General features: G+C 36.9%; 4 protein-coding genes across 5 annotated transcripts in view; 1 reads left to right on the top strand and 3 right to left on the bottom strand.

Moving 5' to 3' along the window:
* Nucleotides 1–386: 386 nt before the first annotated feature.
* On the bottom strand, nt 387–17,917 carry LOC129276869 (von Willebrand factor A domain-containing protein 5B1-like). Of its 2 annotated transcripts, none has more exons than XM_064109281.1 (6): nt 17,792–17,917; nt 11,944–12,371; nt 10,884–11,023; nt 10,223–10,358; nt 7,123–7,272; nt 387–5,332 (listed from the first exon to the last, which is right to left on the bottom strand). In XM_064109281.1, the coding sequence occupies exons 1-6, from the start codon at nt 17,866–17,868 to the stop codon at nt 4,287–4,289; spliced, it is 1,977 nt and encodes a 658-aa protein (XP_063965351.1). In that variant the 5' UTR covers nt 17,869–17,917; the 3' UTR covers nt 387–4,286. The 2 variants fall into 2 exon arrangements, with proteins under 2 accessions (XP_063965351.1, XP_063965352.1); XM_064109282.1 differs by having other exon boundaries at nt 7,123–7,218.
* An 11,678-nt stretch (nt 17,918–29,595) lies between these two features.
* LOC135156604 (uncharacterized) lies at nt 29,596–33,252 on the bottom strand. Its single transcript, XM_064109181.1, has 3 exons — nt 32,907–33,252; nt 31,228–31,364; nt 29,596–29,619 (listed from the first exon to the last, which is right to left on the bottom strand). Exons 1-3 carry the CDS (start codon nt 33,250–33,252, stop codon nt 29,596–29,598), a joined length of 507 nt encoding a protein of 168 aa, XP_063965251.1.
* Nucleotides 33,253–35,061: 1,809 nt separating this feature from the next.
* On the top strand, nt 35,062–39,153 carry LOC135156603 (uncharacterized protein K02A2.6-like). Its single transcript, XM_064109180.1, has one exon. It carries the CDS (start codon nt 35,062–35,064, stop codon nt 39,151–39,153), a length of 4,092 nt encoding a protein of 1,363 aa, XP_063965250.1.
* Nucleotides 39,154–68,335: 29,182 nt separating this feature from the next.
* The window catches only part of LOC129275648 (von Willebrand factor A domain-containing protein 5B1-like), a 4,537-nt gene continuing 783 nt past the window's right edge, over nt 68,336–72,089 (bottom strand). The window contains exons 1-2 of the mRNA XM_054912153.2: nt 72,079–72,089; nt 68,336–71,590 (exon numbers count right to left, since the gene is read on the bottom strand). The exon at nt 72,079–72,089 is cut by the window's right edge and continues 783 nt beyond it. Of these exons, the coding sequence (XP_054768128.2) occupies nt 70,799–71,590; nt 72,079–72,089 (803 nt within the window). The 3' untranslated portion in view covers nt 68,336–70,798. The remainder of the gene's footprint in view (nt 71,591–72,078) is intronic.

Below are 72,089 nucleotides of genomic sequence, written 5' to 3'. Positions count from 1 at the left end.
ATGGATATAATAAACTTTCATAAAAGCCTTGTATGAGGACACTTTTCACGTATGTGCACTTTTCATTTTATGCATGTCCAAATCATGTAACATGAGTAACCGACACATTTCAAAGATTTGCCAGGAGCATAATGAAATTTCCCAAGTTTTGTTTTTATACAAAGGATAGTCAGACTGCGTACTATGTTGTGATAAAGAGATGTTTAGTTCCTATCAATAATAATGGAGTTACAGCTCCAAGTATGAGTCAAGGTGTCTCCAAATGTAATGTGGGTAACCGTGGAATAGCCCATTTGTATTTTTCTTGCAAATATCGTTGGGCGACAGAGAAGTCCTTCATAAGAGGAGTCGAATAAAATCATCACTTTAAAGGCTGTATATATAATCTGAATCATTTTATTTTGCAAAGCATAACATGTTCATTTGCACATAATACTTGAAAGAGAGGCAAGAAAGCACATGAATGAAATAACATAAAATACCTTATTACAACGTTAACATTGCACCCCGCAGTTGTAGACACTGTTATGAAGCTCTCAGAGAACGAATGCACCTCAAAATTACAAGTGAAGTTTATCAATTTTCAGTCTTTATTTCACCCCTTACGTGAATAACTTTCCACATTCTGTAAAACAATAAATATTATTAGCCATAAATAAAAGACCGCTATGAAGGAAGTAATTTTCTTTACTTCATTCTGATAAGTTGAAAAACTTGAGGCCCGAAATAAGTTTCCGGCCTGCTGACGAAAGTCAATAAGAACTTTAACGTGTAAAAAAAAAAAATCAGACATGAAATTGTACTGACAGTTCAAGTAAAAAACAAGTGCACTGCCTTTTATCTAACACTGTCAGATGCATTTATAATTTCCATAGAAACACAAGTACGTGAACTTTGTACAAAAAGTGCTAGACTAATGTATGATTTCTATAAAAATTTGTCCTTCCAAATTCAAAAGGGAACTTCAGCCTGATGTCAAGTCTGTTATAAAAAAGCAGAAAATTAAAAAAAGACATAATACAGGTAAGAGTTAAGGTTTGGCTAAATGCATCGATGTCGCATACGGTGAAAAGCTAGCCCTGTTTGTCAGGTGTTACAAATTCCATAAAATTCCATTTTCTCAAAAACTTGAAAATGGTTGTATTTGTGCATTGAAGATATTGTCAAGAACACAGTTTCCTACACAATCAGTCATCTTTCACCCTCTTTAAAAATGGAATTTATATTACTTGACATATAGGGCATAAAAGTTCCATATATCTATGTTTTCTCTAACCTTCATGTTTTTCGAAATTTTCTGCAATTACAGTAAACTTGGCGTCAGTTTGGACTTCACGTTTATTGTAGCATTACTATCATTTGATCACTTCATTTCTTAACTTAATAGGAATGGAACATTTGGGCCCTGTTTACAAAGAGTTGCAATTGATCTGATCATTTTCAACTATGGAAAACCAACAATGCCATAAATTCTTTATACAAAAAAATAAACATATCTCTTTGGAAACGGGAGCAAGATGATTTGTCAATAAAAATTTAAATAAAACAATGATGCATGCATGAGTATAAGTCATTGTATATACGTTAGAAAACAGCTTGAACAAACATATGCATTCTAGATTTTGGCGTTACCAGCTTCCAGTAGCTGTGATTGAATGATCATAACTCAGTAAGATGGTGCCCTAGTTGAACATGTAAAGCAGCTACTGCCAAGAAGCTCCTCTTGTGGATTCTTTCGATGATAATAATGCTACAATCATGCAGGGCAATTCCATAAAGTATTAACCTTTTTGTACATCCGACCCCCTTACCCCCCTCCCCATCCATACTGCTATTCACGAACTGGGCGGCCATCTTACAAAGAGTTACGATTGATCCGATCAACCTCAACTATATGGAAACCCATCAATGTCATAATTTCTCTTCAGAAAATTTGCACATGTCTTTTGTAAACAAAGAGAAGCACACTGAACTGTCAAGAAAGAAATGGATGTAGGTAAATACATCATATCTATTAAATATTGTGAACAAACATGCATTTTAGATGTTGACATTGCTGACTTTCCATAGTTGTGGTTGCTTGGATCAATCGTAACTCTTTGTAAGACGGGGCCCTGCTCAAGCCATGATAATTCCAGAGCATTACAATTTTTTTCTTATGAACTAGAAAACAGACCAATAATTTTAGGGCCCCGTCTTACAAAGAGCTACAATTGATCCAATCAATCATAACTCTATGGAAATCCATCAGTGTCATAATTTTTTTTCTACAGGAAATTTGCAAAATGTCCTTTGTAAAGAAAGGAGATCACACCGAATTGTCAAGAAATTAATGAATTTATGGATATGCATTCATATCTAGAATTTTCTAAAATAAACATGCATTTTAGATGTTGACTTTGCTGGCTTTCCATAGTTGCGATCGATTGGATCAATCGTATCTCTTTGTAAGACGGGGCCTGATAGGTCCCATGCATCTATACAGGATCCGTCATACATATTTTATGGAATTGCCCATCAGGACAATAACATTTCTTACGAAAACAATATGAACACATATTTCTACTATGGTTTAGAATGGAATGAATATCAGAAGTATGTACAATAACAACACGCATCAAACTTTGACGGTTGTTTCGAACATGCAAGCCAAAACCAGCTCTAAACTTGTCTATTTCTTTCCAGTTCCCTGAAGTTTACATTCAAATTTGAAATCACCGTCCACCGAATGAGTAAAGATATAAAAATAAATAAATTTTCTTTTAAATTTGATCTTGTTTTGCATTTCTACTCAAAAATACTGATTTCTGAAATAAAAACACTACATTTCCACAATATAACTAATCTTATTTGGCTGACATATTCAAAGGTGATTATTCTTGCAAGAATTAAAAATTTCATATTAAATTATAATGAATCCATGATCTTTTTCCATTATCAAATTTGACAATTACCTAAAGAAAGTTACATGAATCAGTTTTGCTAATTATTTGTAAAGAGAAAATTCAAATTGCAGCAATGTAAGATAAGATTTTTGTTATCATTATAGGAATACATTTTTTAATTGGTGTAAAGTACTCTGCCTTTCCCTCACTTAAGCTTATCTTTCTTCTATCCAAGCCTTTTCCAACTTCTTCATATTTACAATTTGGTCCATACCATGAAACATGAAAAACAGGAAAACAAAATAAATATATATATGGAAAACGGTGATTAAATGAAATACTGATGTGTACACAAAAAATATCACATTCAATCTTTTAAAGTCTACAGTAAACATATATATAACACATTGCTACGCAACTTATACAGTCACTATAGTCAAGCTTTGATAATTGTTCCATCATTAGAACATGTTAAGAGGCATATTGTTCTTCAGAAATAAACATTAATTGATCTGTACAAATAAACATATTACAGTTCATAAAAGGCAGAGATTTACAAAAGGCATGCGTCGCTTGCCATTCCTTCCGGCATTCCATTGCACGTTTGTTAATACCTTATGACAAGAGATTTATAATATATATACATTGCATCGAGTGGTTTTTTTGAGAAAAAAAATATTGCACTAGAAGATAAATTATATTGCACAAAGCTAGTCAGTTAGGAGTTTCACTTAACAGATGTTCTGCTAAGATTCCACTCACATGCTAATCTTCTTGTAAATTGCACTTTCCCACAAACTTTAGTCTACAATTTAAGCTCAGTATGCCACTAAACAACTACAGAATTATGAAATGTCAATGAGTGAAAAAGTAAGGAGTTTAATTGCAGTGCATTATTAAAAATATAACATTTCCCAACCAGAAAATTGCATAAAAATCAGATGCATAAAAACAAAAGTGATATCTTTGTAATCGCTAGGATTGGCAATATAAACTCTTGATCAATCTCTCACGTTTTTCCTTACTTTGTTGTAATTCATACCACTTGTCCATTATACTATATAGCACAGTATCAAACAAAGATTATATTTACAATTTCGTAAGTCACAACTGAATGCAATTGCACTTCCCCTTGAAACATATGCACACAGAAATAGTAAATCACAAAATAAATAATAATAATTCAACCACTACTAATGATATACTATCACGATTTTGATCATATCTCTAAATTCTGTACATGTTTTAAGTTGTTTCTACAACCTATTTCATACATCAAAAACCTATATACATATACTGTATACAAACTAGTTGATAATAATGAACTACATTTTGTTCATACAAGATGGATCTGCAAATCACATTCTGGCACTTCGGATACCTTGTTGATTCAGCCAGTGTCTAATATTTCCTTGAGAGTACAATAAGCTGTCTTGCGGACGCCTTGAGTTCCGCAAGGTCTATCCCGCTGGCACTTGGTATAGGCTGCTCACTAAGCCAATGATCTGCCTTCGCAGCCAGAAGTTCCCATTCATTAAAGAACGAGGCACAGTTATGCTCCAGCCAGACGAGAGCCAGTGCGGTCGCCCAGAGCCGTTGCTGCTGGGATTCGTCGGGCGATAGATGCCGCATCTCCTTCCGAAGCTGCTGCACGGCGGCAAACCTCTCCCGCCTTCTCCGACTGGGACTGAAGTTGGCGGCCGTCACACTATCAAGTTTCTTTGGTAAAGGTATGCCTCTCATTGCGGCTGCGCCGGATGGAGTCGGGGAGAGGGAGCGAACACTCGCGAGAGATTCTGGTCTGTGGTTGGCTGCTTTAAGGGTGTTTGAGTCCTGGCGGACCGTTCCGTTGGTTGGCCGAGCTGGATGGGCATCCTCTGGAGAAGAAGTCGACTTTACAGTTATGTACCCACTCTCAGGCTGTGATAAAGACTCTGAAACAACACTAGCATTATCTGGTGGACTAACTCCAGCCGATGCATCGTTGCCTGGAGCCTCAGGACTCCACTTGGAGCTCTCAACACTAGACTCTACATCAGGTGTCTGAAGACTACTACCTTGGGAGCTACCGGTGTAAAAAGTTCTCAAGCGCGGTCCGGCCAGCGGACTTCTTGCGCTTGGTATCATGGCTTCGTAGTTCACAGGCACATCACAGAACAGACAGGCACGTCGTAACTTTTCCAGTGGGATATCGATGGCTTCCGCAAGCTCAAAGTCCAACTCCCATGCTCCGGAAGCTAGTTGGAGATTGACTAAGGCATGGAGCTCAACGCATTCCATGCTGAGGGTTCGTCCCACACAGCACTCCGTCACATCAACGGCGCGGAATAGAGGGCGCTTCGATGGGGTGTTGCTGAGTCTTGAGCGTAGTCGATTGAGACGAGACCCGAGCTGCCAGGAGCGTGGTTTTGATGAAGGATTCATTCCATATTGTTTCTCAAAAGACCCTGGTGAAACAATGAAAGATTTTCAGAATTGAATTTGTATTGTCTTGATAATGAAAACTGAGAGTTTGAAATTAGTGAGCACCAAAAGACAATGTGCATCTATTCGCTTCCAAAGAGCATAAACTCACTGCAAAAAAGTAATAACTATAGTGCTCTACTAACCTGTAATAGACAACTCGATAAAAGGCTATATAATGTAAATATATCATTACTAAACCTTCAAAATGAAAAAAAGAGATCAAAATGTGTAAATCTGCCAAGGTTTCCCCTGTCCAAAGAAATATATGTTTGATTTCACTCATCTCCAGGGTCCCGTCTTACAAGGAGTTGCAATTGATCCGATCAATCGCAACTATGGAAAGTTCAAAATATTTGACGTATATTCATACATTCACTGTTTTCTTGACAAATCAGTATGATTCTCTTTGTTTTCAATGGACATTTCCTGAAGAAAAAATTATGACAATGATGGATTTCCATATATTTGAGTTTGATTGGATCAATCGTAATTCTTTGTAAGACGGGGCCCTGATCCAGAACCTACAGATTTAAACTAACTTCCTTTTGCAAAAATCCACTTTCATTCATTTAATACCAGTCTTAAAATAGCCTGTTTTGTAAAATCAAGTAATATCATGTAACCTTTGGCCTGTAACACTAAGCTTAGCAATCATCGTAGATGACCAGGTGCATGTTTCATAAAGCTGTTCATAAGTTAAGAACGACTGGTGAACCTTTCTTCGGAACTAAATAATCACCAATGAACATTTAATGGTCAATATCGTTTACCACAAGAAATGATCACCAGCCATTACGATCTTACGATCAGCTTTATGAAACGGCCCCCAGGTCCGTGATTGTATGATGCAAACCATTGTACACCTGGTGGGTGTTTCATAAAGCTGTTTGTAAGTTAAGAGCGACTTTAAGAACAACTGGTGAACCTTTCTTACGCTCTAAATAATCGCCAATGAACATTTAATGGTCAATATCATTTACCACAAGAAAGGATCACCAGTCGTTCTCAAAGTTGCTCTTAACTTACAATTGGCTTCATGAAACGGCCCCCCAGGTCCATGATTATATGATGCAAACCATTGTACACCTGTATTTCTAAAATATTTGGAAGTGGGGTACATGACTAAAATGGGCCAAGGGGCCATTGTTAAGAGTTGTGATATAATCAAATCAAACTCAAATTGTGATCGATCTGAACCTCTACCTTTTTAACCAAATAAATTTAGATCAACTATCGATCGCAATTTGAAAGGAATCACACATAGCTGTTTGTATGACTGTTGAACGTTTCATGAAAGGACTTGTCGGACATTTTATCTGACAAAGTATGTTATCCGACAGTTAACATAGTAGCAGTGCTTCTCAGCCAATCAAAATCAAGGAAAGTTGTCAGATTTAACAATTTGGCCAATGGCAAATGAAACATTCTCCTGAATTTTTAATGTGGGATAAAATTGTCAAACATTAATGAATTATTTTCAAGAAGGCGAAAATAGAGTGGAATGGATTTATGATGTAAACAGTACAAAATAGATGGTTTTAAAGAATCATTCAAAAGCTACATGTATATGTTAAAGTCCCCAGTTTTGTTTAATCAGTTTTTGTTTTCATTTTCCTGAATTTCAATGTCTTTTTTTTTAATTTCAAATCATTTCTGACCTGACAAAACTGTGTTTTCTGTGAAATCTGTGTTCTTCCTGCATTTCAAGATTTTGTTGTTTACTCCATCGTGGAAAACTGGGGACTTTAAGCTATAGGAATATGAGACTTACATGCATAGAAGTCTCCACTACACTGAGATGACCACGGCGAATGGGGACCCAGACCCAGGGGAGGTCCAGGGGGGTCCAGGGGCTGACCGTCTAGACCTGCAGGCATAGGAACCGGTTGAGAGGGGAGTGAACTGGGGGACTCTGATCGCCCTATAGGGGTGGGAGAGGGGTGATGATGCAACGTGGGTGTGGGTGGGGTTGAGGGGGGGATGGGGTGGGTGAGAGCAGGATGGATGCAGAAATATTCAGTTTGAGCAAAATGATTCGGTGCAGAATCAGAACAGAAGAATAGGAATGGCATGGACAGAAAGGCAAGAATATATTCAAAGTGGGAGATACAATACATGAAGCACGTGGAAGTATTGTTAATGCAGAAAATAGTTGACACATATATGCGAACAAGCATAGTGAGTATTGAGAAAGAGTTGAAATTTGAATAAAGACACAAGAAAAATAAAAAGAATGGGTCGGGATGGGACAGGAATAACCCCATGGATTTGAGATGGTGTACGTGAGTGGAGAAACATGTTGGTTGTATAAGAATGATTTATGTGGAAAGACCATGAAAGAAAAGGGATTAGGTAGTTGATTAAAAATGGAGGGGTTATGCAGGAGGTTGAGGTTGTTTGAATGAGTTTAGGATGGTGAAGGACAATGAATAAAAAAGGTTGAGTTGTTCAGAAATTAACTCACGGGTATAATAAAGGGGGAGAAGTGGTATAGAAGTAATAAAGGTTGTAGATAAAAATTGGGTGAAGAGTAAATAGAAAAGAAAACAGATATAGAGCATAGCGGGGGGGGGGGGGGGGGGGGGGGGAGGGGGGGGGGAGCGGAAAGGGGTAAACAGTTAAAAGCAAAGATTGACACATTTTGAATTTCAGAAATATGCCATGAAGTTTGAAAGAGATTTAAAATGAATTTTTAAGAGATTAAAAGCCAAGATTTACAAATTTTGAATTTCAGAAATATGCCATGAAGTTTGAAAGAGATTTAAAATGAATTTTTAAGAGATTAAAAGCAAAGATTTACACATTTTGAATTTCAGAAATATGCCATTAAGTTTGAAAGAGATTTAAAATGAATTTTTAAGAGATTAAAAGCAAAGATTAACACATTTTGAATTTCAGAAATATGCCATGGAGTTTGAAAGAGATTTAAATGAATTTGAATCAGTTGGAAAACCACAGAGTGGACTTTCAGTATGAAGAGTGATTTTGTTTGAAACATTCCAACAATTTAGTAGAAAAAAAAGTTTGATTAGGCATTCAAAATTAGTGTTTTGTGTGATAGAGAAATGTTTAGAAAATACAATCAAAGCACATGAATGAGAGAATTAGTGAAGGCAAAGAAATGCAGGATAATGGATTTTAATTGAGCAAATTCAAAGAATGTTAGAGGACGAATTCAGGATTGGAGTTTGGTAAAGGGGTAAAAGAAAAAGCATAGAAATAATACAACATGTGAGTATATATATAAGCCATCAAAAAGCTCATGCATCCATAAGAAACAGAAAAAGTTTATAAACTCTCACAAAAATTATGAAACTAGGAGATTTTTGAACATAATATAATTGTTTGAAGTGCAGCTTTGTGCAATTTGATTGAAATACATATTTTTTTGCAAAGAAAATTAAATTGAGGAAGTGCTTTTGGAAGTTGTCACAATATGCATTTTTTAATTCAATTAATATTTCAATTGTATAAACAAGCCTTGAGTGATTAGAGTTAAAGAGTATGGGGTCATTTCATGAGAAAGATTTATAGAATAAAATTTAAAACAACAAACCTTTGTTTTGTATTTACTTCCAGATGGATTACTTCCTAAACTTGACTTTAACTTACTTATTCTTGCTCCATCCATCCATCCATCTATCTATCTATCTATATGTATATATCTATCTACATGTATCTATCTATCTGTCTATATGTCTGTCTATCTATCTATCTGTCTATATGTCTGTCTATCTATCTGTCTATCTATCTGTCTATATGTCTGTCTATCTATCTGTCTATATGTCTGTCTATCTATCTATCTGTCTATATGTCTGTCTATCTATCTATCTATCTGTCTATCTATCTATCTATCTATCTATCTATCTATCTATCTATCTATCTATCTATCTGTCTATATGTCTGTCTATCTATCTATCTATCTATCTATCTATCTATCTATCTATCTATCTATCTATCTATCTGCCTGTCTATCTATATATCTATCTGTCTATATGTCTGTCTATATGTCTGTCTATCTATCTATCTATCTGTCTATATGTCTGTCTATATGTCTATCTATCTATCTATCTATCTATCTATCTATCTATCTATCTATCTATCTATCTATCTATCTATCTATCTATCTATCTATCTATCTATCTATCTATCTATCTATCTATCTATCTATCTACCTACCTACCTACCTACCTACCTACCTACCTACCTACCTACCTACCTACCCCACCCCATCCCTCTGACCATCAACAGTGTAGGTTATAGGTACTGGGACACAACATATGCTCCTGCAACATTTGCTCCGGTCTTACTATCTCAGAGGGCATAGGGTTAGAGTTAGGATTGTAATGAGAGTTTTTTGTTCAGAATAATGTCAAGATAAGGATTAGGGTTTATTTAGTTTTGGATGTTAGATATATATGCCTTAACAGGCAGATTTTCCATCGGAGCAATTGTCGCCGGAGCAAATGTCATTGAACCATAGGTAGATTGTACATCAAAAGAACAAAATCAATGGGGAAACAGCTTAGAAGACATTTGTGTACGTAACCGACAAGAGATAAATATGTTAGTTAACCACGGAAAACAGAAGATGGAAATGAGGAAATGAACTACATGTATAATTATCATGAACAAGTAGGTGATAAAATATGACCGAATGGTATTAAGGTCAATCCTGGAAATGAGTGTTACAACTTATTTCTCCTTTTTTCAATTAAAAAACCTAATTGCAAAGTGAAACCTTGTAAATAGCTGACCAGAAAGAGCAACAAATGGTGCTTTCAAACTGGATGAAAAAGTCAGTTTTCTTTTAATAAAACACGATTAAAAAAAATCATGATTAAATTCTTAAATGAGAGGATTATTCTAACCGTAACCGGAGGAGAAGGCCTCGTCTTCAGAATCGGTGAACGATGAAGAATACTGTTTGCCCATCATGTTATAACCCCAGAATCTAGCCGCCCGTCGCTGGAAAGGATGTGCCGCCTTCGGCTGACTTGGCATAATCTATAACAATCAATTAAAAAGTTATGTCAAAAATAAAAGATAGATTCATAAAGTTCTTATCAAAAAGGACGATCTGAATTGAGGGTTGATATTCACTTAGACTACAAACAGTTGGTCTACTGCTCATTTAGTCTAATGTCCAGATGGTCTAATTTCCACTTGGTCAACTTAAAACTTTCTACTTTGTCAAATGAATCTTTGGTTTATAAACAGGTTATTTAATCATCATATAGACTAATTGGTATATCATAAAAAGAATATAGCCATAACTGTAAAAAGAGAAAATATACAAATCAGGTTTAGACCAATTGGCAATTTACTGTCTAATCAAAAGTTGACATCTGACAGGTCAAATCAGAAAAAAGTATCCTTGGTTTTAATTGGATTATAAGTAAGTTGTCTGACCGTTATTATGGTAATTGTTGGAAAAGGAAAACTTATCAGTGCTGACAAATTTCACAAAATGGTCCGCTGAAGTATTTTGAACAGAAAATTCCAATGAAAGACAGAAATGTAACAACTTACCACAACTGGTGATGGGAGAGGTTCTAATGTCTCTAGGTCTAATGAAACAAATGCTGTATGACGACAGATCACATGACTAGCTTGACTTAGATCCACCATCTTGCTTCGGAGCTTGAAGATGTCGTCCGACGGTTGATGGACTGGAAACAAATAAAGTAGTTCTTTAAGGTGAATTCCAACCTTGAGTTACAATCAAATAATCACACAGACCAACTCATGCACTCACCAACACATTCACTCACTTACCGACCCACCCACCCATCCACCCACCTACCCACTCACTCACCCACACAACAATTTACACACACTTACTCATTCACTCAACCAACCAACCAACCCACTAACTCACTAGCTTGACCCACTAACTCACCCACTCCCTCACTCACCCACCCACTCGCTCACCCAACCACTCTCATAGTCACTCACCCACCCATCTACCCACACACACACACACCAACCCACTCACCCACATACACACCCACTCAATCAATCATGTGAAATGAGAAGTCCATGCCTGTAATCAAACATTAATGTGTTCTTCTTTCACGTCTCTCGCTTAAATCAAACATTCCTCCAGGTTCGTGAACATTGAATAACTTTTGTCATTCTTCCATGAAGCATTTCTCAACAAGAAGTGAACAGCTAAAAAAAATGGTCAATGTTTGAATGACCAACTGTCATCAACTATATGCTGAATCAATTTCTCCTTGTGTTAATTGGATGCATGAACATTATACCAGGTAATACAAAATATTTTTGTAGACACTGTATAACTCAGAAATCCAGTGGTATGCAAGTATTAACTATGACCTCTTGATTTTCAAATATTGCTTTAAAAAATTAAAACCTGCTCCTTGCAGAAACGAAGGGAGTATTCCATGAAGAGGTATGTCGGTTTACTTCACTAACATTGTTACAAGCTACTGAAAACCCTCCATCAGATTAACTGTGAGTAAATTTAGTCAGTGAAAATACTGACAAAACTGACTTTACTGACTTTAAGAAACACTCCCCAGGTGGTTTGTAACCTATGCAAATGACGGAATTCAGTATATATTACCATCATCCATGATGTGTCCCATACTCTGTATATCATAATCCATAAGCAGACATCCTGCTGCTAACTGGTGTATCGTCTCTTCCCACGCATCGTCGTCCTCTGTCGGTCCCCTCCACTCGCCCGACACCAAGGTAGTAATATCAAAAGGCACCTCACACCGTATGGGCCGTCCACAAAACAGCCCCGTCACGATCACGCACCCCTGCCCGGACCGATTGGCAATGTTGATCAGCTCGCCGTCGTCCATCAAGACGGCATTGCTCAGCGACATCTGGACGTCGGCATCGAAGAGCTCCTCGCCTTTGGCATCGATGTAGTCGTCCCAAGCCGGACTGGCGGGCTCGAAGTCGAAGCTGTTGAGGTGGGATCGGTCGTGACGCTGGCCACTCGTGTGACGTCTTCGTCCGTTCAGCTGACTTTCTGATTGTCTGGTATTTGAAGAAGTGAAAAAAGGACCATGATTTAACAATATTCGATCATACCTTAAGTATCGAATTCACTAAATATTACATATTAGAAAGCCAAGATCCCTCCTGCATTATCTGATATCAATCACATGAAGTGTATCTTAATCCGGGGGGGGGGGGGGGTACTCGAATTATAACATAATACCTATGTGCCACGCCAACTCAAAAATAGCGGGGTTTGGGACTAAATCTTGGTCTTAAAACGGGGGTCTCAGGAAGGGCTCTTGGATCAACGATTGCTAAAAATGCAATGCTCTGGAACGGACTAGATAAAAAATGGGGGTCTCCGGAACTCATTAGATCGTAGGCGCAAAACCCGCACGCGTCTTGCTAGATTCATATCGGGCCAGTGCAAGTTAGCTGCGGGCGCAGGGAGCTCTCTGGAGCGAGAAATCATAAATTTGAGGGTTTCCAGAACGGGAAAAAATTGGAATTTCTATGGCTTTCGAATTGGTGATGCTCTGGATCGGAAATTTAGGCTGAAAATGGGTCTCAACCGCAGTACATACGTATCATACATTTATACTGAGTACCCCCCCCGGATCTTAATATATGAGTGAGTATTAAAACAATTTGAAGGAAAGGCTCTCCAAGTCATTTGTTCTTCTAATTTAATGAAAAAATTACATTTCTAGAGAGTTTATTTATGTTCCTAAATATACAACACCTTGAATATATAAAGAGCTAGACATAAAAAAGTTCCACTAATAATGATGATTATTATTGCTTTATTATTATTTTATTATCATTATCATCATTATTGCATTGACGCCCAATGGCGACAATGCATTGTTCTTGTTCCGTATTCCTATTCCGTCGTCTTCTTCTTCTTCTTCCACCAAATCCCATTTGTTTAACACATGGTTTTTGTTAGCTCTACCCTGGCTCCGTCCCTCATCCAAATTCATCCAAACTTTGTAGACACGTCGTCCAGCATCCCTAGTTGTGCACCTCGTCTTCCATTTTCCAAAATCACTGATGCATGACCATCAAGGCGCCATTTTGTAAATTTCAAGTCCATTTGCATATCATTACTAATCTCGTCCTAACTCCCGCATCCTGCATGCTACAGACTTCTAACAAATTGCTATAGATAGTCAAAGAGTTGCTCCATCATTTGCGACGTATAACCTGACCTTAAAAATGCCATCTTCATGCCTTAAATTCAAATCCGATATAGCCTTCCTTCAAAAACTTCATATTTATTGAAATGTAAAGTAAAAAAATCGTAAAATGGCCATAACTTTCTTGTTTTTATTCAATTCGAGTTTATATATTTAGGAATTGATACTAGCAACATATCATACTTACGACATAGTTTTCACGCATCATTGATCTTCCGGCATTGAAATAGCGCCCTCTAAAGTTTCAAAAACGCTTACCTTTGAATGCTTCTCATTGCGTCATGCATGGCCAAACCCGTACCTTTTTTTAGATTTAGGGTGTTCAAGATATGCGCTTTCATGCCATTCAGAAAAATATATACCTTACCACTGACGAAATATCTGAAAAATGCTCCCGAAAATCAGCAAAATACGCAAAAATGCACTATACTGCCAGCACAACTTCAACTTGCTCTTATTTCCTTATTATGGAAGCTTATCCTTTCTAACTTGGCAGATATGAGTATTGATATATACTTTAACCGTTCGTCAACCTTTTGGGACAGAAACTGACATAGAGCTGACGTCAGCTTAAAATTATTGTGAAAAACTGTCATTTTTAATGTCTTTCTTTATATGGCATTTACTTCCGGTCTATTGCTTGCGCACAAATAAAAGTGGTATCAATGTCACCGCATTAAAATGCTCTTTCCAGTGATACCAAATACGACATAGGTTACAACAGAAAATTTCAAGATAAGCCAATATGAACACCTGGTATACTAGTCACAATGCACAAATATCAACAACAGAATTGTACACAATGTCTATGGGATCTGTTTCACGCAAAAACGAACTTAACCTATGGGGGGCCATATGGTCTAAAATGGTTGACTCGAGAATGTAGCTTCCTATGGGGCGCAAAATGTACCAAAATGCAATTTGATTAACATGTAATTTTTGTTAGTCCTCCCCTGCCTCTGCTCCTTATCTAAATTCATTCCGATTTGGTAGACATGTTGTTTATGATGCATTATTGTGTACCTTATATTTCATTTTCTAAAATCATTCATGCATGGCAGTGCATGCGCCTTTTTTGAGTGAGTGACATCATCACCTCTCTCATTTGGATGTAACTGGATCGTTCATATTTTCAGGGTATGCTTATTGTATCATTTCACATAATCCACATGTGTTGTACGCATCAGTGACCATTACCTTTACAAAATAGTGAGTGAGTGACGTCATCAACTTTCTCATTTGGATGTAACTGGCTCGTTCATATAACTATTTTGTTAAAAATAAGTGAAACTTTGAAATGTCATAACTTTTTTATTTTACATCCGATTTTGATGAAATTTTCAGCATTGTGCTTGTCTGATTTTTCCCTATTGATTCAAATCAACATTTTTATGTGGTGGACTTGACCTCTAAATCAGAAACGTCAATGCATGCACATCGTAATGAAACGATTGCAGTTCTAGTTGCATTGACGCCCAATGGCGACAATGTATTGTTCTTGTTCCGTATTCCTATTCCGTCGTCTTCTTCTTCTTCTGCTTCTTCCACAAAATCCCATTTGTTTAACACATGGTTTTTGTTAGCTCTACCCTGGCTCCGTCCCTCATTCAAATTCATCCAAACTTTGTAGACATGTTGTCCAGCATCCCTAGTTGTGCACCTCGTCTTCCATTTTCCAAAATCACTCATGCATGACCATCAAGGCGCCATTTTGTAAATTTCAAGTCCATTTGCATACCATTACTAATCTCGTCCTAACTCCCGCATCCTGCATGCTACAAACTTCTAACAAATTCCTATAGATAGTCAAAGAGTTGCTCCATCATTTGCGACGTATCACCTGACCTTCAAAATGCCATCTTCATGCCCTAAATTCAAATCCGAAATAGCCTTCCTTCAAAAACTTCATATTTATTGAAATGTAAAGTCAAAAAATCCTAAAATGGCCATAACTTTCTTGTTTTTATTCAATTCGAGCTAATATTTTCAGGAATTATTACAGGCAACATATCATACTTACGAGTTAGTTTTCACGCATCATTGACCTTCCGGTATTGAAATAGCGCCCTCTAAAGTTTCAAAAACGCTTACGTTTGAATGCTCCTCATTGCGTCATGCATGGCCAAACCCGTACCCTTTTTTAGATTTAGGGTGTTCAAGATATGCCCTTTCATGCCATTTAGAAAAATATATACCTTACAGCTGACGAAATATCTGAAAAATGCTCCCGGAAATCAGCAAAATACGCAAAAATGCACTATAATGCCAGCACAACTTGAACTTGCTGTTATTTCCTTATTTTTGAAGTTTATCCTTTCTAACTTGGCAGATATGAGTATTGATATATACTTCAACCGTTCGTTAACCTTTTGTGACAGAAACTGACATAGAGCTGACGTCAGCTCAAAATTATTGTGCAAAACTGTCATTTTTAATGTCTTTCTTTATATGGCATTTACTTCCGGTCTATTGCTTGCGCACAAATAAAAGTGGTATCAATGTCACCGCATTGGAATGCCCTATCCAGTGATACCAAATACGACATAGGTTACAACAGAAAATTTCAAGATAAGCCAATCTGAACACATGGTATACTACTTACAATGCACACATTATCAACAACAGAATTGCACACAATGTCTATGGCATAACGTATTATGCATGCACATCGTTCTGCTATGTACTTTACACTGAGTTACGTTAATGAACTGTCAGGGAAATGTGTATGCTTATTCATATTACTCTTTGTGTCTTTCTCTCCCTTCTCTCTCTTTTTTTTGAGCGGCCATATGGTCTAAAAATGGGCCAATGGACGAAATCCTTTTGACTTGAGAATGTAACTTCCTATGGAGGGCAAAATGTACCAAAACCCACTTTGATTAACATGTAATTTTTGTTAGTCCTCCCCTGCCTCCGCTCCTCATCCAAATTCATTCCGATTTGGTAGACATGTTGTCCATGATGCATTATTGTGTACCTCTTTTTTCATTTTCTAAAATCATTAATGCATGACAGTGCATGCACCATTTGGAGTGAGTGACATCATCATCTCTCTCATGTGGATGTAACTGGCTCGTTCATATAACTCTTTTGTTAAAAATAAGCGAAACTTTGAAATGTCATTACTTTCTTTTTTTTACATCCGATTTTGATGAAATTTTCAGCATTGTGCTTGTCTGATTTTTCCCTATTGATTCAAATCAACATTTTTATGAGGTGGACTTGACCTCTAAATCAGACACGTCAATGCATGCACATCGTAATGAAACGATTGCAGTTCTAGTTGTTATTATTATTATCATTATTATTGTTATTATCATCATTATTATTATTATCATTATGATCATCATCACTGTTATTTTCATTATTATTGTTATCATTATCATAAGCACAAAACTACAATACATTCTTAGTAAGATATCAAATCTCATCAGTGAGAACCTCTCTGCAGCGAAGAATAAAACATCGTGCATTGGCTGAATTGGCAATTCCCTCGATAGAAAAATCATATATATGCAAGATTGAAATTATCCTTGAGACGAGCGAAAAACATCTCTCAGCGTAAGGAATAATGAGTTAAAAGGCATTGAGACTGTTTCAAGAAACACTATAATTACACACCTCTATAATTTGTTCCATATTGTCCATAATTACATAATTATAAAAGAAACATAATTGTAAAAGAAAAATATTTCTAGGAAAGCTCGCACTGATTTTCTAGTTGTTTACAATAAAAGCAGATTTGCTTGAAGTTTTATATGACATGATTATATGCACGCAGCTTCCTCATATACTTAAATGCATTTTAGTTTCTTCAATCCATGAACTACAATACTACACATGATTAAATACGTTACATTTGCATTACATTACATGTATTACATTATCTTTTCTCTCTCTTCTATTTCTTCTTTTTTGTGATGAAATTCTATGCATTTACTTCAAATCATGCTAAGTTACCTTTCAAATTCATATCTTAAATGCATAACAAATGGGCTGCGTCAAAGAAATTATAATATCAATACAAAATAAATCAGTACTAAGAATAATCCACATTAGAAGCAAGTGAGATATTACTGATATCATATTTATCGTCAAAATAAGACCTTATTGAGGAAAAAAAGTATTGACAATTCATAGAACAATGGAAAGCTAATGAGCTACAAAATGATACAACATTTTTCAAGCATTTTCACCACTTGCCAGCTTAGAAAAATGATTTGCTTGAGAAAAAAAATGGAAAAAAATCTAACTTACCTCCGGTCTGCTGCATCTAAGGTATTGAGCAATCTTTGTAATGAAGTTGGATCTGCAGCGAGGGAATTATCGGGCATGGAGACCGCCCTCGTTCGCCTCGACGTTGAAAGGTCTTGAACTCGCTGTTGGACCTGTCAAACAAATCAATTATAAGGGTGTATATTTTCAACAGACTGAAGTATATAAATTCAGGTTTACATACATTAGCAATGTATTGTAAAAAGCCCCATGTCTGATAATAAGTCTTTGAGTTTCTAATGATTTCAACGCAGACCTGCCAACCTCTGGGAATGAAAAAGTGTATTCTGTGATAAAAAAGTGTATTTTTCCCCCAAAAAGTGTATTTCATAATAAAATGCATGGCGCACTCGCTCATCGCGGCACTCAAGCTGCATGCAAGCTAAAATGCGCACTGCTCTTGCAGATAAAACAAAACAAAAAACATTTAAACATGTGTATATCTCACCCTGGTTTTAACAAAATGATTGAAAAAAAAACAAGTTACCTGAAATTACATTGATCTAATAACCATATTTGTGTAAGTTTTATGAAATAGAGAGACATATAAAGATGACTTTTCGCCGTATTTTGGTTGCAAAAATGTACTAAATATGCCAAAAACGTACTGGTTGGCAGGTCTGTCGATGTAATGTATCACACATCAGTTGTACCCTTACAAAAATGTCGTGTGGTATAACTGTGTGGTACCCGGCTTTACCACACGAATTACCACATGAATGTAGGTTACCACATGGTTACCACATGAACATCTGTGGTAATTTTCCATATCCTTGTGTGGTAACGTCAGCTGGTAGCTGTGGTAATTTGTTGTCTACATGTATGTGGTACTTCTGTGGTAAATCAAAATTACCACATGAATGCATGTTACCTCATGATGCCATTGTGTGGTAATATAAATTCAAATATGTGGTATTTGTGTGGTATCGTTATATTTCTGTGGTAAATCAAAATTACCACAGGAATGCATGTTACCACATGATGCCATTGTGTGGTAATGTAAATTCAAATATGTGGTATTTGTGTGGTATTGTATACTTCTGTGGTAAATCAAAATTACCACATGAATGCATGTACCTCATGATGCCATTGTGTGGTAATGTAAATTCAAATATGTGGTATTTGTGTGGTATTGTTATACTGCTGTGGTAAATCAAAATTACCACATGAAAGCATGTTACCGCATTAGCCCATTGTGTGGTAATGTAAATTCAAATATGTGGTATTTTTGTGGTGTTATGCTCTGCGGTAAATCAAACTTACCGCATGAATGCAATACCACATGATGCTATTATTGTGTGGTTATGTCAATTCAAATATGTGGTATTTGTGTGGTATTGTTATACTGCTGTGGTAAATCAAAATTACCACAGGAATGCATGTTACCACATGATCCCATTGTGTGGTAATGTAAATTCAAATATGTGGTATTTGTGTGGTATTGTATACTTCTGTGGTAAATCAAAATTACCACATGAATGCATGTACCTCATGATGCCATTGTGTGGTAATGTAAATTCAAATATATGGTATTTGTGTGGTATTGTTATACTGCTGTGGTAAATCAAAATTACCACATGAAAGCATGTTACGTACCGCATTATATAGCCCATTGTGTGGTAATGTAAATTCAAATATGTGGTATTTTTGTGGTGTTATGCTCTGCGGTAAATCAAACTTACCGCATGAATGCAATACCACATGATGCTATTGTGTGGTAATGTCTATTCAAATATGTGGTATTTGTGTGGTATTGTTATATACTGCTGTGGTAAATCAAAATTACCACATGACCACATTAGCCCATTGTGTGGTAATGTCAATTCAAATATGTGGTATTTGTGTGTTATTGCCCTTCTGTTGAAAATCAGAAATACCACACAAAAAAGTTATCACACCCATTAGACCCCCCTCAGCTCACCCCCTATCAAAATTAAAAATTTATTCGCCGGGGGGGGGGGGGGGGGGGGCGGTGACAGGCTTGCGCATGCGCACTTACCGCCAACATTTGAAAAGAATTCCGTTGCGTTGCAGTTTATTGAACTCCATCGAGAAGTACAAGTGTGACGAAGAAGGCCGTTAATAATTCAACCACTTAAAGAATACGGGTTAGATATGGACAACGACTTCGAAGACATTTGCAGTAGGCTAAACAGTAAGTTAGATAACCATTTTCTATGATTTTCTTTTCGTAGTTTGTTAAATGCCCCGGCTTGCAACTAGCTAAAGATTTCGTCAATGAAAATGACATGACACTGGCAATCCCATCCTGTCTAACCGGGCGCTCGCCCGGCCCCGAGCGCCTGCTCGCTGCTGTGATGTGGACCACTGGCTGGTGGTCTCAAAGTCTGCACACAGCACACCTAACGATTTGAGTTTAGATTTAACGTGAATTTCCTATTATTTTACAAAATCTTTCAATTGATGATGTTCCTTGTATTCTTATGAGTAAGTGTGCAAAAAGTTTCATAAAAAATTGAGAGAAATAATTGATTTTCTTGGGAAAAAATCTCGGCCAGTCATGGTCATTTTGAAATTTGATTGAACAAAATGATTAGTGGTAGGATGGGGGTCGGGTGTCCGGACAGTATATCTTTTTGAAGCCTTCTTTTTTGTCTTTGGATTACACTAAAAATATGAATTCAATACTTTTAATCATCTTCTATTTTGTTCCTTATAATATTTCCTATTTTTGTACTAAAAATTGATGGAACTTCGCTTGTAACTTTTTCCAAATGACTTTCTAAAATTGATCGTCCGGACACACAACCTGTCCGGACACACAACAACTGGGTAATACTAATAGTGGCCGATGTCTGCGCACCTATTCACTTTACACAGACCTATTACACATGATGCGAAGATTTCGATAAGAAAGCAGTCACAGAGGCTGCATTTTGAGGCCGTCACATGAAATGCCCAGGAAAGAGTTCCATATGCAATTCCAATGCACCCCCACCAACATGATAAAAAATAAGATTGTTGAGACTTAATTCCATTCCAGTTCGTTCATTTCAGATTTTTCTATAATTTTTTGTTTACCGTTGTGTTGGCACCTAAGTTGGGACTTGAGATCACCTCGTTTTATTTGCAGTCAAGACCTGTTCCTGCTATGCTAGCGAGAAGTGCTGATACCGGAAGGGGTATTTTAACGATTATCAGCCAATAAATAGTTCGACTAGACTTGACTCACAGAGTGACACAGACCCTTGAGTAAATAAACCGATGTCTATGGACAATTACACACACTAGATACATCCATACATGCTCGAAATTTGACGGAATAAAGCCATATTTTAGTATGTATTTCCACTCCTAGTACTATCCACTCCCCCATCATATATATGTTCTATATTGTGCTAGATATATTATTCTGAACCTTCTTCATGTTTTTCAATTTTAGGGGAGTGCATATGGAACTCTTGCCAATGCCCTAAATTCATTATTTTCCCACCATTTTGAGTCAGATTTTTATGAATAGATCTGTTTATGACATTTCAGGAGAAAGAGAGGGAGACCCAAAACTACCTGTCCTGGCATCACATTTGAGGAGAAGAAGTCGGTGAATATGACCTAGCCCGGGGGAGTTTCCAGAAGAAGGCCCAGAACCACCGGCCGCCAGGAGTGGAGGTCCTTTGTTGCTCTACATGTCAGGAGGCATCGGGCAGTAGGTAAGACTAAGTAAGTACAGTAGGCTCTTTCAGGTGTAAAGTTTATTTTTTGTTTGGAGTCGTTGCGTATCTTCCATTATCAGAATCGCGCAGATTCGGATGTGCGCAATCTTGGGGCACCTTATCTGTCAATGGTCCTAACTGTACTTAGAGGACTCTGTGATGATATTTTTATCATTTTTACATTGTACCAGGGGTATTTTTATTCACGGAGCCTAGACAAATCTCTGTTGCCTGTAGAACTTGGTACACAAAGATGGATTTCCGTAAAAAAATCCACCTTTCCCACAATAATTTTTGGGCAAACATTTAATTTGTCCAATTTGTAAGCCTTTGTAATCTAAATATAAAAAATTAAGGCTTAAGAAATGTTAATTGTAAGCAGGTAAACATTTCGAAGGATCACTTGCTTGCAATTCCCAAGCTATATAACACAATGACATGACATTTAACGGGAGTGACGTCCATATGCAAGAAAATACAGAGAGAATTGGTGCAAATGCATAGCTGATTGTGCTAGTATTAGATTCCAGGCTGACGTGTATCGGTTTGGACGTTCTAATGACAAGTTAAGAGTGTAATTTGGCGCTAATAGAGTTTCGCAACGGTTGATCTGGCGATGCCAGAAAACTAATTTCACCTCAAAATTTGTCAGATTTTTTGGCGAAATATCTATTCAATTTAATGTACAATCGCTGATGTGGTTTACGGTACACCATGTGAAGTGTTGTAGAAAACAGTGGATAGGAGAAGAGAAGAAATGGATAGGCGAGAAAGTGGAGATTTGAGAGTAGAGTATTCTTTCTTGAAAGTAGTCCTGAAAAGGACTGTAAACCAGGAAAGATTGATGAGTTATATCTTCAGGACGGACAGTCAACCTGCCCGAAACGTCGAGTCTCTCTACTACTCATCATCTCTACTCGCCGACTCAAGCCAGCATCTCCTCACTAGCTCTACTACTCAAGCTGTTCTCAACTCATCAATCTTTCCTGGTTTACAGTCCTTTTCAGGACTACTTTCAAGAAAGAATACTCTACTCTCAAATCTCCACTTTCTCGCCTATCCATTTCTTCTCTTCTCCTATCCACTGTTTTCTACAACACTTCACATGGTGTACCGTAAACCACATCAGCGATTGTACATACCACCATGCAAACCTTCAAACAACATCTCAATTTAATGTGTTCTAAAACTACTAAAGATTAAGTATAAGAATAATAATATATTCATAGGCCTACCGATAGTAAAATAAAAAAAAATAATGAAAGGCCTAACTTAACCACATTTAGGGCCTATTACTATTGTATATTTAAAGCTTTTATACAGATTGTCTTTAATTTGTGGAAGTTAAAAATCAAGATGATGATTAGATCTAGAATTCTCAGATCTGAAAGTTAGACCATAACTTACCTTAAAAATCCTGCAAAATTTTCTAAATGCCTCATTTTGCCAGCCACATTTGAAAGGGTTCCTGCCCATTACGAAAGCTATGCACTTGAAAAGATTCATATTATTATTGTTAAAAAGACAAAAATTGAAGTGACAAGTAAGCTGCAAACAGTTGCTGGATACTCTTTGCATTAATGTGTTCCTCACACGTACTGACACTGCTGTTACAGTTCCATGTAAAAATTGAACATTGAAATTGCATGCACATTAATGAGTGGCACATGCGAAGAATTACTTGTAGGACCCTTAGGCTTACTACACCATATATTTTGCGTCTTACCTACTGTGCATGTGCCATGGCTGGGACATGTACTTGTAGATTTTGCAATTTCTTGGCATGATTGAGGTTAACATTTTTTTTTCTCTCTCTCTTTTTTGCAGCCCTGGTAGAAGCACCATCTTGATACTATCATTCAAACTCTCATCAGCTGTATCATTATAGGTGGACTAAAAGAACAATATTCATGCAGATATAATGGTGAGTACAAATTTATCCTTTTTGGAAGGTATTTTTTATTATTATTGTGTTATTTTGATTATTTACATGTGCATGAACATGAGATGCAGTTAAATAATTTTGATTTTGTAACCACTCTGATACAAAGCTTGTGTAATGCTCTTACAAGATTCATGCTGTTGTCAATTCAAACGTAATAGATAGGCATAAGTGAAACATCAACACCTAATGTGCATTTATGATCACATCAGAATTGATCTTCATTATGTGAAATTGGCAACTTGTAATTTCTTATTCAAACTGATGGAATTATCCCATAAACCATTTAAAACACATTTAAAAAAACATGAATTAAAATCATGTTTAATTAAAATAAATATTTTTTTAAAAAATAAATTTACTCTTAAATGTCCTTCCCTATACAGAGATGGTTTGGAGGTGCAGCAGATCTTGAGGGCATCAAGCCCCCTCCCCGGACTTGACTTTACATGTTAATATTTTAAGTATAAATATGTAACAAACCCCACATTGTTTTTTAATCATTTTTTTTAAAGTTTGGAAATTGATATTGAAACCATGTAGTTTTTAATGAATATTAAATAGTTAATGAAGGAAAGGCTTTTATGTTTATCTTCTTCTGTTATTTTTGCAGATGCCTTAAGTTGAAATGGAAGGTGTCCTGAATCAGCATCTATTCATCTGGTTTCGTAACTCCTTTCATAGTGCTATTGGAACCTGCTCCCTACCAGTATAACATCAAACAGATTGGAAGAATAAAGGCCAATGGGAAGTGCCTTTTATATTTCTACTTGCCACAAAGCAGTCCATGGTTTAGCGCAATCTAAACTGGACTATTGTTATGCTCTTCGTGCTTGAATTAGGGCGATCTGGACTGACTGCAGAGTACAGAATGCTGCATCTATTGTGCCATTTGCCATACGCCAACTTCGCTGGCTGCAAGTCAAGGAAAGGATATACATGAACATCAGTGTCCGTCTCCTGATTTTCAAAGTCAATGACAGAGATCCAGATTACATGTATTATAAGGAATCCCTTGTGCGTCATTTTCATTCCAGGCGCACTTGCCTTTTTATTTTTGTGATCATTACGCACCTACTAATTAGCTACTGGTGATGCAACTTTCTCCACTACTGCTCCAAGGCCATGGAATTAGCTCCTTCCTCTCCTCCAGTTGTCAACAACCTTGGATCAATCCAAATACAATTTGAGAAGACCTACCATATTCCTGATCTTTGCTCTGTACTTACAACAATACTGTCACTGCCTGGTAATTTGAATTTTTTTAAATCTCATGTGCTGACTAGGATGGCGTCTCAATTCATCCAAATTAGACAAGGGATCATAAAGTAATGTATGACATTCTAACCTCTGCATTATTTTGGTGAAAGAGCTCTAAGCATATGCAAGTACATGTAGCAAGCTGATGATGTCATACTGACGTACATTGTACATGTACACGTATCCCCAACTTATTATTTTGTATATAAAATTGTGCATTTAATTTTGTTTACCAAGAATCGGATTGTAAACTGTATTGATGTGACTTACCTGTATTGATTATTGCTGGAAGTTCTTTTGCTACATGGGATTGGAAGACATACTTATTACACACATGAAGTAAATTATTATTTTATCTGGTAACATGAGAACAAAAAAAATGTGGGCATGATATCATAAACTTACATGTATCTACTTGCATGTGTTGATGACCAATATTTTTGTAATTGTTTATTTTTTTTAAATCTGATTTTGATAAAATTTTCACTATATTGCATGGTAAAAATTACTTTATTTTAGATTATGTTGAGCCCGTATCATATACAAGTACAACTTTAAAGATAAATTACCAGTTGTAGTAACAATCTTAAAATGAGTTCGAACAGAATCCAATAGAATTACCAGCAAAATATAAAAGATATGTGCCATAATTATAGCTCGGGAAGAAAATGTGTAATTGCTGAGAAATGAGCAAAATAAGCATGTAATTCTATCAAATGTCAGGTATTTTTCAAATCAATCATAATACACTGTCCTGTCCCACATATGCTTTTCTGTGTTAGTGATCATCAGAATAATTGATTTTAAGTTCAAAATTAGTAATTTTACAAAGATACAAGTTTACATTAATGTACCAGATCTAGAGATTATGTACAATATTTTGACAATTTCTCATGAAATAATTGTTTGCTGCAACTGCTGTCTTTTTAATACCTCTAAGTGATAGTGTAATACAACCACAAACTTTTCTTAAGAATTAATGTACATGTATGATTCTTTCACCCAAATTTACATGCATTGATACTGTTGACTACTTGCCAAAAGTTCCTGCCAAAAGCCTTTTTTTTTTACGATGTACATGCTTTTATAGACGACCTGCCAAAACATTGTATTGTATATATATTCAAGGACCAACCAAAAAGAGATGAATAAAATGTTTGAAGGAAATTGAAATTAACTTTAAAAATGATAGCTGTCAATGCAGTATTATTACAGGGTTCCCACAGTCATGGAAAATCCTGGAAAAAATTGGTCATGGAAAGTCAGAGATATGTAAAAAGTCATGGAATTGCATTTACCTCTTGGCTATGACAGCTTTCTAGTTTTTGTCTCACCTGCATAGCAGAGTGAGACTATAGGCGCCGCTTTTCCGACGGCGACGGCGGCGGCGCCGACGGCGACGGCGGCGGCAGCGTCAACACCAAATCTTAACCTGAGTTAAGTTTTTGAAATGACAGCATAACTTAGAAAGTATATGGACCTAGTTCATGAAACTTGGCCATAATGTTAATCAAGTATTACTGAACATCCTGCCTGAGTTTCATGTCACATGACCAAGGTCAAAGGTCATTTAGGGTCAATGAACTTAAACCATGTTGGGGGAATCAACATCAAAATCTTAACCTAAGGTTAAGTTTTTGAAATGTCATCATAACTTAGAAAATATATGGACCTAGTTCATGAAACTTATACATAAGGTTAATCAAGTATCACTGAACATCCTGCTTGAGTTTCACATCACATGACCAAGGTCAAAGGTCATTTAGGGTCAATGAACTTTGGCCGAATTGGGGGTATCTGTTGAATTACCATCATAACTTTCAAAGTTTATGGATCTGATTCATGAAACTTGGACATAATAGTAATCAAGTATTACTGAACATCCTGTGCAAGTTTCAGGTCACATGATCAAGGTCAAAGGTCATTTAGGGTCAATGAACTTTGGCCAAATTGGGGTATTTGTTGAATTACAGCCATAAATTTGAAAGTGTGTTGGTCTAGTTCATAAAACTTGGACATAATAGTAATCAAGTATTACTGAACATCCTGTGCGAGTTTCAGGTCACATGATCAAGGCCAAAGGTCATGTAAGGTCAAAGAACTTTGGCCACGTTGGGGGTATTTGTTGAATTGCCATCATATCTCTATAAGTGTATTGGTCTAGTTCATAAAACGTGGAAATAAGAGTAACCAAGTATCACTGAACATCTTGTGCGAGTTATAGTAGTTTTCAAAATCAGCACTGCTGCTATATTGAATCGCGTGATGCAGGTGAGACGGCCAGAGGCATTCCACTTGTTTATGTCTCACAACTCTCATACTCTGTGATTGTACTCTACTTTTATAATTGGTGTTCATGATCATAACATGTCTGATTTTGTAAACTGTGCCAGAAAGGAATTAAGTCATGGAAAGCAGCAATTTAGTCATGGAGAGGTCATGGAATTCTGTTTTCAAATTTCTGTGGGAACCCTGAATAGGTTTGTGCACTTGACACAGTGTGCACTACATATGAACTTTGTAATGCCATGATATAAACCAGTACAATATCTTAAAGGAAAATAAAACCCAAAATATAATACCACATGATACCATTGATAAATACAGGACAATGAAAATGAATCCACTCATATACCCCCAATCCGATTTCCCAGTATGGAGTACCACCTTTTCAAAGTTGGCATCTTCTGGTTCGAAGTCTATGGATGGAGATTATTCCGTCAGCGACGAACTACATCTCTAAACGTTTGGGCATTATATATTCTATTTCATCGATAATAAATCAAATGTACAGATAGAACTCATAAAATATGTTTAATATTATATGATAGGTTCAAATTACGACTTGATGAGTTTTAATGATAAAAATTACACCCTAATCTACGATTTACAAATTGGCAGCGAAAATCAATCAGAAATTGGAGTGTAAATCTTATCATTAAAACTCATCAAATTGTATTTTGAACCTACCATATATTAAACAAATTTTAACTAATATTTTTATGAGTTTTATCTGTACATTTGATTTGTTATTGATAAAATAGAATATATAATGCCTAAACGTTTAGAGATGTAGTTCGTCGCTGATGTAATAATTTTCTAACTAACCCCGCGAAAATGGCGACCTCCATCCAGAAACTTCGAACCATACTGTAAGAGGCCAACTTTGAAAAGGTGGTACTCCGTAATTGGATTAGGGTATGAGTGGATTCATTTTGATTGTCCTGTATTTATCAATGGGATCATGTGGTATTATGTTTTGGGTGTTATTTTCCTTTAATTCAGATATTACATGCCAGGGTATTGTCCTAGTTTTCATTTTTGGTGCGTAAATTGATCAAATTATTCGTTCCTTTGAACACTATTCTAAACTGAGTGGACTCCAAATATATATTATCATCTCTCGTCTATTTCTACTTGCCCTTCGGCCTTGAAGTAAACTTGGGATAATTATGCATTTTGTTATACGCAATTTTGAGTACAGTGCACTTTGCCGCAGCTACTTATATGATATTACCTATTGTAGACACATCCTTATGTTTTGTTCATTTTCTTAAAAACGATTAAGAGTTTAATCATTTTTGTCTTTAAGCATAAAACAAAGAGTAATCAGTCCATTCTGTATGTGTGACCTGCAAAAAAAAATACAATGGTAGTTAATTTGGTTTGCTGAAAAGCCTGATAGCCTTTGAGGTAACTTTTTAAAGTATTTAGAAGAAATGTATCTTTTTTAAAAGTATTTATATGCACTGTAATTTCTTTGATAGTTACTGTTATGTTACACTGTTTGTACAGTAAAGCAGCTGTTATACATTTTTTGGCCAATAGCAAATGTAAACCAGTATTGTAAATTGATGACTCTATGAGCTGAATACCAGTACTTTCTATATCACTTGTAAAATCATTTGTTGTTTGTTCATTGAAGGTGTTGTATTTTCTTAATCTTATAAAAGTCCATAGGGTCATGAACACATTCTACTGCTACCAAAATCATACCCATGATCTGTGATGTATCTAACCAGTTACCACACACATTGCAACACACCAGTTGCTACATACATTATCATGCATCAGTTATCACACATACCATCACACTAGTTACCACACACATTTTGGGTAATGACTCTGATGCATGGTATTATGTGTAGTATGTACAATATGTGTGGTAACGTGTGTGGTAATTGTAATGCATGTGGTAACTGGTGAGTGTTTACCACACACCATTTACCACACAAATTACCTCATATTTTACCACACACCAGTTACCACATGCATTACCACACACCAGTTACGTAACTGGTGTGTGGTAGTGTATGTGGTAACACGTGTGGTAAATCGTGTGTAGTAATGCATGTGGTAACCGGTGTGTGGTAAAATGTGACGTAATTTGTGTGGTAAGGCGTGTGGTAAAATGTGAGGTAATTCGTGTGGTAACGCGTGTGGTAACTGGTGTGTGGTAAAATGTGAGGTAATTTGTGTGGTAAATGGTGTGTGGTAATGCATGTGGTAACTGGTGTGTGGTAAATGGTGTGGTAACTGTCGTGTGGTAAATAGTGTGTGGTAATCTATGTGGTAAATGGTGTATGGTAATGCATGTGGTGACTGGTGTGTAGTAACCATCGTGTGGTAAATTGTGTGGTAACCGGTATGTGGTAAAAATTGTTACCATAAATTAATCCCTTGTGTGGTAAATGTTACCGTATATTAATCCATTCATGTGGTATTCCTGTGGTAATGTTGTGTGGTAAATGTTCCAATTTACCACAGGACAATACCACACGACATTACCACACAATACCACAGGACATTAAGACAGCATTACCACACAACAATATATGTGGTAATCGTGTGGTAAAGTCCTATGGTAATTATATGGTATTACCACAGGACATTTTTGTAAGGGAAAGTTATCAAATTCTTGGTTTGAGGTAATTCTTCAGATAAAAACAGGAGAAATGGGAGAGAACAAAACAGAAAGAAAATATCAAATTCTGATTGATGTGGCAATTAAACTTCATGGCACAACCCCATGATAATGGAGACCTTTCGTTTTCTGTGACGAGCCATGTGGACGTACGAGATTAAGGAATTTTGGGAGCGCTGCGCATGCGCGAAGTAATCTGTGACGAGCCTTCTCGTTCACTGCCCAAATCTGTGACTCGTATTTGAGGGTTTTGACGTTCGGTGTCATGGTGCTCGAACGAGCGCTAGTTCGTACATGATGACGTCATCCAAGCTTAGCAAAAATGAACAAAGCCGCATCAACATTTGAGTTTCGTTGATTCAGCAGGGCTGGTAAACTGCAAATTACTGCTTGTTACCAGCTTTTCCATTACATTTAGTGTGTCCTGTTTTCAGACACTACATATCCGATAGGTAATTGATGTTCTATTTCCAAACAACTGTGTTTTTTTCGGCTTTTGCACAAGAGTGCAAATGTTGCACCCACAGTCGCCCCACTGGTTCGTAGCGTGATGCTACGCCTGATTCTCCGGCCGAGCATCGGCCCACGGCCCGCTCGCTATCACGCTGGTATAGGCTGTGGCCTGGTACGGGTACGTCGACTTAAATCGAAACTGTTTTCATCAATGTACGAACGTGATACTGAACGAGCGGTGTCACCACTTCCGGTGAACTGGGACTACATGTACGTTGCATTCGCAGACAATCGAAAGCTCCTTAATCATGGACCTGGCCACGGAGGAATAGTCTATTTTTACTGGGGGTGCTGAGCGTTGTCACAGCACCCCCAGTAACAATATATAATCCTCCGTGGCCTGGTCCATGATGATAATCACACTGTGGGTTTTACAATCATTTATATTCAACATACTTTTATAAACTTTCTTTTCAACCAAAACATTTTTTCTAGCTGTATGAGAGTGCATATGACAACACATTCTTTAAAGGACAAGTCCACCCCCCAAAAAAATTGATATGAATTAAAAGAGAAAAATCCAACAAGCGCAACACTGAAAATTTCATCAAAATCGGATGTACAATAAGAAAGTTATGACATTTTAAAGTTTCGCTTAATTTCACAAAACAGTTATATGCACATCCTGGTTGGTATGCAAATGAGGAGACTGATGACGTCATCCACTCACTATTTATTTTGTATTTTATTATATGAAATATGAAATATTCTAATTCTCTCCTCATTGTCAAGTGAAACAGGGATTAATTCCTCCATGAACATGTGGAATTAGCATTGTTTAATACTAATATGATTCAGTCAAGTCGGTCCCTGTGGTCAAATCTGTAAAACATGAAATATTGTATAATTCAAACCAAAAAAAAAAAAAAGAAATAGTGAGTGATGGACATCATGGACTGACTCATTTGCATGTCACTGAGTTGTGCATATCATTGTTTAGTGAAAAATAAAGCGAAAGTTTAAAATGCCATAACTTTCTGATTTTACATCCGATTATGATGAAATTTTCAGTGTTATGCTAATTTGATTTTTCTCTATTTATTAAAATGAACATTTTGCTGGGGTGGATTTGACCTTTAAACATAGACTCAAATCATCTACTTACCACTTCAGTAGTTGAGTTGTTACACTCCGGGTGCGAGTGAACTTCGCATGCTTCCCCTACTTCAGTGTAACCACACAGCAAACCGTTCGACTGGCACTTCTGGGGTAGATTTTGCAGCTTCAAGGGAAGGGGTGGCTCTGAAAGTTAAACAAAATAAGAAATAAAAACTCATTAATATAATTTGCAAAATCCTACAATTAAATATATCTTCAATGAATGGAGAGGGCATGAATATTTAAAACCGTTTTCCATCAATTCCAGTATTCCCACCATCGTTCAATTATATATTTTGTCTTTCTTCCTATTTAAGAATAGAACCGAAAGCTGAAGCTAAATTTGGAATCTAACCTTGAACTTCAGTGGATCTTTTAAAAATTTCATTATTATATAAGAAAAAAAAATCTCATTACAATTTACAAATAAGAAAAAAACATGTATTCACTCTACTTCCCTCTTCCTTTTCATCATTTCTTCTACTCATTTTATTTCTTTCAGAATATTTGCACTGTTTTCTTGCCATCTTTTTCAATACTCAATGTTGAAATATCTTTAAGTATGTAAGTCTTTAAGTAGTGTGTCATTCTCTAGAAGATGCACCTTCCTTTTTGTTCCTTTCTTTCTAACTATAAGTTTTTTTTCATAAATGAGTTTAGAGAATAACCATATTTCTATTATCTAATCTTTGTTAGATGTGAACTAATTCCCTGCCAGGTGAAATCAGAGACTATGTGCTGTATCTGCATGAACCTACATGTAGGCCGAGGAAAAACATACTGAATTAGCTCTCTGCATAAACTCAGTTAATTACACAAGTCATGTCGTATATCTAAGTGAACATTTAATAACTTACTACCACAACTATTGCTCCTGCTGGTGCTACTGCTTAATGACAGATCGACATTGCATATTAATATTGCAATCATCATCATCATCATACCAGCCATGTTCAGCCCACTGCAAGGCGAAGGCCTCCTCAAGTTGGTGCCAAAGGTGCTTGTCTTGTGCTGAAGCGATCCAATTTATGCCAATGAATTTTGTGAGCTCGTCACTCCATCTCAATTTTTGTCTACCCCGATTTCGTGATCCTAGCCATGGTCTCCATTCTGTGATGCGTTTGGTCCACCTATTATCATGTGATCTTGCAAGGTGGCCAGCCCATCTCCATTTTGTTGATTTAATTGCTTTGATTATGTCTATTACTCTAGTCTGGCTCCTAATCCATTGTATGGTTTTCCGGAATATTGCAATAATGAACTACTAAACACAATTTTAATACAAAAATTACTGAAGCACCACCAACCATGGTGGCAGTAATATAACTACATAAGGTGGTAACCATGGGCAGCAATAAGGGAAGTGGAGGGGGGGGGGGGGAGGATGTGACTCAAATTTTGGATTCTGTAGAACTGCCAAAGGGAGAGGGCTGCCTCATTCATTTTGAAGTGACAACAAATCTCAAGCAATCGTCGTGCATGGTGGTAACCTATTCTTCAAAGATATGCTATTCATTTGTAATATTTTGCTAATATTTTCCTAGACAAAACTTCAAGCTGTAATCCCATGAAATCCTACCGACATGTACTGGAAATTGGTGGTGCCTGTACAATCCTATGGGAATTACAATTTTCAATATTCAATGATGGTGATCCCATGCTTCTATTTCCAAAGACTTCACATACCTCTGTCCTTGTTCATTCTCGCGGTCTTCAGGGGCGACCCCGTAGCGTTGGTCCCTGCCGACCCGCTCTCCTCCGTCCTCTCGCTGCTCGACCCCCTCGACAGGCACTGATTGAGGAACGGGTTGGCCCTCTTCATGGAGTCCCCGCGGAGCAGCACGGATGCCAGGGTGCTCTGCAAGCGGGCGGTGTCGCAGAGGAGGGCGTAGATGACGATGGGTTCGCCCCTGCTGATGGGGGCGTGGTGGTGGTTGAGGGGGGTTTGAATGAGCTCCATGCCAGCAGGAAGGATCCACTCGGCTGTGATGTCGCTGATGGTCGGCTGTAAGGCATGGCGGACGACCGACATAACCTAGAATAGGAGAGTGATAGAAAAGGACAGACTGGAGATTTTAACCATCAGTTCTAGTTTAATCTCATGGAGACTTCTAGGCCCCGTCTTACAAAGAGATAAGATTGATCCAATCAATCGTGACTCTATGGAAATCCATCAGTGTCATAATTTTTTCTACAGGAAATTTGAAAAATGTCCTTTGTAAACAAGGGAAACACACAAAATTGTAAAGAAATCAATGACTTAATGGATATACATTCATATCCCAGCCATGATGGCGTAATTTCCTTCGGCAAGAAATTTATCCACATTGTGCTGCACTCGACTCAGGTGAGGTGAATGGGTACCCGGTAGGACTGATTCCTTAAACGCTTTAGCGCCTATTAATATGGCGGCTTAGCTACAGCCGGGGTAATAATATGATACCAAGTATCAAAGCGCACACATAGTAACTGCGCTATATAAATGGACATATTATTATTATTATCATATCTAGAAAATTTTTTGAACCAACATGCATTTCATATGTTGACTTTGCTGGCTTTCCATAGTTGCGATGATCTTATCAATCGTTGCGATGATCGGATCAATCGCAACTCTTTGTAGGTCCGGGCCCTGATTATGCTATAACTCACATTCTCCTTCTATACCCCAGCCTACAAAGATGCGGCCTTAGTCTCAAACATGGTGACGATGACTTATTATCAACACTTTCATTTACACATACACTTAGGCTTGATTAATTTCAAAGTAGAAATATGGATGAGGCGAGGGGAGAAAGTCAAGGGTTTTTCTTTTACTACTGTCCATTCACACCTGTCTGTGCCTTGCAGGGACACAGCTATGAATGGTATATCATCACTGCACCAATTTCGGGCCAGCACACGTTCAGTGCAACTACATGTAGGTGTCACCTATCAATTTTCACACCCAATGTCACCTTTCCCTCTAAACTGTGTCCCCCAAACCTGGGGGCTGTTTCATAGAGCTGTTCGTAAGTTAAGAGCGACTCTAAGAATGACTGGTGATCCTTCCTTACGCGCTAAACCATCGCCAATGACCATTTTGGTATATACCATTTACCGCAAGAAATGATCACCAGTATTTCTTAAAGTTGCACTTAACTGACAAAAAACTTTATGAAACACCCACCAGAACCCACTCAGATAAAGGGGGGGGGGGAGACAGGAAGATTTATCTGCAACCATGAAGACTGGAAGATATCAAGGGAAATTCTGAGGCTTTTGAAATTCTCTTCTGCTCAGAGACCGATGTGAATGCGTAGTCTCTCGGTCGGGGGTCTTCATCCTTCGGCAACTATGCCCTTTGAAGAATAATGTCAAGCATCACTTTGTGCTGAAATCAATCAATGGCTCTGAGAGTACATACACTAAGATTGTGTTTAAAGGGATGGTCCGAGTGTAACATCTGGAGATATTTTCCTTTATGTTTGGATATTCATGGACACACTAATAAAAGTGCCTACCAAGTATGTATCTTGGAGTTGATGTTTATATGATGTATCTTGGAGTTGATGTTTATATGATCTGTTGGAACACACAGTATATTTCATGGTGGCTAGCGGTCGGATCTGATCCCGCTAGTGGTGACATTAGACTGTGATGATGCCCTACGGAAATGTGAAATGATAGGGAAGGAACTTTGCGATGTCTGTGCGATGTCTGCCTGAGCCGTCGCTGTAGTCCCACATATACGGATCGCGGTGAGTTTTCACTGTACTTACATAGTTACAGCCTCATTCTCTGTGCTTGCAGCTTAGTGAATTTGTGCAGCTGTGTGTGACCGGTGAACTAAAACGTCAATATGAATGACTCCGTCGTGCCAAAATTGTCCTGGGAAGATGAAGATCTCCCAGGAGCCATTCAAATATTCAAACAGCAGTGTGAATTGTACTTCTCCGTGAAAAATGTCAGAGAGGAGAAACAGGTGGATCACATTCTGCTTTTCATGGGCACCCCTGGCCTCCGCATGTATAATTCATGGGACTTAGCAGAAAGAGACAGGAAGAACATCGCAGTTGTGTGGAATCGGTTTGAAAAGCAGCTTAAACCAAAGTCCAATTTCAGAGTCGCCCGCCTATACTTACAGAGATTTCGCCAGCAAGAGAGTGAAACTGCTGATAGTTTTGTGTCCAGACTGAAACTACATGCACAGACTTGCCAATTTCGCGATGACAGAGAGTTCGCTGACAGAGTCGTTGAACAATTCATTGCTGGCACGCGCCACACAGAGCTCCAAAAGCAGTTACTGGGGCAAGATGAACTGAATATTCAGCAGTGCTTGGACTACGCAAGAACTCATGAAGCTTCTATCTCGCACATGCAACAACTCGCAGGTGTGCGTTTGCAGTTGTCCCCAGCAGTCCACGTAATCCAACACAAACGAGATTGCAGGAACTGTGGGAGGAGCCATTCTTTCTCGTCACGTGAATCTTGTCCAGCGTATAATACGACATGCAACAGCTGTGGTAAGAAGAACCACTGGTCAAAGATGTGCCGATCAAAGCAAGGTGTGCAAGCATCTCGTGGTCGACAACAGCGTGATTCAAGCGGTCGCGATCGCGAACGTCGACAACAGACACGGTCCATCTCGCATAAGCGTGGGAAGCAGAGGAGTTCTTCTCGCAATACATGGACAGCTACTCGTGATGTGCACTACACTGATGCGCACACACCGCCTGCCCAGGATGACACAGGTAGTGAGAGTTTTGACCAGCTGTCATTAAATGCTATCTTCACTTCGCTTGATGCGATTTCTGACCAAAGTGATGACGAAGCATTTACACGCATACAGATCCGTCAAGATGAACAAGAACGTATTATAAACCTCCTTGTTAAGGTTGACACCGGCTCGCAGGTGAACACGATACCTCTACGCGTATACCGCCGCATGTTTCCCTCAAATCTTGATGCCGATGGTTTTCCCCGAAAAGGCCATCTAAAGGATACCAGCTGTGTCCTGACAGTATACAATGAAACGGCGATTAAACATTATGGAACAGTCACATTACCCTGTCGTCATGGTAACACTGGGTGGATTAATGCTGACTTCCACGTTTGTGACACCAGCAGACCAGCAATTCTCGGTTTACGCACATCAAAAGCGCTTCAACTGGTGGCCCTCACTTTCTCCATAGATTCGCGAAGTGTACAAGACAACACACAGCGTGACCCCATCCGCTCGGTAGCTGACCTGAAGTCGCAATACCCGCAACAGTTTGACGCGATCGGTGATTTCGCTGGAGAGTACCACATTGTACTAAATGATGGCGCCCATCCTGTGGTGCATGCTCCCCGTAAGTGCTCAATCCATATCCGCGACGAGCTGAAAGCTGCACTCGATGACATGGAAAAACAAGGTGTCATTCGCCGAGTCACTGAGCCCACCGACTGGGTCAGCAGTCTAGCCATCTCGCGCAAGGCAAACGGTCAGCTACGCATATGCTTGGACCCAAAGGACTTGAACAGTGCAATCAAACGGTGTCACCACACTACACCTACCGTCCAGGAAATTACGCACAAGCTCACAGGAGCCACGGTGTTCAGCAAACTGGACGCAAAACATGGGTATTGGTCAGTGCATTTGGATGCAGAAAGCCAACTGCTGACCACGTTCAACAGCCCGTTTGGAAGGTATAGCTACAAGCGTATGCCATTTGGCCTAGTGATGAGCCAAGATGTGTTCCAGCACCGAATGGACCAGATCCTAGAGCAGTGCACTGGCGTCATCGGGATCGCAGATGACATTGTCGTGTTCGGGGACTCACAGCAGTCACATGATAGAAATCTGCACGCCTTGATGGAGGTTGCAGCTAAGTCAGGTCTGAAATTCAACAGCAATAAGTGCTCCATCAATCAGGAACGAGTCGTTTTCTTTGGCATGGTCTATGACAAACATGGTGTCCATCCGGATCCAGCAAAGGTCCAGGCAGTGAGATCTATCCCAACTCCACGTGACAAGACTCAACTCCAGGAATTTTTGGGGATGGCTACCTACCTGAGCCCGTTCATCCCCAATCTCTCTAGCCGTACAGCAGATCTTCGTGAGCTTCTTCGGCAAGACAATGAGTTCGTTTGGTCTGAGAATCATCAGCGAGCTATGGATGACATACGCGATCAGATCTGTGAGAGTGCTACCCTACGTTACTTTGACCCCAACAAGGAGAGCATTGTACAGGTAGACGCATCATCTCGCGGATTAGGAGCTACACTTCTCCAAGATGGAGAACCCATCGCGTTTGCATCAAAAGCGCTGAGTGATGCTGAGACCCGATATGCCAACATTGAACGTGAAAAGCTCGCGGTCGTCTTCGGATGTGAGCGGTTTCATATGTATGTCTTTGGTAAGCATTTCACAGTCGAATCCGATCATAAACCGTTGCAAATGATCCACCAGAAGCCGCTTACCTCAGCGCCACCGCATTTACAGCGTATGTTACTACGCCTCCAGCAGTACGATTTTAACTTAATCTACCGCCCAGGGAAGGAAGTCCCAATTGCTGATAGTCTGTCGCGGTCTCCAGGAAATGACAACACGCATATCGCACTCGACATGCAAATCAACCACATCCAGTTCACAGAGCAACGAATCGCAGATGTTAAGCGAGAAACCGACACGGATTCAACACTATCGCAGTTGAAATGTATCATAGGCCAAGGATGGCCAGAGCGTATGAAGGACCTTCCATCTCAGCTCAGACCGTATTGGTCATTCCGTGATGAGCTGTCAGTTGAAGATGGAATCATCATGAAAGGTCCCCGTGTTGTAGTGCCAAAGTCAATGCATGAGTATGTGTTAGGAAAGTTGCATGAAGGCCATCAGGGTTCTACGAAAACGAAGCTACGTGCACGCGATTGTGTATATTGGTTGAATATCAATAGCAATATCGAGAGTGTCGTAAACCAGTGCGCGACATGCCAAAAGCACCAGAGATCACAGCCTAAGGAGGAGCTACTCCCTCACGAGCTTCCAACACGACCTTGGCAGATTTTAGGCACAGATCTGTTCCATTTCGAAGGTCGCGAGTACCTGATCATAGCAGATTATTACTCAAAGTTCCCATTAGTTCGCAGAATGCCCGTCGAGTGTACAAGCAAAGCTGTCATTGAAGCTACGCAACAAATCTTCTCTGAGCATGGCATACCCGAGAAGGTTGTAAGTGACAATGGTCCGCATTTCGCCTCCTCAGCATACAAGGAATTCGCTAGCAATTGGAATTTCGCGCACGTCACATCGTCGCCACATTTTCCTCAGTCGAATGGATTCGTTGAGCGAGCAATACAGACCATCAAGCGTACATTAGCAAAAGCGACATCGTGCAAGCAGAATATCAACATGGCCCTTCTCTGTTTACGCACAACCCCAATCGACAGCGAATTGCCTAGTCCAGCAGAGCTTCTTTGTGGTAGGAAGTTCAAAAGCAACCTGCCCCTAGTGATACACAACACATCATCGCGCAAGGAGCAACATTACCAGCGTCTACAACAGCGACAAGATCAACAGAAAGCGTATCACGATCGATCTGCACACAATCTGCAGCCGTTGAGACCCTCACAACGCGTTATGGTCCAAGATGCACGCACGCATTTGTGGATTCCGGGACAAGTTGAAGAATGTTGTGATGAGCCTCGTTCGTATACAGTCGTTACCTCCAATGGTCGTGAGCTACGTCGCAATCGACAACAAATTCGCGATCTTGAGCCAGCTAAGAAACGCGTAACTTTTGATGAAACCCCCCACTACGCTAGCACTCCTGACACGCGGCAACGCGAACAGACACATGAACAGCAGTCACGTGATACTAGACCACGTGATCCCAAAGTTGTAGAGAACAAACACCAGCAAATGACCAGGTCTGGAAGACTAATCAGACCCCCAGACAGGTTTACCATGTAAATTTGCATATTCGATACACAGTGATGTTCATGTGTTGGTTTTTATTCATGTTCAAATGTCCTTTGATATTACTATGTTCATGTACACTATATGTGATTCAAGATGCAGTGTTAAGTTGCAAAATGTGGAATCCGTGTAATAACATTTAAAATGTTACACGTTATACATTTTTTTTTTAATGTCTTTGTGTACTCTGAAACAAAGGTGACCATTCTCAATTGTGAAGATGTTATTTTTTTTCATAAATAGAGAATAAGTACTTCTCAGTCAGAGTGTTGTGTATGCATTCCTTTTAAATAGTTGCCAAAAAAAAAAAAAAATTAGACATGTGTGAAGAATTGATATAGTTGTGGTTTTTTACCTAAGGGACAGATGTTGTACATGTATGTGTTTAAGTTGTTTGACACTTTAATGTTACCAGAATAACCATGTGAAAAGCATGACATGTTATATTATTCAGTTTTAGATACTGAAGGTACAAAAAAAAAAAAAAAAAAAAAAAAATCTTTAACCAGTGCACATACCAAATATCCCATCTTTGCAGTAAAGTTATGAAGAAAACAGTGTTTGAACCATTTTACACAAGTTAGTACCGACTGAGTGAATTATGATAATAGAAGTGTATAACAACAGTTGCTTATTATACAGGACATAATTAATGTGAAGTCAGTTATGCAAATTACACATAGATATCTGTTCAGTTTTATTACAACCATAGTAATGATATGGTAAAAATCAATTCATATGGATGTTTAATTGCCTGATGGTGCACACAAGGATATATATAAATTAGAAAGGTTATCTCACTCTTATTCTTAAAAAAAAAGGGGGATGTAACATCTGGAGATATTTTCCTTTATGTTTGGATATTCATGGACACACTAATAAAAGTGCCTACCAAGTATGTATCTTGGAGTTGATGTTTATATGATGTATCTTGGAGTTGATGTTTATATGATCTGTTGGAACACACAGTATATTTCACCGAGCTGAAAGTATGAATAGCTTAATAAATAGAGGAGAATTCACTGAGCAAAATGCCGAAAATTTCATCAAAATCGGATAACAAATAACAAAGTTATTGAATTTTAAAGTTTAGCAATATTTTGTGAAAACAGTCGTCATGAATATTCATTAGGTGGGCTGATGATGTCACATCTCCACTTGTTCTTTTGTATTTTATTATATGAAATTAGGTTTATTCAAATTTTTTCCTCCAAGAACTAGAAAAATTGGATTGACAACTGATTTAGTGCATTAGATATTTATTGCTGCAACTTATTTCATTATAAGGGAGACATATTATTGACACAAGTATAAAATAATGAAAAAATTATGATTTTATGTAATAACATAATAAAACGGCAAGTGGAGATGTGACATCATCAGCCCACCTAATGAATATTCATGACAACTGTTTTCACAACATATTGCTAAACTTTAAACTTCAATAACTTTATTATTTGTTATCCGATTTTGATGAAATTTTCGGCATTTTGCTCAGTGAATTCTACTCTATGTATTAAGATATAAATATTTTCAGCCCGGACCATCCCTTTAATGTTCAAAGCTCTTTGTATGTTATAATCGACTTGAAGCATGCCGGTGACATTTTCTTCTGTGCCAAATCAGATTCGCCATCGTTTCGATTACCATCAGCTGAAGAACAATACATATCTGTACTGTACATGTATTATTTATTGTTAATAAGTATTTGAATGCAAGTTTCATTATTAATAAAAAAAACATCACAACTGTGTGTATTTTACGAAATACTCATGCCTGGTGACATTTTCTGAAGTGTTCCTCATATACATTAAACATATTATGTATCTTGTTTATGCATGATAAGAACATGTCTACTGTTGTGTGTATCTTACACACAACTCGTGATGAAAGCCACTTACATGAAATTATAAAGTGATTTGTTTCAACACATTTCATAAATTTTCAACAAGACATAGTGCACATCAATGCATTTTAATTGAAGATAACTTCCTCTAGAAAGATAAGGTGATGGAGCTACATGCATATCAGTTTGGAAGATGGATTGTGAAGTATATTTCAATAATTATACTATGTCAGTATTCTTCAGGGGGGGATACACATTTAAGAAAGTATAATTTCCCTCTTTATCATAAAAGGAGAGCAAACAAAATGAGAATGCCAGGGTTCAAAGTTGAATTTAGCCACCAAAATCATGTTCAGAATGAAGTTGAATATTGGTATTTGGACAAATATCAAATTATTTCTCTGGGTTTTTGTTATTTGTAGAAAATACGTAAGTTTGTATTTTTGTTTGTTTTAATCAGTAAAATGTTATTGTTTGTGCATGTGTTTGTACAAAATAAGAACTTATTTTGCTGTTTTCGTTTCTTTAATCATGTTTATTGTACACTCTTAAAACAAATCAGTCAAATTGACTAGACCAGTAGTCAGCTGGGTGCAACTGAAATGGCAATCACTGATAGTCACATTTCTGACATACATGTACTGTATATTCTAGTCAGAAATAACGACTAGAAAATATTCAAATATGACTAGAATAACAATTGCATCCAGCTGACCCTACTAAGTAGTCATTTTTGACTGATTTGTTTTTAGAGTGTATAATTCACTATCTAAATTAACTCCCCTTGAAAGAATTTGTTTAATCTAGTTCTTTAACGGACATTTCAAAATCTGTCACCTGACTATCAAAGTAACTCTTTTCATCTGGAAAGCGAATCAATACAAATGCAATATTCCTTCTCCATGAAAGCATACATGCTGTTTTATCACCAGAAGGAAACAATTCTTTATACTGATTATTTTGCTCTTATTGTCATTCCTAAGTGATGAATGTTTATGTTTTGCAAATTCTAAGTAAAATATCACACTGTTGGGGTTTTTCAAGAAACTTAAGATCAATTACAAATACATACGGGATCAAAACAATCAATCAAATATCTTGAAATCATCACAAATTTGCAATTGATTGCTATATAATCAGTTTCTTGCAACAACAAGTATAAACTGACTTCCTGCAGTAAGAATCGATCTATCACTTGTAAATTATCAACAGATATTTCCAATTAATTGCAAATGTTTTGTGCAACACCTCCTGTGTCTCAGCACTCCTATATAACAACCACAACTGGGAATAGCTATAAAGACATCTAAAAGTTCATCCTGCGAGGCTATTTTAGATGAAACTTCCAAAAATTATAAACAAAGACAGAACAGGTGCAATTTCATAACAATATGTCAATGTTTTCGCTCAATGCAAATAAACTTTAAGAATAATCACACTTGGGAATTCTAAATTTGCTTTCTGAAAATAACATGCAAGAAAGCATTGAGGATTTGTTTGCTGTTCTAATGGATGAAAAATGCCCTAAAATATAGATCTTTATGTGTATTTTATTCAAAAGAAGAGCTTCTTGCAAGCAAACAATGTTTAAAATAGAATATAGGACTAATGTTAAAAAAAAAAACCCAAAATGTAATCAAAGTGAAAATGGAATAACAGTAATGCGTTGATGTTCTACCCAAAATTAACTTTGCCTCAGGCTCTGTTTCTCATTACGACTAATTTGTTTCAGATTTGGGGTTCTGATATAACTCGGAAGTTTGACCATAATTTTTTCTGTGGTTTTTTTGTTCTCTGCCGAAACCACAATGCAGAGAACTGTCTTCGTTTGCTTACAAGGAATCAAAGGAGTACTTACCAACTAAAAAGTTTTATTAAAAAAACTATTGTTAAAAAGAGCTTGATCAAAAGAAGCTTGCAATATCATCCAGTGGCCTCCAGTTATTTCAAGGCCTAGGATTTATTAAATCATTCCACTCACTCACACAAGAAATACAACCAATTAGTTAATCAATCAATCAATACATAATTAATAAGTCATTTACTCATACACACATTTATAATCAATACGTCATTTACTCACTTACGCATACATGATAGGTCATTGCTTACAAGCACTTAATCAATCAGTCATTTACTCACTTACACAATCAACCAACTGATCAATCAAAATATTGGTATCAATATTTACAATTATTTGGAGGGAGAAATCTGATTATTTCCTCTCTTTGTCCATGTAAAATCATATATTCATCAATACCCCATAATATCTATCTTTTAAAATTCTTAAAATGAATTCAAATCCATGCCATATTATTGTTACATTTCAGTAGAATACAAACAGGAAATATGTCAGCAAAGGGACAAAAAAAAAGTCAAACTCAATTGTGGCTGAAGTTCGAGCCAAATCAAAATGTTTTTTTTTAACTTTGCAAAATGATTACAAAATTCTTGTTTATTTGACCCAAATATCCAAAGCAAAAAAAAAACCAGACTGTTTGTCCCCAACAGCAATTACTCGGATCAAGAAATTTATAAAGACTGTAAAATCAGCAATTATAACTATTCCACAATAGCAAATTGACCATCAAAGTGACAAAAAAGTGACTATACTGATCCAGATTAATCTCCATCAGGGCAATTTCTTCCTCTGCTGTGTAAAATTTAACACGATCGGATTCCCGATAAACAGGAAGAAACGAATCACTCGTCACAAAACACATTAGAGGTAATCATATAAAACAAGGGAGTGTTTCTCATTTTGTTCCACTGCATTTCATCCTCCAAACGCTGCAAGACGTATCACAAGCCAATCCATTCTGCAGTGAGAGGAATAATAATCAGAGCCTCGGGGAAATCACCGACTAGTTACCGGTTCCATGTCTCAATTGTTGTTTTATTCTCTACTTTGGGTCATGCAACCTCTTGAATGAATGTTTCTCAACCATGCACAAACACAATTTTCTAAACCTTGATTCGATTGCCTTCCCGCAATTGGAAACCAATACACGTACATTCCCTTTTGTTCTTTGTAAAAGTATAATTTGGTCATGTCTCAAATGGATGTTATTCTCCGCCACAATTTTTTTTCAGTGCAAACATATTGTTGTCGCCACGACAGACTGATTTCAGAAAGGTTGATTGCAAAGATGTGATGGTATACGTGTGTCCTACGGGACAATGCAGGAGCTCTCATCGGCAGGGAGAGAAAAAATTCTCTTTGTATCTTTGTGAAAACACATCGTAGTCCCCTCCCAACTATCTGCAATTTTGTTTCACAAAAATTTTTTTTTTTCTCCACATCAGTACAAAAAAATCTCCATGACCGACTGATTTCAGCAAGGTCGATTGCAAAGAAACGATAGTATATCCCGCGGGATTTTGAGTAGGCTCTTACTGGCCGATAAAAATACATTTTCATATCTTTGTGAAAATATATCTTGGTCACTTACTCAAACACTTGGGAATTTTGATTCACAAGAAATACATGTTTTTCCCTCCACATCGATGATCAGACATCAGTCTGACTTCGGCAGGGTAATCATGATAAGAATGGAGCAAGTTAGTCCCTACAGTACCAAGCAAACAGAATATATTTTAAAGGATGGTGATTTATTTTCTCACCTTGCTAACTTCCAACAGAATAAAAAGTTTTTTTTCTGCGATTTTGTATATATTATAAATGATAATAATAATAGTTATGTTGATATAGCACTTCATATGTTAGTTTCTAAGCGCTTCACATTGTAATTATAATTAGCCCGGTCATAGGATATATCACTGTTCCACACATTAAGTGCACCATCTCCACTCCCTGGGGAGCATCTTGGCCAGGCAACCATTTTTTATCGGTGCACACATGCCAATCTGATCACACTGAATTTCACATCCTACCGGGTACCCATTTAACACCTGGGTGGAGAGTGACAAACGTGGATAAGTGCCTTGCCAAAGGACGCTAACGCCGGGTGGGATTCGAACCCTCAACTCTTGGTTTAAGTGGTTTAAGAGTCAAGTGACTGAACCACTACACCATGAAACCTCCATCTTAGAACTTGAAAGGGAGTCCATGACAAAATATTCAAATTCTCATGAGTGCTGTTGGTCTATGTACAAATCAATTGATAAGAAATTACACCCAACACTTTCACTTCTAGCTTATTAATCTGGAAAGGTTGAACTCCTGGAAATGTCACTGTATTTCACACAGTTATAAATACCATTCATGATTGACGATTTTTATTTCAACAATCATTTTTATATTGCTAGAGGGTATTCATTGTCTCGCAATCTATTATGGTCAACAAGGAAATTCGTGATCACTCTCGCAAAAAGTGTTCACTAGCTTATTTTAGTTTTTCTCAAAGGAAGAAGAGATAATGTTGATAATTTATTTTAGGATAGAATTTTGTTCTTCAAATAATAATTTGGAATAAGTGTGATGCAATCTTTAAGGAAAATACAATACAGATTCATTCAAATATTACTGATTAATTTGTCAAACATGGTATTCTCTTGAATTAATTTGAATGCAAGCCAAAAGAAATTTGATAAGTAAATGAAACAACTGAATTATGGAATTCTGGTGAATTTCATTTCAGCTGCTAGCTCTCATTTCCATTGAATCTTATAATTTAATTTTTACAGGCTGAAGAGAGAGAGATAGAGAGAGAAATCAATATTTGACACAGTTCTGCTGAATTCAATTCACAATCTCAAAATTTAATCTCAAAGGATAGATATTTATCATTCTACTGTCAGGACAAGCCTTAAGAAAAATTAATTTCTCTAGCTACATATATTCAACAAAGTATAATTCAAGAATGTTTGCATCTATGGCCCCCCCCCCTCCCCTCCTCCAAAAGCAAAGTAATAATTACTGTGTTTACACGCTGCATCGGCTCGCGGTTCAGTACAGCGAGCCGATGCAGAATCAGCTTTTTTGTTGTGTGTAAACGCGATTGTCTTGCATCGGCTCTCGGTGCAGAATCAGCTTTTTTTCTATGTGTAAACAGAAAGCCAATTCTGCATCGGCAATTAGCGCGCATTTCATTTACTTTACCATTATGACGTACTTCAAAGCGCACGGATCCAGCGTTTATCCGTCTTTATTATGACGTATAATGTTGGTGCAAATCATTTCAGGTTTTTGCCACGCGAGCCGATTCTGCACCGCGAGCTGTGACAGCGTGTAAATGCGGTGCAAGATAAACCAAAAGCCGAATCTGCATCGACTTTTGGTTCTGAACCGCGAGCCGATGCACGTTTAAACGCGGTAGCTTTGACTTGGTTTCTAAAGTTAAATGTCTTGGATTGGACTGAACAGTGCTTAAAAAAATTAGATTAACATTTAGTATAGATTCTATTCAGATTTAATCCTACATGTAGGTTTAAATTGGATGAAAATCCTGTACTGATGGAGGTTAATCGTTATATACCATGGAGGCATTATGGTCAAGTGGTTTTGACTCTCGTCTTTAAAGCAGGACGTGGGTTCGAATCCCAGCCACGGCGTGTTTTCTTTCAGCAAGAAATTTACCTACATTGTGCTGCACTCAACCCAGGTGAGGTGAATGGGTACCCGGCAGGATTGATTCCCTGAATGCACCAAGCGCCTTTAGCAGCTGGAGCTACAGCTGGGGTAATATATAGTGTGCCATTGAATAGGCAACTAGATAATCGGCGCCTCATGATTGCTATATATTATCATTACCCAACGTTTGAATTTTGAGCACAGACTTCATGGGGATGATGGATTTACCATCCTTATTTAAATAAATTATGTAGTTGGATCATTTCTAAGAAAGGATTACAAATTTCCTTTAAAAAAATAGAGGTATGATTGAAACAAATTTTAAATGTTTGCAGTTATGATACCATGAATACATAAACTTGCCATAGATAGCTGCAGTCTGATTATATTAAACTGCTGATATTATTATATCTACAATCTATTATCATTATCATCTAACTGTCACATTTATATTTTTATTATAAATCATTCTGTACATTTGTTTTTTTTTATTATCATCGTAAATTTTGTTTTGATTTGACAATACATGGAGAAATGCAGTTTAGATTATTGCGATTCTGCTAGAAAAAACGATTCACTAAATTTGAGAGCAAATGAGTTATTGATTGTATTGGTAACAATATCACACTGATACAGTTCCAATGGTACTCATGCATGATTGACCTTCATCCAACAAGTCACACACACACACACATGCATCAAAGGAAAGCTAAAATTTATAAAGGTTTTATTTTCATTTGGTCTAATGCCAATTTGGACCTTTGGAATCCTCTCCCATACTCAATTAAATCCTCTTGCTCCCTGCACTCATTCAAAGCTAAAGTTAAGGTCATGTTACTATCGGAATATGTAAAGTAAACTTTCTTGTGTCATAATCGTGTTCTATCATTCCTTTTCCATCATCATTATCATTATTTCCACCACCATCACCATTATCACCACCACTATCACCACCATCATCATCATCATCATCATCATCACCATCATCTTCATTTGTCATTATCATTGGTTTTTTTTCTTGATTATATATTATAGCAAGTGTTGGCTTGTTAGATTTTTTTCTTCTCTTTTTTATATTATACTTAATTGGTACTTAAATAATTCGTTATTATCCATTCTGCTCATAATAATATGATTATATGGTTAATATATGTTTCGGTTTGTCATATTTTTCAAGCATTTTTTTCCTTACAATGGCAATCTATCTTCTGCTACTAATTTTATGCTAAATGATATATGCCTGATTTATTGTCAATATATATTTGTTATATCTATGTTATATTATATTGTTATGTAGAAGAAAAATAAAATAAAATCAAAATAAAAAAATTGTCCAATTGCCAACTCGTCTACTGTCATTGGGTCTACCATCAGTTTGCCCAATTTCCAAATGGTCTAATTGCCATTTTGTCCACTCACAATTTTGTCTAATAACCAGTTGGTCCAAAAGCCATTTAGTCCATATAGCATTTGGTCTAATTAGACCAAGTATTAATTGGGCAAAATGAATGAAAATAAGACGGGTATTAGACCAACTGGTTATGAGACGAGACGGTCATCGACAAATTGGTGATAAGACAAAGTGATGATTGGACCAAATGTTTATTAGACCAAGTGGTTGTTAGGCGAAATGTTGGACAGAATGGCATTAGACTAAATGATGGTAGACCATGTTGTGAGTGGATGAGTTGGCAGTAGACAAATTGGTACATTGTAATTTACCTTTATAACATAAACAAGTCAATGACTATGACAGATGCAAAATGTTAATACGCTTTTTCGTAGAAAAGAATTTTGATACAGAGACATGATCCACATTTGTCTTTCTGAGTTTAAAATTTGTACAGCCAAGTCAAAAGATATCTTCACTCTCAAAAACAAACTAGTCAATATGACTAGATTTGTAATCATCTGGGGGGGACCAAAATGTCTAGTCAAATACATTTTACCACATTTGAGTGCAAGATGGTTACGTTACTAGTCAGATGTAAATAGCAACTTGCAATAAATCTATAAAATAGTGGCATACAGCTATTCTTTTCATCTATAAATAGCTAGTTTGCTTTATGAGTGTACAGGCCTATAAATTCCATCATGCGCCATCACAAAATGGATGTATAAAATGACTGGAATGATTACCTTGGATTATTCATCCCTTCATTTACCCTTTAACTGAGCTCAAAGAAACTTATAGATTTTGATGAAAAAAACGAAAGGGAAAAAGCAAACGTAAACTGATTGATTATGAAATTACAAGTGAAGTAGGATGCATTGGTTGTTGGTTGACTGAGTGTTGCTATGGCAACTATCGTTTTCTTAAGATGAATACAATGTTTCTTTCAGTGAGGCAGGAATAGTTTTAAAGGGAAAGTTCACCCAGATAACAAGTTGGTTTTACTAAAATCAGTAGAATTACAGAAAAAAATATCACATGGGTTGAGTGCAGCACAATGTGGATAAAATTCTTGCTGAAGGAAATTATGCCATGGCTGGGAAAAGACTAATCCACTGGGCCACAACTCTCCACAACAACTAAGAAAGTCCATTCACCAAAAAATATGATTTCTGTCAATGGGACTTGGGCAAGGGAGGTTATGTAGCCCTTTAACATGGTGTTGACAATGATAAGTGTAACTTACCTTACTCTGCATGCGTTCCCCTGTGGCGATAAACTCCGCCCTCCCTCTCCCCGCTGACGCAATGCCTCTGATGAGGCGACGCGACGAGTTCTCGCCGACACCGAAAGCGTGCACCCTGTCAGATGGAACAAGATAAGTCAACGAGATGAGTGAGGTGACGAGATGGAGGACGTAAAGCGGAAGGGGATGGATGGATTTGGAGAGCAGAGGAAAGAGGAAGAGTAGTGGAGAATAGTGTGTGGAACAAGAACAAGATAAGTCAACGAGAAGAGTGAGGTGACGAGATGGAGGACGTAAAGTGGGAAAGGGATGGAGAGAACGATGGAGGGATAGGGAGAGCAGAGGAAAGAGGAAGAGTAGTGGAGAATAGTGTGTGCGGGGGTAGTGAGGAAGATGAGGCAAATAAATATAAGTCATGTTGATCAGTGAAGATAGTGAGAAGGGGATTTGATTTATTTATTTCCACATTCCAATAACAAAAGTATATACAAGTGAAATCATTTTTTCACAGCATAACATTAGCAAATGATAAAAAGAATAACATATGCATACATACATTTTAACAATCTACTTGAAGTACATGTATATCTATCTATATCTGATAAAAATTTTTTTTCTAAATTATTAAAACAAATAGCAGAAAAAATATATATATACATATATCAACATAATACATTTTGGAATGTGGGAGACCTCCATCTTAAGCTTAGAGCTTGAAAAAGAGAGGAATGAAAAAACAAGTGAAAGAGCTGGGAAGAAACAGGAAATAGAAGAGCAGGAGACAACAATGCAGGAGAGTGTGAAAGAAATAAATACGTAGGGGATTGATGATGAGGAGGAAGGAATGAGAGCAAAGGAAGTAAAGAAGAAGGGATTAAATGGTAGAAGTGATGGGAAAGGAAGAAAATCTGATAGAAAAAAAAGTTGAAGGGAAAGGAATGAATGGGAGAGTCAATAATAGATGGAGAAAGAGGAGAGATAAAAGAAGTGGCTGGATGAAACTAGGTAGTAATAAAATGGAAAGAGGAAGGAAGTATGCAGATTGAGCGAGAGGGAAAAAGAAAGAGAGGGAGAGAGACAGAGACATAAAAAAATTAGAGAAACAGAGAGAGAGAAATACAGAGAAAGGTGATGATATCCTCATGAAAACAAATAAAGAGACAATGAAGTCTGGCTTTTTTCAATTTGACTCATAATACTGGAGGATGCTACGAATACATGTATCTATCAATATCTAAAAATCCAATGAATCCAAATACTATCGAATTTCAGAGAGAAGAAAGAGAGAATTTGTTATTTCATCAAACACATCAATCAATCTTTCTGTCTGCACAAATGCCATCGAAACACAAAGAAATAAGACAATTGGCATTAATTGCTTTCTATGGGAAACACACATTCAATAGTAAGGACATAAAAAATCGGAAAGGGCATATCTTGTAAGAAAAGACGTCAGTTTTTCCTTGTGTATGACGTCACAAGGCGGAGAGTAGATTTTACGATCATCGTTGACCTCTAAAAAGAAACAAGATTCTAGCAAAACACGTTGAAGTGGTCCCATTATTCACGAGTCCGTTTTATGATGACAAAAAACAGTGGCGGATCTAGCTTTTCGCTAAGAGGGAGGGAGGGGGGGGTTGACAAGTTGGTGGACCTAAACACAATGAGCTACGACGTAATGCGTCTTCTTGCGCGACTCAAAAACAGGAAATGGGTGTTGGGACTTTGATCCCACACTCCTTTTTAAAAATTGTTTTTGGGGACCACGAAGTGGGGGTTTAAAACCCTAACCCCTCCCCCCTAGATCGGCTACTAAAGTAGACATATATATATCTGCTGTGTAGAACGACACACAAATGGGTAGAATTGATGTGGTTTAATTATTGGCTTGTTCAAACTTCACTTTGTCTCGCTGTCATTTGGGCCATCATGCACAGACTGATCTAATTTCCACTTTATTTATTATTTTGCACATTGTCAATGGCAATGTGGTTCGTAACCATATCTATCATAATAGACAAATGAATGGGCGCGCCGTGGTCTAGTGGTTCCAACTCTTGCCTTTCAAACAGGGGGTCGTGGTTTCGAATCCTAGCCATGGCGTGTTTGCCTTCAGCATGAAATTTATCCACACTGTGCTGCACTTGATCCAGGCGAGGAGAATGGGTATTATCGACAGGATTAATTCCTTGCATGCACTGAGCGCCGTTAACCAAGCTGGGGTAATAAAAGCAAGCGCTTTGTGTCCTCAGGCAAAGTGTGCTATATAAATCCAGCTGTTATTATCATTATTAAATGAGGCCTTGCCATCAATCGCAAGTATATTTTAGCTCCCTAAAGCAATCGTGTATTGCGATTAATTGTCAATTTGTGATTGATCACTGATCTGAATCATGCAACAAGTAGTACATGTAATCTGGTTTTCTGCGGCTAAAATTGGTAAATTCATTGTAAAAAAAGGCAACAGAAAAGCAATTCTCGCTACCCCAAATAGGAACAAAAATCTCATAATGCGCGAGACGAGATAATTTTCACTTCGTCGGGTCGTCATCACCACTTCCGGTTCAGAGTTATGCTCGCGCGAGGTTCGCAATACTGAGTTTTCCACCACGCTGAAATCGATGCCAATCAGCGTAATATGTACAGATTATAATACGTTTTATCTAATTTGGTCAGTTTTGATTCCATTTGAATTATAAATAGAAATAAAAAATATATTTCACGTGAAAATGTGAAAGAGAGGGTTGTGATCACGAACTTTCCGAGCGAAAGCGACGTTGTGTTGTTGTGCATGACGGCACTGTTGATCTGAATGGCAAAACAGTGCATTAATTGGACTTCCGATCAGGAAGTTGTAATACCGAAAAGCTATCCCATAATGCAATGCGCGTTACAGGGATTTTCCCGGATCTCGGCGAAATCGCTATTTGGGGTAGCGAGAATTCCATGAAATCATCTACCTTTTTTGTATGTCCGACCCCGATTTTTCTCAAGCCTTACCTCATTCATAAACAGACCAAGTCACGGTCCTTTGAGAAAATTACAGACAGCTGTCAAAAGAGCAAGGATTCAGAGACAGAAAAGTTCATGAAGGTCCCACATATAGGGGGTCGGATGTGCATTTTTTAAAGGAATTTCCCAGTGTATTTGTAATTGATTGCAAATATTTTCTTGCAACACCCCCTAAGTTGTGTTAGACCAACTGGTAAATGGAAAATGACAATATGACTACATGTACATGTAGTAGACAAACTGGTTGAAGACAAACTAAGATTATACCATGTACATGCAAGATGTCACCAAACAGAAGTTAGACAAAAGGCTGTTGACCAAGGCCCGTATGGCACTATGGTCTAACTCTGTGCTAAAATTATGGGAAGCCAAAAGTGTCAAAATTTGTATTAAGTTGTCTGTTTCTTATGCTTACTGTGCTCTTTCCTGATTCATTGATGGTGAAGACAATCATCTATTTATACTTCCTAGACAAATATGAATGATTTGAGAGCAAAATGAGCTGAAATATGATATTTCTACTGTCAGTGATTTATGTAACAATTGGCTATCCATACTTAAACCACAACTTTAAACCTGAGTTTAAGTTAAACCCGACTTCAGAATACGGACCCATGTGTCAACTTGCCATTTTGACACTCAGTGGTGTTACACTATCATATAATGAATTACCGTAATAAGTTGAATCTTTACTTTTACTTGTTTTTTTTTCCATTTGAGTCACTCTAGGTACCACCTTTAACATACAAGTTCGTTTATTTTGTTTCCACACTTTCCTGTAACATGAGGATCACTATTAGTCACTGATGATGATGTCTCATCTGGGATCTGCTTAGAATGACGTCAGCGAGGTCCAAATGCGTTTGAGACTTCCGTCCTCTTAATTCCATTCTTTCGTCAGGCTTTTCATATCCTTCTATCACATTAGAATGTTCCATGGTGGAGTTCTGCATGTTTCTTTTTATCTAGAATAGTATATTTTACAATAGATGATATTTTAAAATCTCCCTCCCTCCATTCAATTTAACCTTTCAACATTTTAATTTTCTTCGCTATCAGTATGGCCGTGTACAGAACATGATTGGTCTTTTAAATCTTTCTCTCTCTGTTTCCTTCATCCTCTCTGTTTGTATCTTAATCTCTCTCTCCCTCACCCATAATCTTACTCATTAACCCCTCACCCATAATACCCCATCCCATTTTCATAAATTTTCTTTAATTCTCTTTATCTGAAAACACAGCAATTATTAGAATCTTAAAACATTTCCCTTTTCATCTAAAATCCTCTTAGGATGATGTCAGTCACCATTGTAACATCTTTTCAGAATTTTTTTTCATTTAATCCCTTTCTTCTAACCCATCCCCTCATTCTCGGTAAAGTTATTGTAAAACAAATTGAAGCCTTCCTCTTGGTCAAGGCGTTGACCTTGTTTCATTCAAGAGGTTGTTAGATGACGTCAATCTGAAAGTGCACACTTTATATGCATCTCATGTTTTCCGAACTCTGTCTTTCAACATAGATGGACAACAAGGGAATGAATCACTGCAAGTTTTATATCTTTTCAAAGAAAGGATCATACAACTGGGTTCTTACTCTCATTAAAAGATTCTGTTAAATCCAAAAGGTTGTGGGATGACGTCAATCTGAAAGTTAACATTTTTTTTATGCCTCTGTCTTTGATGTTTTTGGGACTCTCCCTCTCTCTCTTGCAACATAGATGAACAATAATGTAAGAAATAGCTTAAATGTGTTTTTTTTAAGAAGGATGGATTCAAATGACTTTTCCTCTTCTCCAAGATGCTGTCTTTGTTTTATTCCAGAGCTAGAAAAATGACCTCAATTCAGACTTACACACTTTTCAATCAGCCTTTCTCTATTGGCAATACATATTGGAACTTAATCCTTCTTGCGTCATATAGATGGACACAATAACTTGAGAAATTCATTACTCCGAGCTAAAATCTTGATTTTTTTTAAAAAGAAAGGATGAATCCAACTGAAATCTTAATCTCATTAAAGAAGCTGAGTTTGTTATTTCAGATTTTATGGGGTGACGTCAATGTGATGTCCATTATCTATGCCTCTCCTTGTTGGCTGTGTTTTGGGCATTATTCTTTCTGCCAATTTGTTAAACTAATATTGTACATCCGAGATTGGCAATCATGTAAGAATTAAATCAGTTAAAGCTTAAAATGTATTTTGTTCAAAAGAAGGATCCAAGAAATTGAAAGCTTCACCTCCTACTTAAGATGTTTACTTTATTCAAGAAAGCGTGGGATGACATCAATAGAGATAGAAAAGGGCATTATTTTTTCTTTCTTTCTCTCTCTTTCTTTGTTATCTTCTTTTGTTCCTTCCTCCTTCCCTCCCTATCTATATATCAGTCAGTCAGTCTGTCTGTCTGTCTATCTATTTATCTATCTATCTCTCTCTCCCTCTTTGAGTGGTAATATGTTTGTGTTCTGAGATGCACAATCTCCTTGTTATCGTACCCTATAACCCAGAATATTCTTACTCCCCCTATCTCTCCTTCTTTCTATATCTCTCTCTTTCTCTTTGTCTCTTCTCTTCTCCCCTCCTCCCTCCCTCTCTCCCTTTTCTATCTCCCCCTTATACTGAGTAGTATTCTCTTTGTATTTTTGATTTGCACTATCTTCACATCTACTGCTGATATAGGCCCAAACCAATGTTGATTCTGATTTTTCTTCTTTCCCTTCTCCTTCTATTTCTCCATTCCCCTCTCCCTTCTCCCTCTTTTTTCTGCCTATCCCCATCTAAAAGATGTTCTTTGTATGCACTGTATTTTTACTCATTTATTGTACCCGGCCCCAAAATGTACTTAAACCCTATAGCTCTCCCTCTTTCTATGTATGTATGTATGTATGTATGTATGTATGTGTGTATGTATATGTATGTATGTATGTATGTATGTATGTATCTATCTATCTATCTATCTCTCTCTTTCTTTTTTTCTTCTTTCGTCTCTTCCTCACTATCTCCCTCCCCCTCTCCATTTCCTTTTTCTATCTCCCCCTTATACTGAGGAGTATTTGATTTGCACTATCTTCACATCTACTGCTGATATAGGCTCAAACCAATGTTGATTCTCATTTTGTCTTCTTTCTCTTCTCCTTCTATTTCTCAATTCCTCTCTCCCTTCTCCCTCTTTTTTCTGCCTTTTCCCATCTAAAAGATGATCTTTGTATGCACTGTATTAAAATTGAAGATTTCTACTCATTTATTGTACCCAGCCCCAAAATATTCTTACCCCCTAGCTCTCCTACATGTAACTATCTAGCTCTCTATCTATGTATCTATCTATCTATCTCTTCTTCTTCTCCCTCCCTTCCTCACTCTCCCCTTCTCAATTTCCCTTTTCTATCTCCCCCTTGTATTGAGGAGTATTTGATATGCACTATCTTCACAACTACTGCTGATATAGGCCTACACCAATGTTGATTCTCCCTTTTTTCTCTTCTCTTCTCCTTCTATTTCTCCCTTCCTCTCTCCCTTCTCCCTATTTTCTCTGCCTTGCCCCATCTAAAAGATGTTCTTTGTATGCACTGTATTCAAATGGAAGATTTCTACTCATTTATTGTATCCAGCCCCAAAATATTCTTACCCCCTAGCTCTCCTACATGTAACTATCTATCTATCTATCTATCTATCTATCTATCCATCTATCTCTCTCTTCTTCTTCTTCTCTCCTCCCTTCCTCACTTTCTCCCTCCCCTCTCCATTTTCCTTTTCCATCTCCCCTTATACTGAGGAGTATTTGATTTGCACTATCTTCACATCTACTGCTGAAATAGGCCTACACCAATGTTGATTCTCAATTTTTTTCATTCTTTTCTTCTATTTCTCCCTTCCCCTCTCCCTTCTCCCTCTTTTCTCTGCCTTTCCCCATCTAAAACATGTTCTGTGTATGCACTGTATTCAAATTGAAGATTTCTACTCGTTTATTGTACCCAGCCCCAAAATATTCTTACCCCTAGCTCTCTATCTATCTATCTATCTATCTCTCTCTCTTCTTCTTCTTCTTCTCCCTCCCTTCCTCACTTTCTCCCTCCCCTCTCCATTTTCCTTTTCTATCTTCCCCTTATACGGAGGAGTATTTGATTTGCACTATCTTCACATCTACTGCTGATATAGGCCTACACTAATGTTGATTCTCCTTTTTTTCTCTTCCTCTCTTCTTCTATTTATCCATTCCTCTCTCCCTTCTCCCTCTTTTCTCTGTCTTTAACCATCTAAAACATGTTTTGTGTATGCACTGTATCAAAATTGAAGATTTCTACTCATTTATTGTACCCAGCCCCACTTCTTACCCTCTACCTCTTTATATATCTATCTATCTCTCTCACTCTTTCTCTTCTTCTCTCATCCCTTCCTCACTCCCCCCTCTCCATTTTCCTTTTCTATCTCCCCTTATACGGAGGAGTATTTGATATGCACTATCTTCACATCTACTGCTGATATAGGCCTATACTAATGTTGATTCTCCTTTTTTTCTCTTCCTCTCTCCTTCTATTTCTCCTTTCTTCTCTCCTTTCTCACCCTTTTCTCTATCTATCCCTATTTAAGTGATGCTCTTTATAAGCACTGTATTGACATCTGAGCTTTCTTCTCATTATTGTACAATGAATCCCGTCTTTCTTCCCCTCTTCTTCCCATTCTCTTCATACTTCCGCCTATACCGACTGTTATTCTCGTTATATAATAGCTATTCACCATTTTTTGAATTTACTGCAGATAAACTGACCTGCCTCTGCCAGGAATCAAACCCAGGCCCCAAACTTACAGCGCCAGAGCCATAACCACAAGACCTTAGAGAAGGTTTGTATGAACTAAAGATGTCATACAATGCTCCCTCAAATTTCCCCTATTAAAAATGAGCATAATTGATTAATTCATGAGTCAACTGTTGTTTAATTAATGAGCACTCTCCACGCTATTTGATTTACATAAGCAGTGGGCTCATTACTACTGTAACCATAGAAACAAGCATAAATTTAGTTGACTATAACAAAACCCTTCATTAATGATTTACCTCTTAATATACTCGCTGAATTAAGCAGGCATATTGAGAGTGAATATGAGCATTATGTATTTATTTTTTCTTGTTTGTTAATTGCTATCTCTTATGGTAAATGATCAACTTCAGCTTTTGAGATGCATATTTTCGTTTCATTGTCAATAAGCTAAATTGGATTGATTTGATAACTAAATGAAAATAATCTGCATAAAATGTTTACAGACCTCAGACTCACAATCTGGTTTGGGAATTCAGTCCATGCTGGTACAATTAATAGTGGTATGATCTACCCAGAAGGAATGAATAGATTAAGAGCGATTCCACTAGTTGCTGAGTGAATTTCAACCTTAAAAAGTTATATTGAAACATGTGATCACTCTATATTCACTCCAAATTGAGTGACAATAATGAGAAAAAAATAATTGGGATTTATATAGTGCTTTTTCAAGATGATAAAAAATGTTTGAGGCATAAAGAAATTTACGATTCACCATTATATAGTTTTTTTTCAGATGCTTGTTTTAAATACATAAAGTGATAATAACAAGAGTAAAAAGCGAACGATTATTCTATCTCTTTGTATTAGATAATATATACATCGCCATGGTGACTGAGGTAAGCATGTGTTATTCTCCAAAGATTCAAATGACCTCATTAGATCAATATGATGAAGGGAGACCCAGGATTTCTGCTTGCCTGGCGCCCAAGGACACGTATGTCCTGCTTGGCTGCATCCTTGCCATTCCGCTTGACACCGGTTAACCCCCAAAGGATGGTATGAACTTTGGGTTGGAAACAGTGGTGCTGCCAGGGTCTTTGATGGAAAGGAATGGGGGGGGGGAGTAAAGGAAACCTATCAGTGTATCATTTTCTTTTCTCAATTGAATAACAGGGGTATTAAAGAGTTAGACGTCCTATACCTCTCTTTTTGGTACTATTCTTTCTTTTATTTTCTTCCCTTTTAATTTAAATTCTTTTCTTCACTTTTTTTCATCACTTGGAAAATTATAGGGGGAGGCAGTTCCCCCCTCCCCCACTGTTACACTTCCCCTGGCTGGAAAAAGGAGAAATACAGCTGTGTATTGAGGTATTAATAAGAAAGGAAGATAAAACGAAGGGGGAGGGTAGTGGAATGAAGGGGTGAGTGGAAGAGGAGTTAGGGGGAAAATGCAAGACAATGCAAACCCCAAATGAAAGCAGAAACTTGGACAGGGTGGAGTATGATAAAATGGGAGAACAAGGGAGAGAAAGAGAAACAGACAGAGATATAGATAGATAGATAGACAGATAGATCTTAGATAGATAGAAAGATGGATAGAGAAGGGGGAGAGTTGAGAGTTTCCTGCCTTTTTTTTGGGGGGGGGAGAGAGGGGGTTCTTGCCCCCAAAAGAAAGCAACGTCCAGTAAAAGATAAAAAAAGGGGGCAGCGGCACAAACTTAAGAGGGGAAAAAACCCTGAATGATATAATCCTCCATTCATCAAGATGAAAGCCTTTAGCTCAGTTGATTTACTGCATTTCTTAAATCACAGTGAAATTGTTAATCATAGCCCAACAATCAGCATATTGGAACCGATTCCTGTGAGACAGTAACTGTCAATTCAGGATTTCTCCGCTATAAATTGTTGTTTTCGGGCTCAGACATAAAAGCACCAAGCATAGAAACCCCAAATGAAAGAAAGAAAGCCATGTCACTATATATTTGTAGCTTTACCAGTCTTACAGGGGAGTCTAATATTTGTAATAAGAAGATTTATGTTCAAGAAGGCAAATGATAACACAGAGTGGTGAAATTTGGAAAGAGATTTGAAAAGTTATGGACAACTCTCTTATTTCTATGAAGAATTCAGGGTCTTCCTTCCAATATATTTGTTCCCTCTGCGCAGCAATGGAAATATAGCACTTCTGTGAAAGCAAATTACCTAAAACTGACTCAACTTAGATGCAATACTTGCTGTTTCATTATCTTATATATAGTTTGTGAATGTGTTGTACATTCTTTTCAATCAAAAGATTTATTCTTACCTCAATAGGGTAAGATCATGTTTGTTTTCAAATCCTTACACAATTTTCAATTAAGACAGATGGCACCCCAGGGGTTTTCCCTAATCACCACACATAGCACATCTGTTGTTTTACTATGACGACTAAAAGACGCATCAAGACAAAATTATGCAAATTGATTATATGAATAATTCTTTCAAAACTTAGTTTGTAAATTTGTGGTACATGCCAATTCTACAAACGTCACACTCTACCTGAATAGGCTGAATTATCATAATTTTTCACTCTTTTAATAAGTATTACAAAACAAGCCTGCAAAGAGACAACACACTTGGGGATTTTCCCTAATCAAACACAAATAGGCTTATGGTACATGTAGCACAGCTGGGCCCTGTCTTACAAAGAGTTACGATTGATCCGATCAACCTCAACTATATGGAAATCCATCAATGTCATATTTTTTTCTTCAGGAAATTTGCAAAATGTCCTTTGTAAAGAGAAGCACACTGAATTTTCAAGAAAAATATGAATATAAATTATGAATATACATATCTAGAAAATATTATAAACAAACATGTATTTTAGATGTTGATGTTGCTAGCTTTTCATAGCTGTGATTGATTGGATCAATCATAACTCTTTGTAAGACGGGCCCCTGATGTTTTACTAAAAAAGACCAGACTTGCCAACCTCTGGGAATGAAAATCTGTATTCTGTGATACAAAAAACTGTATTTTCCCCCAAAAAAGTGTATTTCATAATAAAATGCTTGGCGCACTCGCCCATCACGGCGCTCAAGCTGCATGCAAGCTAAAATGCGCACTGCTCTTGCAGATGAAAAAAAAAACCATTGAAACCTGTGTATATCTCACCCTGGTTTTTACAAAATGATTGAAAAAAAAACCAAGTTACCTGAAATTACATTGATCTAATAACCATATTTGTGTACGTTTTATGAAATAGAGACATATAGAGATGATTTTTCTCAATAAATTTTTTTTCGATTTCGATTTTTTATTTTTTTTTATTTTTTAAACAAAGAACATATTTTTTAAAGAAAAAACGTACTGCCGTATTTTGGTTGCAAAAACGTACTAAATACGGCTAAAACGTACTGGTTCGCAGGTCTGAAAGACATATCAAGACAAAATCATGCACATCAATCTTAGAAAGGTACTCTTATGAAACATGCTTTCATGATATTGATTGCATCATACATCTATTACAATTTATGCTGACTATATACAGTAATAAACTTCTCATGTGAAAAGGGGTCTGCAATCAGTGGCAGATCCAGAATCTCAAAAATTGTGAAGGTCATATTATTTATTTATTTGTTTATCTATCTATCTATCTATCTATCTATCTATCTATATATCTATCTATCTATCTATCTATCTATATATCCATCCATCCATCCATCCATCCATCCATCCATCCATCCATCCATCCATCCATCCATCCATCCATCCATCCATCCATCCATCCATCCATCCATCCATCCATTCATTCATTTATTTATTTATTTATTTATTCATTTATTTATTCATTTACATATTTATTTATTTATTTATTTATGTATTTATTTATTTATTTATTATTATCATTTTTTGGGTGGCATATCTTGTTGATGCACTCATTGTTGCCAAAATAAAGTTTATAAGCAAAACAAATGGATTTGTATATACTTCAAAATGCTTTTTATCTTACAGAATAGGTGCTATACAAATATGAACTATTATTACACTCTTAAAAACGTTGGGCAACATACGGTCCACACAACAATTGGTTAAAACATTATCCAACTCTGGGTAGTTTTCAACCAATACTGTGTAGTTTTCACCAAAAGCACACATTATTGGTTTAAAGCTACTCAGAATTTGATAAAGTTTTAACCAATTGTTGTGTGGACCGTATGTTGCCCAACGTTTTTAAGAGTGTATTATTGTTATTATCATTACTATTGTTATTATTATTTATTATCATTATCATAATTATTATAATTATTACTATTATTATAATTATTATTATCATTATTATTGTGTTGTTATTATTATTATTACTATTATTGTTATTATTTATTATCATTATTACTACTATTATCATTATTATAATTATTACTATTATTATAATTATTATTGTTATTTTTATTATTATTATTATTATTATTATGCTACAGATGTGATTAAACCAATTGGTTCACTATACCTGCATAAACTTTTGCTTTTCTTTTACCTTGTTATTTTTTAATAATTATATAGCCTTATATCTTATCTCCTTCTTCCATTGGGGCCTATAACTCACAAGTTCTGCTTTCAACTTAGGCCCCTCCATTTTTCACTGATTTAAATTCTTATTGCGTATAATTTCTGTCTCAAGAACCATTTATTTCAACTCAAGATAATTATGTTATACTCATGTCAAGCATGTACATGTCTGTATATGAATTATGGAAATAAACTAAACTGAAACTGAAACTGATTATCATTATTATTATTATATCATAATTAAGGGAAAGGGATCCCACTGCCCAAATGTTGCATATGCATTGGCAGTCCCTTCCCACAGATACGCCACCGTTTGCAAAAATAATGCCTAAAAGGCATTGAGATACATGTTGGTATATAGGCAAGGATTCAATAAATTGCTGACATCCAGAAGAAGCATAAAGATAATATGCTATAAATCTTCACTACTTATGACTTATACTAAAATTCCATTAAGAAAATTTACATCAAAAAAATCTCTTTTAGATCCACCACCAGCCTGCATACTGTTATACTTTAATTGAAGAAATATAAAAAGGGTCAAAATTTAAGATCAATATGTCTGATCTAAATTGAGCTGTTGCCAAGTCCATATTTTTCTTCCACTGCAGATCAATATCCTTATTCCAATACACATTGATTATTCTTTAGCATTCAAAGTAGATTTCCTTAAATGCATTTAGTTGACTGAATTCCTCCAGCTACTCTACAATTTACCAAATATTGAGAAATAAAGATGTGCATTAATCCCATTCAAATATGACAATGTTTTTTTCATTTTCTTCATCAATATAGTTATTACTTAATTCATTATTTTAGGTATTAATATTTTCTTTTTCTTCTGCTTATTATTATCCTCATCATCATCATCATCATCATCATCATTATTATCGTCATTATTTCTATTATTTTACATCATCATTATTACTATCATTATCAATATTATTATTTTACATCATAATTATTACTATCATTTATCATTATTATTTTACATCATAATTATTACTATCATTATCATTATTATTATATTACATCATAATCATTTCTATCATCATTATTATTATTTTACATCATGATTATTACTATCATTATCATTATTACGATAGTAATTATTTTCATCATCCTCGTAGGGGAAATTGGCAACACAATAGGTGACATTAAAGGGGAACTCAATCAATGTTACGGGGAATTTCAAACAATTGGAGGGAGCGGAATAATTCTTTCTACTGCCATACTCATCTGATAGATCCAGACAGAGCATCTACAATATGGAGATCGAGGAGAACTTGACACTGAAAGCCCCCGAGAATGACATGTGAGGGCACTGACCATATATATTTACATAGTAATCCCACTTGCCATAAACGTAATTGCCAATTTGGGATGTCCGGCAGTGTAGTGATTACACACAAGAAGCAAGCAAACAGGAGGACTCAAGAGATCATCATGTATCATTATTGATATTCTTATTCAGCCATTAGGGAATAAAACAGTATAATTACATTCCTGGAATGAAATGGCTTGCAGCTTGCTAACGCATGCACCCTTCGAGAAAGCTCCCCCAGCGCCCCCCCCCCCCGCTTATATTGAAAGGTTGTATTGAGAGTAGAGTGGTGCGTTAATGTACCCTATCGAGAAAAGCGGGTGGGGGGGAGGCTTTTCTCTAAAGTGTCTGAACTAGCCTTCTACATCTGTTGAATAAAATGATGCCAATTTGACATAAACTGGTAAGGAAAAAAAATAACTCGGCAACAAGTGAATGTCTCTCTGAATCTATTGAAATTGCAAACTCCCTCCATGATTAATAAGTCACTCAATTTCTTAGAGAGTATTTTTTTGATCGTGAGGGTTTTACATGCATATAATGCGAGTATGAAACTGATTTACATTAAGGGCAGGCGAGAGCAGCCGGCCCTCTTCCGCGCTACCTGGAGGGGGAAACTCACACGTGCATTACAATCCAATCCCCACGACTCGACAGCACTTGAGACTACTTTTTACATCTCTCATAATGGCCTAGCTCCTTCAAGCAACGTTTGAAATCAAAATCAAATATTCCACTCCATGGCCGCTGTAATTGCCTGGATTCCCCCAAGACAACCTCCCATCCAACCCACTGTAACCTCCACCATTTCACTATCCTCAGCTAGTCTATCAGAACAGACTCCAACATGAAACTTGACGATCCTCAGGTACTAGTAGTCTAGGAAAACAGAATCCAACTTGAGACTTGTCAGGAGTGGTAATGAGTCTTAAGATAAAGGGCCTTACCCCACCCCCCCCCCAAAAAAAAAGTACTGGGAGCAACAATAAAACAAAAACAAAATTAAAGAAAAAAGGTTTAAATATGATATATTTCTGAATTCAAATAATTATCTAAAACTGTTTCTTTATCAACATTTATTAATTCTTTTAAGAATCTCTAAAACTATGTCCTTTTATAAAGACTGTTATCAACATTCATCAACTCTTTAAAGAAAAATAGTACTACTTATAATCCAGTATGACACACACTCTCTCTCTCTGTATACATGCATCAAGTTAATTTCATATACACAAGCTTTTTGCTTTACTGGTTCTTACCCCTTCTTCCTTGTTTTCATTACACTAAATCCTACATTTTTTTTGTAAAGTGTTTGGAAATGACTGCAAAGAAATAATTTGTTTTGAATTTGAATCAAGTATTGAATCCATGGATATTTCATGCAAATGCTTTTCAATCTATAGTATTAATACTCATCCACAAGTCATCTCCCATCGTCTTTATTTAGATTGATCCACTTGCTAACAGACTCAACATGATATTGAATGAAAATTGATGTGCGGCTTAATATGGCAGCCTGCCTGGAGTTCCAGAACAAGTACGCCAAGATTTTCATCAAATTGCAATAAACATGTCCGATGTAATTAAAAGAATATTCAAACATTTCATCATGCAGAGAAATAAGATGGGAAGTCAGTGAGATAAATGGATAGCATATGAAATGAAGATGAATAGATAGAGAGAGAGAGAGGAGGGGGGGGGGGATACAGCTTAAACCTATTTTGAAGGTTTGAATACTCTGAAAGTTCAACATTCAGAAAATCCTTTGTCAGATATTTGAATGATAATAATGAGAATAATTGGTTTTTATATAGCGCTTTATCAATCTACGACTGCTCAAAGCGCTTCACAATTATTATTAACTGGTCACTGGATTCATAGCATTTTAGCAGCCTATTAGGCGCACACTTGCTAAACCAACCACAATGACAGCTGTTTCGGTACCCAATTAGCACCTGGGTGAGAGTGGCAAAGTGTTGATTGACGCCTTGCCAAAGGGCGCTAGGCCATGGTGGGATTCGAACACACGACCCTCTGATTACAAGGCGAGAGTCGGAACCGCAACACCACGGCGCTTCGATCCACGGTTTGCAAATCAAAGGGTTGTTCCAAATATGATATAAGGTTTATCATTCTGAAGGTTTGATAATTTTAAAAGGTAAATAAGGTTTGTATAGCAATTACACATGAAAAGAAGAGAAAGATAAATCTGGGAAGAAAGAGAGAGAGAGCTGACAATGTCTCGCCAGTATTGACATCCACTCACTTTTCCCCGAACAAAGACTTCCGGCCATATACAAGAAAAGAAAACCAAGAAGTGAAAGCAAATTTATCTGAGTACCTGGAGACTTTTCATAATGGAGATGTAGCGGCAGGAAAAGCAAACAAACGGTCAAAATTTCGGTTGCGGGAGCATCAGATTGACATGTAAATCTGATGTCCTTTGCCGGGAATCACACTAATGCAAAAATCAGAAATGTCAACCGTGCTATCTCTACGCATTTATTGCCTTGAGGATCGGAGGGCAACCATGGGGGTTTGTTTAACCGATAAATGGCAATCTCTTCTGAAGTTAAAGATAAATGCCAGTCGTGGTAACGATGTCAAAATGAGTTTGTGTAGGATCCAATCGAATGACCACCAAAGTGTCTGAATACTATGCATTAAGTAAAAAAATATGTGGCCAAGGAATTGCTTGATTGTTGAGAAATTAGCAAAAACAAGCATGGAATTTGAGCATGATGTTGGGTCTTTATCCAAGCAATAATAACACACTGTCCAACATGAGCTTATCTGTGTTGGTGATCTTCAGTGTGATCGTTTCTTTCAGCTTAAATTTCGTGATTTCATAAGGTTCAGTTTATCAAACTGTACCAGCTCATGATTAACTGTAATATGGTGACAATAATAATCTTGATTTTACAGACTTTCTCACAAAGTGTTTGCTACAACCTATCTTCAATGGAAACATTGAAAAATAGGTAGTAATACGCTAGTTTTGATGGAACTAAGGAAAGCACAAGACTAAAGGTTCATGAAAGTTGATGAGCATAATCATCCATAACACCTGTCTGATACAGCATATATGTTTGACAGCAATTTAATAAAAAGTTTGATAGAAAATTGTGAGGATTTACATGTATATGCATACATGTATCTCCATCATTGTTTTGTATTTTTTTGTATTTATTTATTCTCCAAATTCACAAAATCATAAGTGTACATATGACTATACAAAAGCAAGATATAAAATAACAAGAAAGAAACAAACCTATACAAAGAAACAACAGAGACATGAGGATAGAGAAATCAGAAGTACACCCAGTTCAGCTCTAACCGTAGAGAGTATTGTTCGTCCAGTAAATGTAAATTTTATATCATTTAAAAAAAAACTACAAGTGGTCAGCAAAGAAATAGACACCGTTCTCACTACCTTACGAAAACTAGTTTAGTGGAAACTATAGTTTAACGTGTTAGTGAGACAATCGAAGCGATCTTCCAAACTGTTTCAGAAAACCACCTCGCGATGTAGTTTTCAAGATTGCTTTGCCTTGTTAAACAAATTTTAGCCTGAGGACACAACCGTTCTTCGGGAAGCGATCTATACGCACATTTTGAACGCGCTACTCCACACGACAGGTGTAGAATGCCTATGCTGCGGTTTCGAATTTCGCGCGAAACGTATCACCCCACTGAGAGCGTTTCCATAGCAACAAGATCGCTGTACGTGAAGTGGTTAGGTTTTGAAAACCACTTTCGTGTGATAAAATGGGAACGCTAGCAAAGCGATCTTTCAAACTGGTTTCCTGAATCGGTTTCCAGAAAACTAGTTTCAGAAAGCGTAATGAGAACGGTGTCATAGCGAGAAAGAGATAGAAAGAGAGTGGATAGGGCATCCAATAGGCTATTATGAGAGCATTGATCTCTAAATTGAGATACTTTGTAGAGCTCCATGCCGGTAGTTGTAGGCTTTTTATTACAGTAATAGCTGCGGGCTATTTGGAAAATGGGCAGTTAGCTTCTATCAGCCACAGTCTCTTTACATACAATCTACAAGTCTACACTCAAAATCTCTGTAGGTCGACGCTGAAGTCTCATCTTAATACGAACTGATAGTCTTGCCATTTGCTGTTAGACGATACAACATCTTCAAATCCTATATGTTCAAAAACCATTGTAGTTTGGTTGATATAATTTCAGAGTCGTGTCGAGTTGCAATAGAAAAGCAAACTAAATTGCAATTGATCTATAATTCCTATCTCTGAGCTGCGCAAATAAATCACAATAAAAGAGATTTATTTGAATCTATTCTCATTCTTTTTATAAGATGATTCTTTATAAGATGATCGAAGTCTAGCTCAAGAATAAAAGACTTAAATTGGTTTTCAATTTACTTACAAATAAATCTCAGCAAAATTCCACATGAAGGATAATAGAATTGACTTAAATGATGTTCAATGTTTGTGAATGTTAACATGCATGAAAGAAATTGTACGACCTTTCATACCATGTTATTTGCATTTGCAACTGAGTAGGGCCCAAATTAAATAAAATAAAGATGGCACAAATATATTCTACATTCATTATTATTACAAATCACTTCCTGTGAACTATGTACATTTATGTCATTTCTCTGGACCCCATGGAAGAACATTAATGTTAAATCAACATTGCTAAATTGGACTATTCTCAATATGTGATCTATGAATATGTTATATATTTTTAAAATTCTTTTTTCTTTTCTCATTTGGAATAAAAATGAAGAAACAAACTATCTCCTAAATCCTGCTCAACTTGCCAAACTATAATGGGACTGAGAAATTACGATGGAAAAAAATAAATCTATTCATCTGGACTTACTTTGATTGAAGCAGAACAGTTTCACGTCAATCAAAGTAAGTCCAGATGAATAGATTTTTTTTTCCATCGTAATTTGACTTTTCCTGGATGAATCAAAACATACATCAGTTTACAATGGGACTAATAATTTATTTCTACAAATAGACATCTCAATATGAAACATCTCCTGGGACATATTACTCAAATCCCTTATTTTAGCGATATATAACTTGTTTGCTGACAAAGCTTGTAAATCAGCTTCTACATTTGAATGAATCAGAAAAGACACATAATGGATTAGATAATTTGCATCATTGAGACTTCATGTCTGTAATGTTCCATGCAATTACTGTATACATTGCAAGCTTGAACAGAAGTAGGAAAAAATAGCCCCCCCCCGCCCCCAATTCAAAAAACAGTTTTTCCCTAACAAGAAGGTTTACATTGTTTGTTTTTTTCCACTTCATTCTTTAGAATATTTAGATATTACACATTTTCATGATGGGAGGAAGGGGGGGGGGGGGGTAACAAACATGTCAAATAATTGCAAGGAAGAAAGACAGAATTTTGTGAAAAATACCCCTTTTCATAAAGTTACTAAGTTCAGAATTACAAATTTAACTACAACAACAAAACATATATGTCCTTGAAGGTTTTCATTTAATTTTTATCATTTTGAGTTCAACCACTACACTGTTAGAAAATTTATCCTTAAAATAAAAGAAGTTCCTGCAGCAGAGTCTCGAGAACATCTGTAATCTTACCAGATTGCGTAATCTTGCCAGATTGCGTAATCTTACAGGAAATTGGTATTTGTGGTATGGAACCTTACAAATTTCCTTTAATAAAGCACCCTTTTCTCCTTTTTAAACAGACCTGTTCTGTTAAATTGCAGAAAAATTCCTGTTTTACGAATTTACGGAATGATTCTGTTATTGCTTTCTGCAAAATCTTCTTTTTTTTCTGTAAAGTCAGGGTTTTTTAACAGTGTATGAGCAGAGCACTACTCATTATTTTCAACCTGATAGTTGGACATAGAAAATGGGAAAATCGTGACTGAACTACAAAGACAAAAGATAAAATCAAAATCATTGTAGGAACTGATTTGAGATATTGCTTGATTTTATTAGGAAAAGGATAGTTGGTTGATGATTCAAGTAAAGCTATTGGTCGCTAATCAGGAATGCAAATAAGCAGTGCCGTATCCAGGACATCCCTCCCCCCTGCATGTTAGCATTGCCCATTGAACTTTCATATCAATAGCTAAATCTTAAAATAATTGCCATCTATGCCCCCTCAATTTCCAAATTTGCTCTTTAATTGCACCCTTTTTTATATAAACCTGGATCCAACCCTATGTTCAAAATCATTCACAAGCATGTGCTATAGCCTGTACATATCACTTTTATTTGCCATGAATAGAAAGTATTGCTTCTAACCATCCTTCATTATCTTGACAAGAACTTTAACATCCAAAGGTGTTTGATGACAATCGACACCGGGCATTAAAGTAAGAGCCACTTCAAAATGGAACGCAATATCGTACCATATATCCTGCCTGACTTGTTGAATGCGCTCCATATAAGCCCCAGCAGAGAATAATTGCTTATGCTCACAGCTAGAAGGGAATTACTCCCGCGCAACATGATGTAACTTAAACCCTTTCAACTCTGACCAGGAAATAAGTAGATTAGATGGAGCTTTAAGACTGGCACGTTGCACACAATGTGCTTGGTCCTACTGCACATTTGAATCCTTACATGCCATCATGTTGCAAATCTGTGCCAAATTATGAAAATAACGTAGACTGCATGAACATGTAAAAGAATAATCACAACTTAATTCCTTAATATTCACAACTTAATTCCTTAATATTGCAATCTTTCCATCATTGGATAATGTCATATTAAGCTTTAAAGCTGATTAAACTATTGATATTTCTAAAAACTGACTAAACGATTGAGATTTCTTGACAATTACAATGATGGAAGAAAGGCTTGGAGTCTCATCCTCCCGAAACCCATCCATGTCATTTTCTGTTCTATGAAAACAAACTTCATATCAAGGTTGAATTTCTCCTAAAGATGCCCATGCATGCAGCTCTCATCATGGAATGCATACAAGCAATCCACATCGATATTTTCTCCACATTGCTCACTAAACTATACGGATGTAGCTTTATTTACAGCCAAGATTTACGCCTGATTTCTCGTAAACTCTCTCCTTTCCACCAAAATTGCCCAGAGGAAGGTAAACGATGTTGAAATGATTTTATGCCTCGGCAATTTCTTGCGTTGTTACAATTTGTAATTACAATCTAAATGCAGCTAGTGCTGAGCAGTAATTTTGAATATGTTTTGACAGGGTGATGGTTAAATAGCACTGGGTTATGTATCAAAACTTTGACTGTCATATAATCAAAACAGATGACAGGTTAAATTACATAAGAACATGGAGAAAGGAAGAAATTTTCCTAAAAATAACAGTAATGAAAGGATACTAAAGCCAAAATGAAATGAAACAGATCTAGTCAAGCTATTAGTATTTAAAAAACAAATTTCATTCAAAAGTCCAGCAAATTAATATTTTTGTGTGTATTTGTAAATGTTTGCATTTTTCTGCATTATACACCAAAGTGTAGTTATAAATGATATGATGATTCTATGTGCATAAGGAACGAAATAGACATGCAATGTGCAAAAAGCGGCAACTTTATTTGGCCTCTTGGCTGTGGCTTAACTAAGATACATATTCCACCTCAAAGTTTGGTTTGTATATAACTTAACCGGTTGATCACTAGTAACACCTTAATTGGCAATGATACAGAAACTTTTCAAAATACAATAAATAATTGAAAAAAAGTAAACATGTCTATTATAGATGACAATAGTGAAAGAAATGATAAACAACAAATACAACCAAAAAATGTATAAAAAAAGAGAAAAATATGTCCAGATTGATTATGGATCATGCAACATACTATAATGCAAAGAGAAGGCTGTTATCATAAGCAGATCCTAGGGCATAACATCCCCAAATGACATCCAATCAGATATACACCATAACAAACAAGTTGTATTATTACAGAATGGAGACACAAGTACATGAATAATAAGTGCTTATGAAGAAAGAGGTAGACCTTACCTTGTATGTGGGACATTGCATCGCACCATGTCAAGGATCTCAGCTGTGTTGTTAGCACCACCGTCTGTTACGATGAAGATCTGTCTTGGACACCCTCTGACTACAGGATGTCTGTACACCCACTGCAATGGCACCAGAAGATTAGCCATAGATCCTAGATCTGCCCTCATACACCTCAGGTAGGCACTTGCCTCACTGACATTGTCCTGGGTGTATGGACGGCTCGACTCAAAGAGCGGCTTGTAGGCCGAGCCAAACCCGATGATATTGAACCGGCAGTTCATGGGCAAACTCTTGAGCACCATCATGAGTGTTTCCCGTGCATTGGCGATGTACTCCCCGCTCATGCTTCCGCTCCGGTCAACCAGAAGGACGTACTCTCCAGGAACGTCGAACCGGTACGTCAGCATCTGCTGCGTTAGCTTCTCAAAGTCGGGGCAGTAGTTGAGCATCAGGACTGGGTTGTGCATGACATCCTTGAGCAGACGCTTCTGCAGGAATACTCTCGTTTTGTCCTCGTCGTCTGTTGTCTCCACCGGGTTCTTGTACTCGTTTTCGGTCTTGACGAATTGTTCATAGGCAGTTGGGCTGATGTCCCCGTGCTCTAGGATCACGACCGGGACGTGTGGCTTTGGGTAGTGGACTGTGATGGATAGATCTCGATCCATCTGGTGTGGTTCAGCTAAAGTCACAAAGACATTGGAAGCATTTGCAGCAAATGGTTCTGCATCTACACGGACAGCATGCGAAGAGCTTGAGACTCCAGAGAGTAATGACGGTGCACGGATCTGGACAGGAGAACATGAAGAATACAGACTTTTCTAATTTTCTTTTGAATGTTGCAGGTAAACAAACCAATTATAATGCATATATAATGTATATGCTTGCAAAAATATGTATTCACAAACAGGAGGCAAACTGTCTGCAGTATTTCACTCATGATTATCAATTGAGCCCGCCCCCCCCACAAAAAAAAAAAGATAAATAAATAAATACAAATAAAAAAAAATACATTTTTAAAGCAACAAATTAATTTTGTAATAAATTGGTAAAATTGGCTAGATATTCACTGAAATTTGATGAAAGTTATGAATACAATATAATGATTAGAAAAAATCCCAGGAAAGACGGGCAGATTCCTATCCCCAGTAATCATTATACCACTGAATAACTATGAGAATTAAAAGAAGACATTTCTTCGTGAACATTTTGCAGGACACTACATAAAATATCTTATTGAAACAGAAACAGGAAAAGTTTTCAAGAATTGAATTACCTCAAGCTGGA

The sequence above is a fragment of the Lytechinus pictus genome, chromosome 14 (genome assembly GCF_037042905.1).
Source record: "Lytechinus pictus isolate F3 Inbred chromosome 14, Lp3.0, whole genome shotgun sequence".
Taxonomy (NCBI): Eukaryota; Metazoa; Echinodermata; class Echinoidea; order Temnopleuroida; family Toxopneustidae; genus Lytechinus; species Lytechinus pictus.
This window is presented reverse-complemented; position numbering and strand designations above follow the sequence as displayed.

What these genes read in the sequence shown, in the direction of transcription:
- LOC135156604 (XM_064109181.1), bottom strand. Translation starts at nt 33,252, where the DNA reads ATGTCGGTCGTCCGCCATGCCTTACAGCCGACCATCAGCGACATCACA. An exon ending in GAGAATGAACAAGGACAGAG is followed by an intron (nt 31,365 to 32,906) that starts GTATGTGAAGTC and finishes TTTAACTTTCAG; the next exon opens with AGCCACCCCTTCCCTTGAAG. An exon ending in ACAACTCAACTACTGAAGTG is followed by an intron (nt 29,620 to 31,227) that starts GTAAGTAGATGA and finishes TTTTATCTGAAG; the next exon opens with AATTACCTCAAACCAAGAAT.
- LOC135156603 (XM_064109180.1), top strand. Translation starts at nt 35,062, where the DNA reads ATGAATGACTCCGTCGTGCCAAAATTGTCCTGGGAAGATGAAGATCTC.
- LOC129276869 (XM_064109281.1), bottom strand. Translation starts at nt 17,868, where the DNA reads ATGCCCGATAATTCCCTCGCTGCAGATCCAACTTCATTACAAAGATTG. An exon ending in CTCTCCCATCACCAGTTGTG is followed by an intron (nt 10,359 to 10,883) that starts GTAAGTTGTTAC and finishes TGATTGTTATAG; the next exon opens with ATTATGCCAAGTCAGCCGAA. An exon ending in GGCCTTCTCCTCCGGTTACG is followed by an intron (nt 7,273 to 10,222) that starts GTTAGAATAATC and finishes CCACCCCTATAG; the next exon opens with GGCGATCAGAGTCCCCCAGT.